This window comes from Megascapheus bottae, chromosome X, assembly GCF_031878675.1.
Source record: "Megascapheus bottae isolate mThoBot1 chromosome X, mThoBot2.hap1, whole genome shotgun sequence".
Lineage (NCBI taxonomy): Eukaryota > Metazoa > Chordata > Mammalia > Rodentia > Geomyidae > Megascapheus > Megascapheus bottae.
Window position 1 is genome coordinate 80727253 of NC_143547.1, and position 70656 is coordinate 80797908.

At 37.0% G+C, this 70656-nt stretch overlaps 1 protein-coding gene across 1 annotated transcript; it reads left to right on the forward strand.

Annotated features, from left to right (window-relative positions):
- The first annotated feature begins 18414 nt into the window (after positions 1-18414).
- Positions 18415-58841, forward strand: LOC150041442 (double-strand-break repair protein rad21-like protein 1). The gene is made up of 21 exons (XM_090326892.1): positions 18415-18492; positions 19147-19303; positions 20092-20221; positions 21944-22037; positions 24489-24607; positions 30979-31149; positions 31972-32067; positions 35281-35391; positions 36096-36203; positions 36903-37010; positions 37680-37787; positions 39539-39643; positions 41252-41359; positions 41770-41874; positions 42406-42513; positions 45076-45314; positions 46890-46992; positions 48286-48422; positions 53986-54057; positions 54717-54794; positions 58070-58841. Exons 1-21 carry the CDS (start codon positions 18467-18469, stop codon positions 58256-58258), a joined length of 2472 nt encoding a protein of 823 aa, XP_090183018.1. The 5' UTR covers positions 18415-18466; the 3' UTR covers positions 58259-58841.
- The last annotated feature ends 11815 nt before the right edge of the window (positions 58842-70656 follow it).

A 70656-nucleotide genomic window follows, 5' to 3' on the forward strand; every position in this document is an offset into this window, starting at 1 on the left:
TGTGATACCTTATTCAGCAGGAGATAGGTGAATAAGGAAACATTGATTGTAGTCAACATAGTAATAGCAATTACAATTATAATGTAGGGGGAGAAAAATCTGAAGGAGGTTGGAAATAATTCTTTTTTTTTTTGCCAGTCCTGGGCTTGAGGTCAGGGCCTGAGCACTGTCCTTGGACTTTCTCAAGGCTAGAGCTCTACCACTTGAGCCTCAGCACCACTTCTGGCTTTTTTCTATGTATGTGGTACCGTGGAATCGAACCCAGGTCTTCGAGCATGCTAGGCAAGCACGCTACCACTAGGCCAAACTCCCAGCCCGGAAATAATTCTTTCATTAGTTTGGTCCTGTTGAAATCATAGATCCAGTTTAGGAACTGAGAAGATGCAAAAGGCATAAAATTCAGTTCAAGAAGTTATTGAAGTGACCCAAGAGGCCTTGGCCTAGTGGTAGAGTGCACAAAGATCCAGGTTTGATTCCTTGGTACCACATACATAGAAAAAGCTGGAAGTGGTGCTGTGGCTCAAGAGGTAGAGCTCTAGCCTTGAGAAAGTCCAAGGACAGGGCCCAGGCTCTGAGTTCAATCCAAGACTGGAAAAAAGAAGTTATTGAAGCCAGTTAATTTTAGCTAACAACTGAAATCATAGTTATTCTGGAGTCTGAGATCTGGAAATTTATGGTTTGAGGCGAGTTCGTGCAGAAAAGCTTACTGAGCCTCATTTTCAAAATAACCAACAATAAGCAGGGCTTGAGGGGTAACACAACTGGTTTAGTGCCAACGTGGAAGTGTGAGACCTTGATTTAAAATTTTTTAAGAATTTATTAACTTTGATTTTTGCATCATATTTCAAATGACAAGTTTAACATACAAGTGTTCAAGGAGAGAATCTCTATTTACAATCACTGGGACTTAGTATTTAGAACTTAATCAAAATTAGGCTAAGGGTTTGTATGTCATAGAAACATATTAATTTATGAAATAAAACATTATGTCTATAGAGTCATAGGTTTTTATGTCTATATAGTTATGTTTATATTTCCATTACCATGTCCACAGCTTTGGGTATGCAGTTATTGAGTCCTCGCTCTTGTACTCTTTGGTGATTTAAAATTTTGATACTTCATAAATAAAGTTATCAAAGCACTGTTCCATGTCAGACAGAGGAATAAAGAAGATGTAGTTCCTGCCCTTAAGAATTTTTGACCGGTGATAAACATGCTGGTACATGATTATAATCGCATGACTTTCTGAGGCTGAGGCAGTAGTATTATATAAGACCAGCTTAGACTACATTGTGAACTTAGAGCCCGCCTGGGATATATAGAGATACACTACTTTCAAAAGCCAAAACAGGGCTGGGAGTTTGGCCTAGTGGTTAAAGTGCTTGCCTAGCATGCATGAAGACCCGGGTTCAATTCCTTGGTACGACATACATAGAAAAAAGCCGGAAGTGGTGCTGAGGCTCAAGTGGTAGAGCTCTAGCCTTGAGAAAGTCCAAGGACAGTGCTCAGGCGTGAGCTCAAGCCCAGGACTGGCAAAAAAAAGCCAAAACAAAATTCAATCTGATTAATAACTATGTAGTGAATGTATTCTGTGATAGAATAAAAGGTTCAGAAGAGAGGCACTGTCCTCACATATTTTCTCATGTAAAGCAGAAATATGAATCTAATATATAACTGTTGTTTTTAGGGACATTCTTGTTTTAAGTAGCATAATTTGTGTGTTTGCACATAAACTCAGATATGCAAGGAATAAAGCTCTCATTTTTTTTCCTTTATAGCCAGGTGCCATGTCTATAATCCTAGGTACTCAGGAGGCTGGGATCTGAGGATCACAGCCCAAAGCAAAGCCAGGCAGGAAAGCTTATTATTCCCTTTTCTCCAGTTAACCACTAAAAACCTATAAATGAAGTTGTGGCTCAAGTGGCAGATTCCTAGCCTTGAGCAAAAAAACCTCCGAGACTACCCAGGCCCTGCATTCAAGCCCTAGAACTGGCACAGTTTTTTTTTCTTTATTGAATTCTAGACAGCTTTCTATTCCAAGGAGCTGAGAGAAAATTCAGTCTTCAGAGCTTTCTTTCTGCCCTTTACCACAGTACTTAGTTTGCTGTATATGTTAGGAACTGGAAGTGAACAGCCACAGAAATTTGTAGTTGTGTTAACTGTCCCGTTTATGCATCCATTCCTTGAGGATTTTATCATATTCCCAGGACTTTATCAAATATATAAGGAAGGTTTCTTTTTCTCCTGGCTTCATTTAATCTCACATCTTCATCTGGGTGATTTAGTCCTATATTTTCAGCTTTACTGGAGAAAGGAATGACTTCTGCTTCCTCTTGACAAAATTCTCTAAAGCAATTAAATCCCATGTACCTATCCAGCTACTTTGAATTTACATATGAATTCCAGTAGGGGAGGAAAATTACACTGGAAAAATATAGAATAATGCTTCAAAAAGTTATGTTCAAGATAGGTTAACTTCCTTGTCAATAGCATTTTTTTTCAGTGTTTGTAGGTACCCACCTAGTAGGTGAATTATGTCTCTTCTAAGCACTTTTAACCACTATCTTTAAAAAATATATCAGTAGTTAGGTCTTTATACACTGTATAAAAAACTGCAGAGCCTGTTTCCGGTCACAAAGAAAAGGATTTTCTTCTGAATACAACTCCGCAAATGTGTTGTGGTTTCTTCCATATTCCTACATATGTAGCATCTAGAATGTCATTTGCCAAGGCTGCTCAACCAATCACACTTACACTTGCTTCTTATATTTAGGCATTGATGAGAAAAGGAAAAGAAAAAGGAGGAGATTGCTGATAGATCCAGTCAAGGAGATTAGTGGCCAGAATATGCATGAACAGCTTACTTCCTTAGATGACACACTTGGGAATTTAGAACTTGAACCTGGCAGAGAAAGATTAAAAGTGCTGAAGGAGCCAGAAGGATCTAGTACACCTCTATCAATTCCTACCCAGAATATGATCCATGATGAACTGAAAAAGGTAACAGTTTCCACTTTTACATAAATGTAATATGTGCTTATAAACAAATCAACATTTACAACAGAATCAGACCTTGTAACAACAACCTTCATTTTACATTAATTTGAATACATGGATATTAATTACAAATTTGACCTTAGCTCAAATATGTTTGTTATATTGTATTGCTTTACATGTACAGGTAGAAGATGTAAAACATGTCTGGCTTTTTTTTCAGTTGTTTTCAAAGAGCCAGCCATCCTCTGATTGTAAACCTGGAACATCAGTGCAGAAGGAGCCAGGAAGGGAGGAAGAGGGAAAAGGCAATGTAGGAGGTGAGACTTCCTAAGGCTGTGGAGGGGGAAGGGGAACGAGAAACTCCTGGAAACAAAATCTCATTTTATACTTCCCAGTGAAAATGGAATCCAGTTCCCTATTTTCAGTAGTAACTGATAGCCCTCAAAGAATATTTTAACTTAAAATTATTAAACATTTTTTTCTGCTTCTTGGATTTTTACCTCAGACACCTCATTAGAATGTTGAACTAGCTAGATATGGTAGCTCTTACATGTAATCCTAGCTACTTGGGAGGTGATAGCTGGGAGAATCGTGGTTTGAGGCCAACCAGGCAAAAAGTTAGTGAGACATCGCCTTTCATCTGAGCGAACAATCTGAGTGCTGTGGTTTATACTGCAATCTCAGTTACATAGGTGCTTAGGTAGGAGAATTGTTCAAGGCCAGTCCGGACAGGAAACAGGAAGTTATGTATGAAAAATAAAGAAAAAGGGGTAGGAGTGTGGCAGAAGTGATTGAGTATTTGGCTAGCAAGTGCAAGGTCCTGAGTTCAAACCACAGTACAGCTTCCTCCAAAAACAAAAAGCCTATATACAACTTGATACTTCAAAATTTTTTTTGATCTTTCTCCATCTTCCACAAAGTCAGGATTCACAAATCTCTGAGAAAGAAACATACCTATTGTTTTACTTTGAAACAACTAACAGAAAAAATCAAATAAGGATAAGAATAATACTTAAGCATTACAAGAAAACATAGCAATTGCTATCCACACAGAGGGTTTGTGGAATATTTATTATCCTGATTATTGTGACAACTGGAATGTAATAAAGCATAATTATGTGGTATGTAAGCCTCCACTTCTATCACATTTCATGAAGGTCTTAGAATTTACTAAACAGGAGGCTAGGAGTTTGTCCTTGTGGTAGAGTACTTGCCTAGCATGCACGAAGACCTGGGTTTGATACCTTGATACCACATACGTAGAAAAAGTCAGAAGTGTTGCTGTGGATCAAGCGGCAGAGCACTGGCCTTGAGAAAGCCCAAGGTCTCAGACCCTGAGTTCAAGTCTCAGGACTGGCAGAAAAAATACTGAACAATGTATCCCAGTCAGCCTGATGTATCCATGTTGTTCTGTGAGTAAATTTGTGACTATGGAAAGGAGGATAGAGAGAATGGGGCATGAGGTGATCAGAGTCAGATAAGGGAAAGAGAAGACAAATAGATTAGACTTCAAGGAGCCCAAAGAAAGTTTGAACACCCTTTGCCTGTCTTTTTGGATTCCAAATTGTCTGAAGTTTTTTCAGTTATAACCATATCCCAATTCCAGTCTGAAAAGTATGTTGGTGAAAATATTCTTTATTTCCTTGATAATTTAGAGAGCTCCGTGATGGAAAAATCAAATATTCAGGAAGAATTAAGTCAACCCCAAGCCGAGAAAGATATGACTTATGAATTTCCAGAGAGGTCTGTTGAAGATGTCAATGCCTTATCACCTGAGGTAAGGTAACAGAGGAGAGCCAAAGAATATTTTCTAGCATAGACATAGTGATGGAGTACAGAGATTTTTATATAGATCCTTTCATTTGCAAGTGCATATTTAATATCTTCCTGTTCTGCAAGTTCTTTAAAAGCAGTAGTACTTTAGGACCATACACTGTTTTCATCTGCAAAAGCCAGTTTTCATCTATAAAAGGCAGTTAGGTTCCTAAGTCACAAGTTAAAGTAGTTTCATACTGAAATACCTTTTTTTTTTTTGCCAGTCCTGGGCTTGAGCTCAGGACCTGAGCACTGTCCTTGGACTTTCTCAAGGCTAGAGCTCTACCACTTGAGCCTCAGCACCACTTCTGGCTTTTTTTTTATGTATGTGGGGTACCGAGGAATTGAACCCGGGTCTTCATGCATGCTAGGCAAGCACTTTAACCACTAGGCCAAACTCCCGGCCCCTGAAATACCTTTTTTTGTGGGTCATGGGGCTTGAACTCTGGGCCTAGGTGCTGTCCTTGAGCTCTTCAAGGCTAACACTCTACCAATTTGAGCCTCAGAACTATTTCCAGTTTTTTGGTGGTTAATTGGAGATAAGAGTCTCATGGAATTGCATGCTCCTGCTTGGCATTGAACCACAGTCCTCAGATCTCAGCCTTCTGAGTAGCTAGGATTACAAATATGAGACACTGGTGCCTGGCTCTGAAATACCGTTTTGCATGATATATTGAAGGGGTGATTTCTTTTTTTGCCAGTCCTGGGCTTGAGCTCAGGGCCTGAGCACTGTCCTTGGACTTTCTCAAGGCTAGAGCTCTACCACTTGAGCCTCAGCACCACTTCCGGCTTTTTTCTATGTATGTGGTACTGAGGAATTGAACCTAGGTCTTCATGCATGCTAGGCAAGCACTCTAACCCTAGGCCAAACTCCCAGTCTCTTAAGGGGTGATTTCTGTATCTAAATCTATCTCTAGAAAATCCAATAGGTCCCCAGTTTAATGAAATAGAAAATTTTTAGGGCTCTAGCCAATAAATCTTTTCCTCCTTATGAATAAATTCTGCTTATAATGCAATGTTCTTTAAATATACTGTTTACTTTGATCTCAAAGTCCATGACCAAAATAGAAATTGCAAATTAAAAACAACTTTTTGGAAAACATAAATTCTATTTAAAATACTTAGCAACTATTTTTCTTCATTATCATTTTCCTGGGTGTACAGATAGAAACAGCTGGTAAAAAATAAAGGAATGGGGCCGGGACTTTGGCCTAGTGATAGAGTGCTTGCCTAGCATGCACAAGACCCAGGTCCGGTTCCTCAGTGCCACATACATAGAAAAAGCCAGAAGTAGTTCTGTGGCTCACGTAGTATAGCTCTAGTCTTGAGAAAGTCCAAGGAGAGTGTTCGAGTCCTGTGTTCAAGCCCCAGGACTGGGAAAATAAAAATAAAAAATAAAGAAGTGCTTTTCTGGTCTTTTCCATCCTTGCTGTATTTTGATAGCCACCTTGGGAATTCAAAGTCAACCCAGATTGAAACTGAATGCCTGGGAAGAAAGAAACAATTGTACAGCAAATAAAACAAACTATGTTTCACTCAATATTTTCTAACTGACACAGTGAGTTCATAGTGGTATTCTCATTTACATGTAGACATTTCTTAGAAAGCATTTACTGAAATTAGGATTAGGTAATCTTTTTGTGATATTGGATAAGAAACATGTTTTCAGTGATCAGTGGGGTTTTTTTTGTATATAACTTTGGTCACTTATGTTTGTCCTTTGAAAGAGATTATAGTCACACATAAACATTTTGCATATTTTATTGGCTATGGTGCATCAAGGGCTGTCTTTATTTCTAATTTGGTTTCCTTTTCCTTTCATCTTTCCTAATTACTTTCCCAGGAATCTAACGATATGAAAAGTCTGATGGATTTTTGCAGAGACAGTGACGGAAAACAGACAGCTGCTGCATTGTACAGCTTCCTTGTCCTAAGAAAAGAGTAACCAACTGAACTGAGCCAGAGTGCTCCCTGTGAAGATGTTGTAGCCACAGTGGGACCAAGGTTCCCCAACCTGTGAAGGAAATACACAACATACAGGCTATATCACCACTGGCTTCTCTGTGTAGATGGTTCAGTGTGATGCGGAAGCCACGTGGAAGCAGCTGAGTGTCTGATCCATTTGATAGACATGCTGACTTCCTAGTCTCTTTCTGTAAAGTTAGCACACTCACCCAGAGTTGGAAAACCTGTAAGCTAGCATAAATACGAAAGTACAGATAAGTAGTTTGCATAGTTAGTTTAAATATATACCATCTAATCTACCATTTCCTGATTTAAATGTCACATTAAGAGTTCATTTAGGATGCATTTCTCAAGTATTGTATGCCTCTGAGAAATGGTCAAGGATATGTTTCAAACGATTTACATTAGAATTATAAATACTGGTGCTATTGACATTAGTGAAAAAGTTCTTGTGCATATATAGACCTAAGCATACAATAAAAAGGTCACATAATGAATATAACCTTAATTTTATGGTAAACTACTAAGTTGTTTATCCTAAAGATCTGTACATTTCACATCTCACCAACAGTGAATCAGAGTGCCATGTTCACTATATCCTTTCCAACATTTGCTACTGTCTCTCTGTTTGACTAAAGCCATACTAATGAGAGTGAAGTGATATCTTCTAGTTTCAATTCTCATTTACTTTGTGATAAAAGTGTTTTAACATACATGGATTTGATAATATTTTGGTAAAGATTTTTGTATCTATTTTATGAGGTCTATTTTACTGTATCATTGTTTCCTTGAATTATTTTTTCTGACTTTGCTATAAGAGTGATGCTGGCCTCATAAAATAACTTGGGAAATACTTCATGTTGTACTTCTTTGGAAAAATTACATTTGTATGATTTATTTTTTTAACATTTGTACGAATTCATACCATAAAACCATTTAAGTTTTGGAGTTTATATTTTAGATGGTTTTAAACTATGAATTAAAATGTTAAAATGCTTATACATTTATTAGTTGTCTATTTCATGGTGGGTATGTTTGATAGATTCTTGTTGCAAGGAATGTGATTTATCTACATGGCTGCTACAATTTTAATGTCTGGGAATTGTATTGTGACAGCTTGTCTTTCATTCTAGATTCTAATAACTTATGTCTCTTATTCTCAGCTTCTCTTGGGGCTAGAAATTTTATTGTCCTTTTAAAAATATTTGTTTTCATTAATTTGCTACTGTACTTCCTGATTTCAATTTTATTGCTTTTGCCCTTCTATTTACAGTTCTTCCCTCTGGCTTCTTTGTGCTGACTTTCTGGTCATATTTCTGGTATTTATTAAGGTCGAAGCTTATAAAATTTATTAATTATCCTCTCTTCTAATATAAGCACATAACATCATGTACTTGTTTCCAAGTCTGGCTTTAGGTATATTGCACATTTTTATATGGTTAATACCAACCTAAGTAGGAATTTAAGAATTTACCAGTTTGTGCAAAGCCATTTAAAAAACTATTTGCAAATAATTGTATCTTGTTATGCTTGTAATCTCACTTTTTACAACTTACAAGTATAAATAAATATTGGTTCCCTTCCAAATCATTTACTTTCTAATATTCAGAGTTCATGACTAATTGGCATCAGTCTGTACTGGGTTGATGAAAATAGTATGGCTGAGGGGACTCACGATTAGAGAATATTTTAGGGAAATGTAGAATTGTACTTACCAAGCAAAATAAATGGCATAAGATAGATTTTTTAAAGTATTTTTTTACCATTTCATATAATGTACAGCAAGTCCATGTCTTCCTTCAACTTTGTTGTAACTATAAAAAGGACATAAAGCATATGGACATTTTCACTGAGAAACCATTTTGGAAGATAATTTCCTACTATAGCCTTTGGCTTTGAGTATTTCACTTGGCATTTTCAGCTACAATGTCCTATTCATATGTTTTCCCACAATAAAAAGCAAACTGAAACCTGTCTGGTATGGAAATTCAATTTAATTGGAGCAAAGGAAAAATAATACGCAAGCTAAATTATAAGTATTTGTTGACAAATAAACCTGATGCATTACTGCAAATTAGATGTTTTATTTACAATGTCATTAAATTCATAATGTGTTTTTTTCATATATTTTATTGTAATTATTAGAAGGGTTACATTATATTCACCAGACAGAAGGTGCATTACTTCACAAACATTGATACCCTTTCTCATGTCTTGGTCCCCATTTCCCTCCCCCCTCCTAATCTTGTTTTTCCCCCTTCCTTATCCTATTTCAAATAGCCAAATAAGCATGTATACAATAGATCAGATAACAAGGTAAAATACTGTAACCATATGAGATAACCAAGGGACAGCAAGAGAGATAAGAGATAACATAGTACATTAAGGACAACACTCATTATATGGCTTTTGTTTCTATATCCTGCAGGTCCTTTCATTTAGCTTCATTCTATATGGCCTTATGTATCTAGATTTTGCTCTATTGTAAATCTCTGCTAGGAGAGCCCAAGGTTTCTACCGATTATGACAAATGAGGGAAACCATTGAGCCTAAGTTCCTTTGAGTCTGGCTGACTTCACTTAATATGATTTTTTCTAAGTCTTTCCATTTCCTTACAAATGGGGCAATGTCATTCTTTCTGACAGCAGCATAGAATTCCATTGTGTATAAATACCACATCTTGTTGGTCCACTTATCAACTGGGGGACATCTGGGTTGGTTCCATATCTTTGCTATGGTAAATAGTGCTGCAATGAACATCGTTGTACTAGTGGATTTAGTCTGTCCTTGTTTCTGGACGATTGGGTAAATGCCAAGCAGTGGAATTGCTGGGTCATAGGGAAGCTCTATGTTTAGTCTATTGAGGAACTGCCATACTGCTTTCCATAGTGGTTGAACGAGTTTGCACTCCCACCAAGAGTGTAATAGTGATCCCTCCTGGCCACATCCCCTCCAGCCTCTGTTGTTATTAGATTTCTTGATCCTGACCATTCTAACTGGAGTGAAGTGGAATCTTAGAGTTGTTTTGATTTGCATTTCTTTTATGGACAGAGATGTGGAGCATTTCTTCATGTGTCTATAGGCCATTCTTATTTCTTCTTCATAGAAGACTAACTCCTTGGCCCATTTTTAATGGGATGATTGTTTCTTTGGAGATTAGTTTTGGAGCGATTCAATTTTTTTAGGTGTTGATATATTTTAGATATGAGGCCTTTGTCTGTTTTATGATTAATGAAGATCTTCTCCCACTCTGTAGGCCTTCTAATTAGTTTGCTAGCTATGTCCTTTGCCATAGAGAAGCTCTGCAGTCTAATGCAGTCCCACTTATCCAGATTTTCTTTGATTTGTTGTGTTTCTGGGTCTTTATTAACAATGTTTCGACCTGTACCAAGGAGACCTGGTGTATCTCCTATTCCTTCTTGTAAACTTTTCAGGGTATCTGCTTTTACCTTGAGGTCTTTGATCCATTTGGAATTAATCCTGGTACAGGGTGATAAAGAAGGATCCAACTTTTTCTGCAGGTGTTTAACCAGTTCTGCCAGCACCACTTGTTGGAGAGGCTGTCTTTCTTCCATTCTTTTTGGCTCCCTTATCAAAGATAAGGTGGCCATAGTTCTGTGGGTTAATATCTGGGTCCTCAGTTCTATTCAGTTGGTCCTCAGGCCTGTTTTTGTGCCAGTACTAAGCTGTTTTGATAATTATAGCTCTGTAATAGAGTATAAAGTTTGGTATTGAAATTCCTCCAGTGCTGTTCTTTCTGCTAGGAATTGTTTTTACTTTAAGGCGTCTTTCATTATTCCATATGAAATTTTGGATTCCCTCTTCTATTTCTTTAAAGAATGACATTGGGATATTGTGTTGAATTTGTAGATAGCCCTTGGCAAGAATGCCATTTTCACGATATTAATTCTTCTAGTCCAGGAGTATGGGAGATTTTTCTATTTCCTCAGTTCTGCTTTAATTTCCTTTTTTTTTAGGGTTTTAAAGTTTTCATCAGAAAGGCCCTTTACATTCTTAGTTAATTAATCCCGAGGTACTTTATTTTATTTGAGGCTGACTTACATTTTTGTGTGTACTGATAGTGGAGCTTTAATTCAGGGTCTGAACATTGTCCTTGATCCTTTTCACTCATGGATGCTACTCTACCACTTGAGCCATTGCTCCATCTCAGGCTTTTTGTGGTGGATAACTGAAAATATATCCTCATGTATTGATATGAGATAGTACTACCCCAGGTGGCTTCAAAATCTAGTTAAGTCTCAGTTTCCTTGAATACCTAGGACTATAGATGTGAGCTCTCCCTATCCCAAGGTGAGCTGATTTACTCTTTTTGTTTGTAGATGTCCATCCTGGGGCTTGGACTCAAGGTCTGGGCACGATACCTGAACTTTTTCTCTCAAGGATAGCAATCTACCACTTGAGCCGCTCCTTCACTTTCAGCTTTTTGTGGTTAATTGGAGATGTGTTCCAGAAACTTTCCTGTCTGGGCTGGTGTTGGACCACAGTCCTCAGATATTAGTCTCCTGAGTAGCTAGGTTTACAGGGATGAACCACTACTACCTGGTTAAATGATTATTACAGTCATGAGCCATTGACATCTGGCTTCGATGATATATTTTTAAGTGGTTTTATTCCATATGCATACGATTTCCAGTTATTTAAAACTTTAAGGGAAATAAGATGCAAACATTTGAAAAGTAAAAACTACATTGTTATTCAAATAATGTCCAAATCACCTTTTGTTTTATAAGAAACAGAATGATGCCTTGGGTGCGAATTATTATTAACATAAAGTGTCACAACTAACCTCTTTTTATGAAAGAATCTTTGAAAATTATTATTATCTTATGTAGCTGGACAAATTAATTGCCATTCAACAGAAGAATCTTAAGACTTTTCAACTAGCTGCCTCCATGTTATTTAACAATGAAATCAAACTCTCTGACTTTTCCTCCTCTAGAGCTCATCAACCATCTTGCAAATCACTTGCAGAGGGATACTGGGTGTTGATGGTTGGTAGAAATGACAGTTTGCTGTTTGTTAAAAGTCTAGGACACCAATCACTGATTGTGATTAGGGAACTCTGCACACAGGTCCCATATCTTGGCGCTTGAACTCACTTTCTAGGATCTGTCCGTGAGAGTTTTGGTTAAGGATAATGACTTATCATTTGTGACATAGCTCTGCATCTGGTTTTCTGGTTTGCCAATTGGAGGTTAGTTTAACAGACTTTCCTGCCAAGGTTGGCTTTGAACTATGACCTTCAAATCACAGCTTGCTGACTTATATAACTGTAGGCCCCTCTGTACATCACTGTTACAGTAAAAAATAAAATATTTTCTGAAGCAAATACTTATGAGAAGGGCAACTATTTAACATGCTTAACTTACGCAGAGGATTTACACTTTGTTTTCATGGCTTTTCAAAAGCAGTATATACAGTTATACTATATAGTTTTCTTCTTTTCTATTAAGAATAGCACAAAGTACATGTTATTAAGGCATTATGATTTCAGCCCACAATCACGATAGTACTGTAAGCAGTTAGTATATTATTGTGGGAAATTGCATAAAGCAGCCCAGAACACATGAAGGCATGTGGCGCAAGCAAATTGCACAATTGTTCAAGTTGGGCATCAGTGGTTTATACCTGTTATCCTAGCCACACAGGAGACTGAGATCTGAGGATTATGGTTCAAAGCCAGCCAGTGCTGAAAAGTCTGTGAGACTTTTTTTTTCATATACAAAGGTGAATTTATTGGGGAAATAGATGGTGAACTGACTGGCCAGGGACACAGTGCAGACTCGGGAGCTGACACTGTGACCTTGCATTTTTTTTATTGTAATTAGTAAAAGGGTTACATGATATTTGCCAGGTAGAAGGTGCATTAATTCACATACACTGATACCCTTTCACATGTCTTGGTACCCGTTTCCCTCCCCCCACACACCCCCCACCCATCTTGGTTTTCCCCCGTTCCCTATCAAATTTCAAATATCCAAATACAAATAAATTCAATATATCAGATAACAAAGTGAGATACTATACCAATATGAGATAACCAAGGGACAGCAAAGGAGATGAGAGACAACATAGTACATTAAGGACAACAATCATTCATTATATGGCTTTTGTTTCACTATCCTGGAGGTCCTTTCAATTAGCTTCACATTATATGTCCTTATGTATCAAGATTTTGCTCTATTGCAAATCTCTGCTAGTAGAGCCCAAGGTTTCTACTGATTATGACGAATGAGGGAAACCGTTGAGCCTAAGTTCCTTTGAGTCTGGCTTACTTCACTTAATATGATTTTTTCTAAGTCTTTCCATTTCCTAACAAATGGGGCGATGTCATTCTTTCTGACAGCAGCATAGAATTCCATTGTGTACAAATACCACAACTTGTTGATCCACTCATCAACTGAGGGACATCTAGGTTGGTTCCATATCTTTGCTATGGTAAATAGTGCTGCAATGAACATTGTTGTGCTAGTGGGTTTAGTATGTCCTTGTTTCTGGGTGGTTGGGTAAATGCCAAGTAGTGGAATTGCTGGGTCCTAGGGGAGTTCTATGTTTAGCCTTTTGAGGCACTGCCACACTGCTTTCCATAGTGGTTGAATGAGTTTGCACTCCCACCAACAGTGTAATAGTGATCCCTCCTGGCCACATCCCCTCCAGCATCTGTTGTTATTCGTTTTCCTGATCCTGGCCATTCTAGCTGGAGTGAGGTGGAATCTTAGAGTTGTTTTATTTGCATTTCTTTTATGACCAGAGATGTTGAGCATTTCTTCATGTGTCTATAGGCCATTTTTGTTTCTTCTTCAGAGAAGACTCTCTTTAAGTCTTTGGCCCATTTTTTAATGGGATGGTTGTTACTTTGGAGGTTAGTTTTGGAGTGATTCAATTTTTTGAGTTGTTGATATATTTTAGATATGAGGCCTTTGTCCGTTGTTTGGTTGGTGAAGATCTTCTCCCACTCTGTAGGCTTCCTGATTAGTTTACTAGCTATGTCCTTTGCCATACAAAAGCTCTGCAGTTTAATGCAGTCCCACTTATCCAGCCTTTCTCTGATTTGTTGTGATTCTTGGTCCTTATTAAGAAAGTTTCGACCTGTGCCAAGGAGGCCTAGTGTATCTCCTATTCCTTCCTGTAGAGTTTTCAGTGTGTCAGCTTTTACATCCAGGTCTTTGATCCATTTGGAGTTAATTCTAGTGCAAGGTGACAAAGAAGGATCCAGGTTTAGTTTTCTGCAGGTGCTTAACCAGTTCTGCCAGCACAACTTGTTGAAGAGGCTGTCTTTCTTCCATTCTATTTTTTTGGCTCCCTTGTCAAAGATTAGGTGGCCATAGGTCTGTGGTTTAATATCTGGGTCCTCAGTTCTATTCCGGTCTTCAGGCCTGTTCCTGTGCCAGTACCAAGCTGTTTTGAGAATTATAGCTCTGTAATAGAGTCTAAAGTTTGGAATTGAAATTCCTCCAGCAGTGTTCTTTCTGCTAAGAAGTGTTTTTGCTATACGGGGTCTTTTATTATTCCATATGAAATTTTGGATTGCCTCTTCTATTTCTTTAAAGAATGACATTGGGATGTTGATGGGTATTGCATTGAATTTGTAGATAGCTGTTGGCAAGATTGTCATTTTCACGATGTTGATTCTTCCAATCCAGGAGCATGGGAGGTTTTTCCATTTCCTTAGTTCTGCTTTAATTTCCTTTTTTAGGGTTTTAAAGTTTTCGTCAAAAAGGTCCTTTACATTCTTAGTTAAGCTAATTCCTAGGTACTTTATTTTCTTTGAGGCTATTGTGAAAGGAGTTTCTTTCCTGATTATTGCCTCGTTCCTCTCACTGTTGGCATAAAGGAATGCAGTTGATTTTTGAGGGTTGATTTTATAGCCTGCTACTCTTCCAAAGCTTTGAATCAGCTCAAGGAGCTTGGGAGTAGAGTCTATAGGATTCTTTAAATACAGAATCATGTCATCTGCAAAGAGGGATAGTTTTATTTCCTCTTTCCCTACTTGGATCCCCTTTATGCTTGCTTCTTGCCTTATTGCACTGGCTAGGAATTCTAGTACTATGTTAAAGAGGAGTGGAGAGAGTGGGCATCCTTGTCTCGTTCCTGATTTTAGAGGGAACGGCTTTAGATTTTCACCATTAAGTGTGAGACTTTTATGTCCAATTAACCACCAGAAAACTGGAAGTGACACTGTAGCTCAAGTAGTAGTAGAACTCCAGCCTTGAGCTGAAGTGCTCAGGGACAGTGCCCAGGCCCAGAATTCAAGTCCCACGACAAAAAAGAAAACTGCTAACCCAACTCAGTTGACAGAAACATGTGCCCACCACTTTCAAAGTGGCATTGATGGTTTTGACTGACCTTTGCTTGAGTGGTTGCTGCAGCCTTCCTTGTGCATGGGAAAACAGGAACTAAATTGCAATTTGAGTTCTATGTCATTTATTTCTAACTATGTGAATTTAAACAGACTGGTTTTCCTCTCTAGATCATTTCCTTATCACAGAAAAGGGGAAAACTAACAACTATCTTCTGAGATTATTTTAATGAAACCTAAGAAAATGTCCATCAAGAAGCCTGAGCATTTGAGTCAGTTTCTGTTGCATAATATTGCCAGCCAAGATTTCTTTTGTATTTATTTTACCATTTATTTTGGACTCAGCTAAGTCAGACATTTGTTTAACACTTAACTTAAAAATTATAGAGATGATATACAGAAGGGTTACAGTTACATGAGTCAGGCACTGAGTAGAATTTTCTTTGAATGATGTCTCACTTTCCCTTGGATGAAGGGCTCCAGAAGAATGATATAAATACATAATCGAAGTTTATGCTCCTATTAGAAATAATTATATTGCACTATTTGTAAGGAAGTAGAAAGACTTGCAAAAATTATATTAAGCAAAGTAAGCCAGTTACAAAGTAGCTTAAGTTGAATGGTTTCCCTCATTTATGGCTGCTGTAATGTGCCTATACGTCTACAAGTAAACACACTGAATAATACACTCAGACATACATACACACACACACACACACAGACACACACACACACAAACATGCAAGATATGATAAATTTATAGTTCTCTAGATATTCACACATTGAGGCCAAGATTTCTTACTGTTTTAAACTCAAACTACTTACGTTCTGGTATGTTCGTTTGTTTTCTAGAAATTGGCTTTGGCTAATGAATGCTCATGTTCCAGACTGGGAACTATTTACTGTCCCCAAAGGGCAAGTCAATGAGAATGACCATCTTAATTACAATAATTTTCATTTTTTGTAAAGCATTGTAGGCTATTTATGTGTATTATCTCATTTATTTCTTACATTGCCCTGTGGTGTAGGTACATTTCTTAACATTTCCTTCCATTTTATGATGATTTAAAAAAAAAAAAGCTTGCATTCATGAGATTGAAGTTACTCCAGGTAGTAAATGGAAACGAGTGGACTGCATCAAAGCATGTTTAGAGATGCAGCAGAAAGCATCACATATTTTACTGTGAGATTATAGGATCAAGTCCCAGCTGTATCCCTGTACAAGTACCTAAGATCTGTTACCATAGCGTAAACATAGCTCCCGAGTCTGAGAATTAGACTGGTGCCTTACATTTCCTCCCGCTATGCCACATTTCCGGCTCTCACTATGGCACATTCCTCCTACTATGCCAGACTTCCTGTTCCCACTATGCCACATTCCTCTCATCATACTGCAGTTCCTCTCACTTTTCTACGCTTCCTCCTCGCAGTACGCCACACTCCTTATTATGCCACATTCTTCTCACTATGCCACACTTCCTCTTCTCACTGTGCCACACTCCTCTCACTATGTCCGGCTCCTCCTCCCACTATGCCACACTTCCGGCTCTCACTATGCCACATTCCTGTCAGTATGCCACACTTCCTCCTCCCTGTGCCACGTTCCTCTCACCCTCTTGCATTTCCTGTAACTATGTCGTGCTTCCTCCTCCCTCTATGCCACAATCTGGTGACTATGACACATTCCTCTCAGTATGCTACATTCCTTTCACTACGCCACATTCCTTTCACTATGCACGCTTCCTTCTCTCACTATGGTACATTCCTCTCACCATGGCACACTTGAGCCTCCCACTATGCCACATTCCTCTCACTACACCGCGATTCCTCCTCACTATACTGTACTTTCTCCTCCCACTATGCTCCATTCTTTTCACCAAGGCGCGCTCCCTGCTCCCACTATCCCACATTCCTCTTACTATGCTGTCCATCCTCCCATGATGCCCCGCCCACCAGCAGACCACGCCCTAATGCCATGCCCTAACGGTTGCTGGCACCTCAACTCACATACTCTACACATCTCGCTGAGCTCCTCACGTGGTACACTCTTAGTCTCCTCCCCCTCTAACGGTTCCTGAGGTACCATTCGCTTCAGGCGTAGCTCTCGGATGGGTGTCTCCTCCGACCTCCCGTTGAAAGTAGGCCATAGCCTTCAAGGCAGGGTGTGTGGAGGGCAGTGGGCAGGTAGAGGAGGGCAAAGTGAACTGGGGGAAATGGTCGTTAGTGAAATTCTCAAACTCCCCAAATCTCGGGCCTCGGTTTGTACCGCAAGCCCAACCTGAGGAAAAGAATACCTGAGCCTTCGAGGGTCTGGGGAATGCAGGTATCGTGTAGGCCGTTTGCCTCGCATGTGGCAGACAGATGAGCAATTTAGCTCCTGTTCTGCCTTCAGTTTCCCTCCCGGTGTATTCATGTGTGGTGAGAACCCCGGGGGTCGTACCCCTAGGCTGCTCTCCTCACATCTCTTGCTTCCCCTGGGTCCCCAGTATCTTTTACTCTGGGAAACATAGCGCCCACAAGCTGCCCTTATTTTTGGTCCTCAACCCTGCCATTTTCCTCCCTCCCTCGTGTTCCCCTGCGGCCCTCACCTATCCGCCTGTCCAGGGCCTGGCCCTTACTTTTGCATGAACTAAATTAACTCTGAAAAACACAGGCGGAGCCTGTGGAGTTTGTGAGGGGAGGGCTAGGGGAACGCTAGGGGATGCTCAGGAAAAAATCGTCTCAACAGTATTAAATCCTCGGGGCTATTCCTAGGGGTCTTTTTGGGGGGTCTCAAATATTACAGGCTAACACTAGGATCAGATTTTTATTTTTATTCATTTAAAAATTATTTTGTGTGTGTGTGTGTGTCTCAGTCCTGGGCCTTGGCACTGTCCCTTTCTTTGCTGAAGGATAATATTATACCACTTGAGCCACAGCTCCAATTTTGGCTTTTCCGTAGTTAATTGGATTTAAGAATCTATTGGACTTGAAACCCATTTTTAAACTGGCTTGAACTCCGTTTTTAAGTATAAATTGGAATTTATTTCAACAGTCCATACACCATCACGTAGAAAGGAGCCAACACAATACACAAGCCATAATTATCAAAATCTCTAGCCATCATCTGGAAGAATTGTTTGTAGATAGTTTCAAAGTAGTTCTTAGAGTAGAAATGGACTTTGATGAAACTTCACTAGGTTATAATTCTATTGCTGACTTTGTGTTCATGTTGGTTAGATGTGCTCTTTTGTGAAAATTTTGGAAACAAATCTTCCATGGTGACATTTTAAAATTGTTTACATGTAATCAATTTATTTCTTTTCCAGGAGACAAGAAAAGTGCTATAAAAATCTCTTCTCAGCTTTGGTTTTGAAACTGAACACTACAATGTTGGCCATTCGGTTTAAAGAGAAGTACGCTAATTTCTTATTTTAAGTAAAAGTTTTCCTTTAATATTCTTGTTTCAAACTCAATGCTTATTGCTTTTCTTGCTTCTGATTCATGTTTTCTTTTTTTGATTCATCTGTTTTCTTGTTTACTTTATTGTTCTTTGGAATTCTGTTCTAACTTCAAAATTAATATGACATTGAATAAGCCATAACATCTGGAAGTCAAGATTGAAATTCAACACCTAGTTGCAAAACAGAAAAATGACACATCATATTTTTAGGCTTTACCAAGAGGTGATGATCTGTTTCTTAATATTGTCCAGATTTTCCTATCCTTTATTCACTGTGTCTTCTATTCTTGACTCTTTTACCTTTATTTATTTGAGTGCATTAGTAATAAGTGAACTTCAATTTCTTTAAGATTAAATAAATCTAAGAATATTAAGATATCTTTAAGCCAAGTATGGTTTACAATCTACTAGAACTTTGTCATTAACTAATTAATTTATATTCTAAATACCATGATCTCATTAATTTGCATTGAATAATACATGAATTGGGAGATAATTATTACTTTATAGAATTAACATTTTAATTGCTGAAAATTAGCACTAAGTTCTTGCTATAAAAATTTAAATATCTTTTCATATTCTCTCCACTTCCTTAAATATAAATAAGGGAGGCAGTCAACATATTCTACAGCCAAGTGCTCATGACTAAACAAGGGCCATTATTCAAAATATGGCTTGCAGCTCATTGTCAGAAGAAACTCACAAAGATTCAAATACTTGAATGTGATCTAGAGACAGCCACTCGACAAATAATTTCATCTAAGGTTTGTTTCTGGATAAAATTTTTATATTTGTTGTAGCTTCTGGAGAAGAAAGACATTACTATGCACTAATATTATGAAACATATTTAAAAGACATTTTACATTTCAAATGATCTCTTTTAATTCCTATAGCATTTTTTGTAGGTCATGGGGCCTACTCCTTGAACCACTGCCCCATTTCCCCTTTTCTAGTGATTAATTGGAGATAAGAGTCTCACAGTCTTTAGTGCCTGGGCTGGCTTTGAACCGAGACCCTCAGATCTCAGTCTCCTGAGTAGCTAGGATTACAGGCATGAGACACCAGTGCACAGCCCAAAACCTTTTTTAAAGCAAGAAATTCTTTTTCTTAAAATTGTATTTTATTGTCAGGATGATGTTAGGTTAAAGACTGTTAGGTAGTGAGTGCATTACTTCTTGAACATGGATATCCCTTCCTGTATTTTTTTTAACCAGGTCCCTTCCTGTATTTTGCTTCCACTTTCCCTCCTCCTACTCCTTCCCAATCATCTTGGTTTTCCACTTCCCTAACCTATTTCAAATAAACAAATAAACGTATGTACAATATATCTGGTACCAAAGTCAGATACAGTAACAACAGGGGTAACTTCACATAGTACATTAAGAGCAACAATCACAGAGATAAACCTCTTGTTTCCATTTTCTGCAGTTCATTTTGTTTAGCCTCATCCTATATGGCCATATGCACATAAAGCAAGAAATTCTTAGGATTTTAGAATAGTACTTATGAGCCTCATTTGTATTATTCTAACACTTTGCAAATTATTGAAAGGTGAAAATTGCACTTCGGACTTCAGGGCATCTTCTCTTGGGTGCTGTTCGCATCTTGAATAGGAAGGCCAAGTACCTCTTCACAGACTGCAAAAAAGTATTTACTCAAATGCAGAAATTATTGGAACCAGGTAAACATACAATATTAATTTGTCTCACTTTTTGTTTTCTTTGCACTTTTGTGTGAGGTAGGCTCTTTCCATTGGCAGCATGCTGTAGTTCCGGAGGAGTATAGTGAATGTAAGCTTTATTTTGACTAAATGTATGTTTTCACCATTAAGAACAAATTATATTCTCTCCCTTGTTCCAGCCCAGTAGTTGCAGAAAAAGGTTATGATTTCCCAAACTACTAATATTCCTGTGCACTTATGTATGGAATATACTTTAAAATACTACATTTGTGTAAGAAATTGACTTTAATAGTTCCTTTATTTTGTCATATATTTATGCTTTTGTGAGAGGAATCAGAAATACTGTAATTGCATGTAAATATCAGTAATTGTCATTGTTTTTAGACTTTTCAACATTCTACATTTTTTCTCTTTTATTAATTAACATCAAAATTCCTGCCTTTCTAAATGCTAGAGATTTGCATGTTTTAAAAACAGTGCCTTGAACTTTTAATTTGCATAGTGTCTGTTCCATTTTGAGATCGTTCATCATTTTCTACATCATACCATGATTATTTAGATTCAGATCTTTCCTTCTTTCTTTTCTTTCTTTCCTTCCTTCCTTCCTTCCTTCCTTCCTTCCTTCCTTCCTTCCTTCCTTCCTTCCTTTCTTCCTTCCTTTCTGTCTTTCTTTTTTTCTTTCTTTCTTTCTTACCAAGGGTAGAGCTCTAGCCTTGAGAAAAAGTCCAAGAATAGTGCTCAGGCTCTGAGTTCAAGCCCTACAACTGCCAAAAAATATAGTGTTTAGGCATATTTATGTTCATATAAAATATGGATGTCTTATTCATTTGTTAAATATATTCTATAAATATTTATAGATCTCATATTTTAAAGACATTGAACTCTGGGATATAAACATAAATACGTTAAGTAAGGTCAATCTGGTAAGGAAATTAAATAATAGAAAAAAGTTAAATTTATTAAAACAGGCCAGGTGCCCTCTAATACTAGCTACTCAGAAGGCTGAGGCCTGAAGGACTGAAGATTGAAGCCAGGTCAGAGAGAAATGCCCCTGAGGCTCCATTTTCAACTAACTAGCAAAATGCCAGACTAGAGGTGTGGCTCAAATAATAGAGTACCAACCATGAGCAAGAAACTCTAGTGAGAGTCAGAAGCCCTTGTAAGCTTCATACATACAAAAAAACTTATTAAAATAAGTGTAGGTTGTGTTTGTGTTATAATGGAAAATAAATGGAATACAACAACATAACCACCAAGTTTACTTCTGTTAGAGTAGTTAGGAAAAGCATTTAAGAGGTGATGAAAAGCTCAGACTTATAAAAAATGATATATCCAACAGTAGAAAAAGTATCTGAGAATGGCAAAATAGGCAGATGAAAACTCAAAAGCAAAGAAGATAAAAAAGACTGACTTTTCCAGTGAGTTTAATGCGCAAGTGAGTATCCTTATTTATGCTTGATATTGTAAGGATGAAGTCTCAATTAGAATTTGGATTTAATTTGCACAGATGGAAAATTGCTAAATCATGTTAAACATGGGAGTTTTCTAATATGTTTGCTTTTGAAGAGTGTTATGGACTGCAGAGGGGCAGGAATGGATACAGGGAAACCAGCTAAAGAGAATAAGCAACAATAGTTGGGGTCATAAAAGATTTAACTGGGAATTCTTTTATTTTATACACTATCATTACTAATTAATATGCTTCTATAAATTCTTTTTCAGAAATCGTTGATCTCCCCAAAGAGAAGCTTGAAGCAGACTATGATAGCATTACATTAAGAGAAGAATTTCATGATTTTGAAAGTCATTACACAGAGTAAATTACTTTATTTCCCTTCCATTTGATTTTATATATAATGTACTATTTTCATATTAAGATTACATGGAAGTAAATGGAATGTAAGTAACAACTGAAGAAGTACAGGTATACTTGAAAAGAATTTTAAATTTAATGTAAAATTGGAAAGTATAAAATGCATCATTGTAATTATTAAATGAAATTTGCAATATTGAAAAAAATATATATATATATTTATTCAGTAGTTATTCACTTGCCTCTTCTGTGCCAGACATTGTTCTAGATATTGAAGAAGAGATCATAATGAATAAAAAACACACTTTTCTGGTGTCAGTGGCTTACTCCTGTCATCCTGGCTACTTAGTAGGTTGAGATTTGAGAACTGCAGTTTGAAGCCAAAAATGGCATAAAATCCATGAGACTCTTAGCTCCAATTAGCCACCATAAAGCCAGAAGTGGAGCTGTGGCTCAAGTGGAAGAGCAATAGCTTTGAGTGAAAAAGAAAAGGCTCAGTGTTTAGATCCGGAGAGTAAGCCCCAGAACCAACATACAACACAGCTCCACTTCTGGTCTCATGGATTTTACATTTTTCCTGGAGTAGACTAACAATAAATTTACAAGTACATGGGCTAGTGGTACAGGGCTCACCTAGCATGCATGAAGCACTGTGTTAAATTTCTTGGTACCACATATTCAGAAAAAGCCAGAAGTAGTGCTGTGGTTCAAGCGGCAGAGCACTAGTCTTGAGCAAAAAGTGTCCAAGGACAGTGCCCAGGCCCTGAGTTCAAGCCCCAGAACTGGCAAAAACAATTGGAAGTACATATGCAGTATTCCAGGGAATAGTTAGATATTTAATATGAAAGGAATTTAAAAGCAAAAAATAATACTGGGATGAGCAGGAAAAAAACTTTCTACTAATGGTAGATATAGAAACTTGAAGGAGCTAAAGGAACATGTCATTCAGCTAATAATGTTCCAGGTAGAACAAGTGGTAAGATCCTTAGGCACTTTGGACATGGTTAAGCAATACAAACAAAACAAATGATGTAAGAGTGGAGGAGGTAAGGGCTGAGTGGTAAAGAAATGAGATCAGAGGAGTAGCAAGAGGTACAGGAGATGTAGAACATTACAGAATACAATGGGACTTTTATTTTTCTCAGAGAGATATGACCAGATCTGTCTTGAATTCTCTGGCTGCTTACTGTAAGAAGGAAAGGAGCAGAGAATCGCTGAGAATATGATTGTAATGAGGACTAACTGATAGAAGGTAATATACCTGCTCAATTCTCAGGCTTCCATCTTAGAAAAGTTGTAGCAGTCACAGTATAGATATTTGTGAAAAGCAGATCCCTCAGTATTTGCTGATAAATTTGCTGAGGAACAGAAATGATAACTAACTTTGGGTATGATAATGATGTTATTACTTAATAAAAGGACATCTACGGAATGAAAGATTTTAAAAGAGGAATGAGAAGGAAGTTAGTTTTTGGACAATAAATGATTTTGGCCTGAATGCATGCTTTCTCCTGAAGGCTCAAACCTAATCTCTAAGGTGATGGCATTAAAAATGGGGATTTTGAGGATGATTAGGTTGTGAAGGCCTTTGTGGATGGGATCAGTGTTCTTGAAAAAGTGGCTGGAGAAAGCTTCCTTATACTTCCTATAACCTGAGAATAGAACAAGATGACTCTCTGTGAGAAACAGGCACTCACTGGACATTAAATCTGGTAGAAACCTAGTCTTGGACTTCCAAAACCACAGATCAATGAGCTCAAGGCGTTTCTCTTGTTTATATATTACCCAGTGCAATGTATTTTGCTGTAGTATCTCCAAAGCCTGGGTAGACAAAAGTCAAGGTGCTATTGATTGTCTGCTGAGGGTTTGTTTCCTGCCTCATTGGTGGCAGTCTTCTTGTGTTTTCTCATGGTGAAAACATCTTGATGCCTCATAATAAAGGTACTAATTCCATTCATGAAGGCAGAGCTATCATGACCTGGTCATCTCACAAAGGCCAAATACCGTCACCTCAGTGATTAGGTCTAACATATACATTTGGATAGGACACACACATTTAAGAACAGCAGGAATGAATTTCTCTTCTAAATGTTGTAAAGAAGAGCAAGAATTAGGGTAAAGACAAAACCAGGACCGGGAGTTTAGCCTAGTGGTAGAGTCGCTTGCTTCGCATGCATGAAGACCCAGGTTCAATTTCTCAGTACCACATACATAGAAAAAAGCCAGAAATGGTACTGTGGCTCAAGTGGTAGAGCTCTAGCCTTGAGAAACCAGAACTGTATTTGGCAACCTGGATATAATTTGTACATGTCACAAATTAAAACTTAGAATTTATAAATAATACTATTAATAAAACTTTCCAGTATTTAAAAAACAATAAACTTGGTTAAGTTTTAGATATTTTCAGTATGATGTAAAGTCATTGTTTTTTAAATATATTTTTCTCAAACTTAGCTTTTTCTGTAGTGATACTACTCTTCAAGAATTTTTTAGTCGGCACCAAAGCAGACCAGAAGAAATTACACTCAGAGAAGAATATAGCTATAATGTACCTGTTGAAGTTATTCACTCTGGTGGGTATATATGAGAAATCAAAATTATGTTAGAATCAGTTGTATTCAAATTTTACACTGAAGCAATACCAGTAGACATATTTGTATGATTGATATTTTCATGTATAAGTGTAACATCCAATAAAATTTCCCTTGCCTTGTTTTAGTAACAATGTCAGTGTTAGGTCTTAGAATATATTCCCTCTTCCAGTGTAAAGCCTTTTATTGAATTCCTACTGTATGTCAAGTTCCATTGTGGCTATGTGCAGTATCTGTGCAGAGTAGTTCCTGTCCTCACAGACCTTCATCCTGGGAAAGAGACAGCTACTATAGTTACCATAAATAAAAAGTTTTTGTACATACGCTGTATAAGATGCTTCCAAATATTCTTCTAGTGTGTAACAAAGACTAATTATTATGACATATGAATTTTAAATCAGCTTAGGGTTAGGAGGAGGAAAAGGAATTATTATAACACTGAATGTACACATTAATTATATAATAAAAGCTGATTTGGAGGAGCAGCAATAGAATTTCAACTCAGAGCCGTGAGCTTATTAGACAAGAGTCCTACTAATTAAGCCACTCATATATACTCACATACTCATATTCCTTGACTGTCTGAATGACAATCCTATCTATCATTCTTCCTATAGCTTGAGTAATTAGTTACACCCAGCTTTACCTGTTGAGATGAGTTCTCACAAACTTACCCCAGACTGGTCTTGAAAAAGGTCCTCCTTTTCTAGACATTGGGAGTAACTAGCACTAAAGTATTGAGACATCTTATCTGGCCACAAAATCAAGCATAGAAGAAAGTTTGCCTAAACCTGTCATAAGTTGGAGTGGGGATGAGAGTTGAAAAAAGCAATTCTGAAGTTATACTTCTAATTTGCACTTCTCACCCTCACTACTGCTTTACCTCTTGCTATCTGAATTTGTTTTTTGCCAGTCCTGGGCTTGAACTCAGGGCTTGGGCAGTGTCCTTGAACATTCTCAAGGCTACCACTCAAGCCACAGCACCACTTCTTGATTTTTCTGTGTATGTGGTACAGAGGAATTGAACCCAGGGCTTTATGCATGCTAGGCAAGCACTCTACCACTAGGCCACGCCCCCAGTATCTGTAATTATATTCTTAAACAATCTGTAGTTCAAAACTCTTTTTCTTATGTTTTTCAGTTTTCAGTGTGCTTGTCTTGTATTTTACTTTCCTATAAAGTGAATGAATTACTAGAATTGAAAAATGAACCTAAATTTTTTTGTTGGGGTAATGTATAGAGGGGGTTACAGTTACATTCATCAGGTAGTGGGTACATTACTTCTTACACATTGAAACCCCTTCTCATGATTTCATCCGTTTCCCTTCCCCTGAAGCCTCCCAATTATCTTGTTTTCCCCCCTTCCCTTTACTATTTCAAATGAACAAATAAATGTATATACAACATACCAGGTAACAAAGTCAGATATAGTAACCACATGAGATTAACCATAAGGGCAAAAAAAGAGAGAAAAGAAATAACATAGTACATTAAGAACAAAAATCACAAAGATAAAGTCTTATTTCCATATCCTAGAGCTCATTTCACTTAGTCTCATCCTATATGACCTTATGTGCATAGCTTTTGAGCTATTGTGATCTTCGGATAGGAAAATCCTAGACGCATACTAATTACTACAAATGAGGGAAACTGTGGAGCCTATGTTCCTTTGGGTCTGGCTTACTTCACTTAATATGATTTTTTCCAAGTCTTTCTATTTCCTTACAAATGGGACCATGTCATTATTTCTGATGGCAGCATAGAATTCCATTATATATAAGTACCACATCTCTTCTTGATCCAATCATCTACTGAGGGGCATCTGGGTTGGTTCCATATCTTAGCTATGGTAAATAATGCTGCAGTGAACATCGTTGTGCTAGTGGCTTTACTAAGTCCTTGTTTTTAGACATTTGAGTAAGTGCCAAAGAGTGGGATTGCTAGGTCATAGGGGAGATCTATGCTTAGTCTTTTGAGGAACCATTTTACTGCTTTCCAGAGTGGTTGAATGAGTTTGCACTCCTACCAATAGTGTAGTAGTGATCCTTCCTGGCCACATCCCCACCAGCATCTGTTGTTATTAGATTTCTTGATAATGGCCATTCTAACTAGAGTGAGGTGGAATCTCAAAGTTGTTTTGATTTGCATTTCTTTTATAGCGGAGATTGAACCTAAAATTTTAAAACCAAAAATCAAATCTTAAGCTTTTAAGGAGTCAATATATGTAATCACTCTGTGAGTTGGGAAAAAACTTTCTAAGCACTTAACTCTAATTATTATATGTGCTATATTATAGACCAGCCCCATTTACAGATTTTACTTTGAGAAATGTGTTCTGTTGCCTCAATCTTAGAGTTGACACTGGCAAAAACATAATCACTTTCTTGAGAGCCTAAGAAACTTTACCAATTTTTCTGAAAATTCGACTATTTTACTTTAGACATGAAAATTTTAAGATCATGTTCTTTTCTTTTTTGAGTTTTATCAGGGTGAATTTTATTAGGGAACACTGTATGCACGTAGGCAAATGGCATAATGATTTTCCACTTTTTAAAAATATTTTATTGTCAGGGTGATGAATAGAGGGTTTATACTTACATTTGCATGGTAGTGAGTATATTACTTCTCAAACATTGTTACCCCTTCCCATGTTTTTCTCCCAATTTTTCTCCCCTAACCACCTTCCAAGTTGTAAATTCATTTCCAACATATTGTCTTGTGGCAATCACTGTTACATTGGTTCACCCTTTGTCCTTTGTCTCATTATTTTGTTGTTCTCTTTCCCGTCGCTAATTTGAATGAATAAATCTTTTTAAAACACAGCAGTAACCAAAGCCAGATACGGTAACAACAGGGGATAGACCATAAAGGAAAAAAGAGAGAAAAGAAATAACATTAACTTCACATAGCACATTAAAAACAACAACCACTAAGATAAATTTATTGTTTCTATATTCTGAAGCTCAGTTCACTTAGCATCATCCTATATGGTCATATGCACATAGATTTTGAGCTATTGTGATCCTCTGTTAGGAAAATCCTAGATGCATACTAATTGCTACAACTGAGGGAGCCTATGTTCCTTTGAGTCTTGCTTACTATACTTAATACGGGTTTTTCCAAGTCTTTCAATTTCCTTACAATGGGACGATGTCATTTTTTCTGATGGTAGCATAGAATTCTGTTTTGCATAAATACCGCATCTTCTTGATCCAGTCATCTACTGAGGGGCATCTGGATTGGTTCCATATGTTAACTATGGTAAGTAATGCTGCATTGAACATCGTTGCGCTGGCATATATAGTATGTCCTTGTTTCTGGACATTTGGATAAATGCCCAGGAGTGGGATTGCTAGGTCATAGGGGAGCTCTATGTTTAGTCTTTTGACTAAAACATATTGCTTTCCAGAGTGGTTGGATGAGTTTACATTCCCATCAACAGTGTAGTTGCATTCTCTTCTGGCCACATCCACCCAGCATCTGTTGTTATTAGATTTCTTGATAATGGCCATTCTAACTGGGTGAGGTAGAATCTTAAAGTTGTTTTGATTTGCATTTATTTCATTTTTATTTTTTTCTTTTTTGTCAGTATTGGGTCTTAATCTCCTGGTCTGGGTGCTATCCCTGAGGTCTTTTTGCTCAAGGCTACTGCTCTATCACTTTGAGCTACAGCGCCATTTCCTGCTTTTCTTTTATGGTCTGAGATATAGAGCATTTCTTCACGTGTCTATTGGCTATTCTTATTTTCTCTTCAGAGAAGTCTCTCTCTAAGTCTTTAGCCCATCTTTTAATGGGGGTGGTCATTTCTTTGAGGATTCGTTTTTGGGAGATTTATTTTTTGAGCTGTGGGTGTATTTTTGATATGAGGCCTTTGTCTTTTGTATGGTTAGTGAAGATCTTCTCCCACTCTGTGGGCTTTCTATTTACCTTGCTAGTTATGTCCTTTGCCATATAGAAGCTCTGCAGATTAATGCAGTCCCATTAGCACAACCTTCCTTTGATTTGTGTGTTTCTGGGCCTTTATTAAGAAAGTTTCGACCTGTGCCAAGGAGCCCTAGTGTGTCTCCTATTCCTTCTCATAAAATTTTCAGGGTATCTGCTTTTACCTCCAGGTCTTCCATCCATTTGGAACTGATTCTGGTGCAGGGTGACATATAAGGATTCAAATTTAGTTTTCTACAGGTGTTTAGCCAATTCTACCGGCAGCATTTGTTGAGACTGTCTTTCTTCCATCTTATTATTTTGGCTCCCTTATCAAATATTAGGTGGCCATAGGTCTGCAGATTCATTTATGGTTCTGTAATTGTATTCCATTGGTCCTTAGGTCTGTTCTTGTGCTTTGTAATAGAGTTTGTCTTTCAGTATTGATATTCTTCCAGTGATGTTCTATCTGCTAAGGATTGATTTTGCTATTCAGGGCCTTTTATTATCCATATGAACTTTTTGGATTGCTGCCTCTGTTTCATTAAAGAATACTGTTGGGATATTAATGGGTATTTCATTGAATTTGTAGATAGCCTTTGGCAGTATTGCCATTATCACAATGTTAATCCTCCCAATCCAGGAGCATGGGAGGCTTTCCCTGTTCTGTAGTTCTACTTTAATTTCCTTTGTCAGGTCCTTCATAGAGGTTCTTCACGTCATTAGTTAATACCTAGGTTTTAAAAAAAATTGAAGCTATTACAAAAGAAGTTGCTTTCTAATTTCAGCCTTGCTCTTCTCATTGTTGACATACAGGAAAGACACTGATTTTATATCCTGCTACTTTGCCCAAGTTTGGGATTAGCTTGAGTTATTTAGGATTGGAGTTTATAGGGTTCTTTAAATATAAGATCATGTCATCTGCACAGGGAGAGAGTTTTATTTCATCCTTCTTATTTGGGTTCCTTTTATGTTTGTCTCTGGACTTATTGTTCTTGCTAAAATTCTAATACTATATTGAAGAGGAGTGAAGAGGGCAGACATCCTTGTATCCTTCCTGACTTTAACTTTTCATTATTAATTATAATGGTGGCTGTAGGTTTGTCATACACAGCTTTTTATTATTTTTTCATATATTTTTATTGTAATTAATAGAAGGGTTACATTATATTCACCAGATAGAAGGTGCATTACTTCACAAACCTTGATACCATTTCTCATCTTGTTATCCTCCCTTCCCTATCCTATTTCAAATAACCAAATAAGCATATATACAATATATCAGATAACAGGGTAAAATACTGTAACAATATGAGATAACCAAGGGACAGCAAAAGAGATGAGAGATAACATAGTACATTAAGGATAATGATCACTCATATGGCTTTTGTTTCTATATCCTGGAGGTCCTTTCTTCTAGAGCCCTACTGTATGACCTTATGTATCTAGGTTTTCACAGCTTTTATTATACTGGAGAATTTTCCAAGTGTGTTAGACCTTATCAGAGGCCTTTTCTGCATCTATTGAGATGAACATGTGGTTCTTGTCCTTGTTCCTATTGATATGATGAATTACATTAATTGACTTGTGAATATTGAATCAGCTCTGCATCCCTGGAATGAATCCAGTTTGATTAGGATCATTTTCTACCATGTTTTATATTAGCTTCATAATCATGCTAATTGATTTAAAAACCATCTGAAATACTTGACACTCATGGCTCACCAATGTAATCCTAACTACTCAAGAAGCTGAGATGTAGGGATTGCAATTCACCAGGTAGGAAAGTCTGGAGACTCTTACCTCAAAAGATACCAAAAATCTGAAAATTGAGCTGTCACTCAACTGGCAGAGCCATATCCACAGAGCAGTACCCGTGGGCACAAAAGCTCAGGGACAACTCCTAGGCCCTGAGTTCAAGCTCTAGCACAGGCACACCACAAAATTATTTCACAGTTGTAAACTATGCCTGGTATTCATTATTCCCTTTTGTATTGCTAAGAATATTAAATCCAAAATATAGAACTTACTGATTGAGTTTCTTCAGTTCAATAATTCAAAATTTTCCGTCTTTACTGTTTTCATTCATAAAAGAGGCTGGGTTATACTAGATGACATCACACTTTACTTCCATCTCAAGGTATGCTTCTGCCAGGTGCTGTTGGCTCAAGCATGTAATCTTAGCTACTAAAAAAGCTGAGATCTGAGGATCATTGATGGAAGCCAGCCTGGACAGGAAAGCCCATAAGACCCCTACCTCCAATAAACTATGAAAAAGTCAGAAATGAAGCTGTAGCTCAAGTAGCAGAGTGCTACCTTTGATGAAAAAGAAGCTCATGGATAGTATCCAGGCTCTGAGTTCAAACCCCAGGACCAGTATGCATAAAAACGTATGTTTTATGATGAACTTAGAACTAATTGTATTTATTTAGGGGAAGGATCTGAAGTTTCAAGAAAACAGAGCTTGACTCAAGACAAAACACTGATGACTACCAGTACCCCTTCAGTTGACCATAGTACTAAAAACTTCTTTGAAGGAATTGATTTGTTCTTTGATAGTCCTGATGGATTTGGAGATGGTGGAGTTGCAGAAGCCATGATTGGTAGGCTATTTGGTTAAACAGAAGTAAAATATTTGTTTCAATTAAATTACTACAATGTATTAGCAGATTTATTTACAAAAATATCAGATAAGCTTATGTGTTATGTGTAGGACAATTAATTTTTACTTGAAAATTTCTAAGATTAAGATATGGTTAGGCCTAAGTAACTAAATGTGCTTAAACACATTTTCCATAGAGTTTAAAAGCTACTGTCTTGTTTTTATTTTAACAAATACCTAATTAGTGAAAATAAGTTCAATTAGTATATCCATTAAAAATGTATTCAACTGTTTGTTAGAAACAATTTTGGTTAACATGAATTATGGGATGGATATTCTCAGTGATCTTTCTAGGATTAGAAAATATCATTTTATTAAATAATTTATTAACATTGATTTTTACATCATATTTCAAATGACATGTTTAACAAACAAGTGTTCAAGAAGGGAATCTCTGTATACAATCACTGGCACTTAGTTTTTAGAACATAATCAAAATTAGGTTGTTTATATATCATAGATACATATTAATTTATGAAATAAAACATTATCTCTATAGAGCCATAGGTTTTTATCATTTTATATTTATGTTTTATAAGTACAAAATTCAAAACATAAGGTAGAAAAATACCTTAGCTTAATTTTCTCACTTGAAAGGTTAAAATTATATTGTGAATTTATACTTCATTAGAAATTTCCAGTTTGTATTGAAAGTCTGATTATCCTTCCCCCATGCCTTGTGTAAACTAATGTTAATAAATGCTTACTCTACAAATGTCACATGGAAATATGTATGACAACACTATTTCCTGTGTTTTTAAAGATAACATATTGCGAAATGTTGATGGTGGATTGGTCAATGATGTATATTTGACCACAGACAGTCCATATCTTCGTACATTTCCTAAGAGAACAAAAGGTATGTTGAAGTATTGCTGGGTGTAGAAAGTGAAAAGATACTGATATTGAAATTAAACCTCATAATTTCTGAATTTAAGTGATAATATCACATAGTGAAAAATTATAAAGAATATTTCCCTCAAACACTCTTATTTAACTCCAGACAAGATAGAATAGGAAGCTGGTTGCTGATTAAGTTCTAGTAAAGAGCATTTGTTAAGACTGAGTTTAGTATGTGAACACATTGTTTCAGAATGATCGCATATTCTGAAAATAATGTGTTACATGGTAATAAAAACAATCACATAGTATAATTTGATAATCATAATAAAATTGGAGAGAAATTCCAAATGTGAGAGAATTTCTCAGCTTGAAATCCTTACAAAAGTGTCTCAGGGGGGCGGGAGTTTGGCCTAGTGGTAGAGTGTTTGCCTAGCATGCACAAAGACCCGGGTTCGATTCCTTGGTACCACATACTTAGAAAAAGCCGGGAGTGGTGCTGAGGCTCAAGTGGTAGAGCTCTAGCCTTGAGAAAAATCCAAGGACAGTGCTCAGGCCCTGAGCTTAAGCCCAGGACTGGCAAAAAAAAAAGTGTCTCAGATGCCTTAAATCAGTTTGTTTTCAAAATTAAAAGCATACTTAGTCCCTCATAGTTTTCGATCTCTTATTGGCTTTCTACTTGAATGGTAGAAATTAAATACATAAAAGCATTAAGCTGTAAAAACTTAGTTAAAAAATCTATGTGTATAGGTGGCTGTACTTTGTCTCTTGGAGAGGTCTGTATTGATCTATGTCAGTGAGTACAAAGGTCTATACAAGGTGCGGATGTTAGCAGAAGATCTAAGTACTGAAACAACAGTATACAAATCTAAGTACTGAAACAACAGTATACAAATAACTTTAGTAATAGCAATAAAGATGGAAATTTCTTCTCCAAAAAATCTGTGTGTACCAATTGGTAAATCACTTAATAAAATATGAAATTTCCAGAAGTCATATCAAGTTTATGTCTGTCATTTATTGGAATTGCTATCAATGTTTTCACTGCTGTTATGACTGTGTCCTAGCTGTAGACATTGCATGTACAAAAAAAGGAAGGTATTGAATTTAAAAAAAAATAGAAAAAGGAAACACGACATGTTTTAGATGCCATTGTTGCTGTCTTTGTTTTCTTTTCCTTTTGTCCTGTATGTTATTTTGTTTGTATTTAGGAGGGTCAGGAGGACATGTGAAAGGTGGAATAAGGATGAGCAAAAACAACAGTGATACTCACTAGACACTATGTAGAAAATTAACTGGATATCATGTGGATGGGGACAGGAGGGAAAAACTGGGAGAGAGTGACTGAATGGAAGACATGCTTCAAAAAGAATTGTATTCATTACTCATTTCCTGATTAATGTAACTATGATCCTCTGTACATCAACTGTAAAATAATTTTTAAAAAGAAAAGTAGAGTTGACTCACTAAAATACTTTGGCTCCAAGAAAGTGTAAGAGAGCCTTTTTACCACTCTTTAACATACAGTTCTATGCATTCATCTAAGGCCTCAGCAGTATAAACCTATTAGTTTTCACTTTACTTAGTATATAGTATTCCACAATGCAACATAACCATATATTTTCCAATTTACTTTTATGATGACTTTAAATAACATAACCAGATACTACAGATGATGTATCTATACTCCAAAGGGAAAAACAGGATGTAAAAATATGTTCATCTGTGGATGCAAGATTTACTCTCTGCCAAAGTAGCGTATCAGGTCAAGAGGCATTTGTGTTTTTTCTTTAATATAACAGTACTTTAATTTCATTGACGAATGTGGGTAATTCATGAAACATTATGAAAGGTAGTCAATGTAGTAATAACATTTGTAATAAAGCAGAAGAAAAGTGTGAAGGAAGGTTAAGATCATCGTTTTATAATACTTAATCCTACTTAATCATATATCCAATTAGGGAACATGATTTTAATAAACGCAGATAACATCTCAGCAATATAAATCTGCAATTAGTTTCTACTTCAGTTTTCATTTTGCATTGTACCTTGCAACATAACCATATGTTTTTCTGAGCTGGTACTGGAGCTTGAACTCAAGGCCTAGAAGCTGTCTCTGAGTTTTGGGGTGTGTGTGTGTGTGTGTGTGTGTGTGTGTGTGTGTGTGTGTGTGTGTGTTCAAAGCCCATACTCTACTACTTGAATCAAACCTTCCTGTCTGGTTTTGGTAGTTTGGAGATAAGGGTCTCCTGCTCAGATAAGACTTTCCCGTCCAGACTAGTTTGGAATTTCAATCTTCACATCTCAGTCTTCTGAGTAGCTAGGATTACAGGCATGTGCCATAGGCACTCAGCTCAAGTTTTCACTTTATTTATGTATAATATTGTAGTCCATAGTATATCCATATGTTTTCTTATTTACTTTTATGGTGACAATTACTCAAAACTATAATCAAGGTGGTATAACTCTACCAAAAGTAAAAACAAGGGTATAAAAACCTTTTCATATAAATATGAGCAATTAACTGTTCTTCAAAGTACTATTTCAGGTCAGAAGCATTTGTGTTTTATTTTTTCTTTGATATCATACTTCCTTAATTTCTTCTAGATATGTGACTAATTCTGGAACATTAAAGAAGGGAGTCATTAAAGAAGGGAGAAGGGTAGTAAGAAGATTTGTAATAAAGCTGGAGGAAAGTGTGAAGGAAGTTCAAGATGATTATCTCATAATATTCAGACCTATTCAAATCATATGTCCAGTTTGAGAAGTGAAATATTTAAAATTTAATTCAGTTGAAGAGGTATAACTGAGCCTCATTCTCTCTATTAAATAAATACAAATGAGATCTCAGCAATATAAATCTTCAACTAGGTTTTGGTTCAATATTCATACATAGGTTTCTACCTTGAAACATCACTGTATTTTTTTTCTGTACTATTCTTGTGGCTTGAGCTCAGGGCTTGGGGGCCCTGATTATTTTTCTCCTCAAGGCCAGTGATCTGCCACTTGAAACAAATGCTTTTGGATAGTTAATTGGAGATAAGAGTCTCACAGACTTTCCTGTGCAGGATACCTTTGAACCACAATCTTTCCACTCAGCTTCTTAAGTAGCTAGGATTTCAGGTGTGTGCCCCAGACTCTTGGCCAAAGTTGTCACTTTATTCACATATAGTGAATATAACCTCAATATAACCAAATGTTTTATTTTTTACTTTTATGGCGACATTGCTAGAGCTACTTGATCCAGATAATGAAATTGAATCCAAAAATGAAAAAAAAGATGCAAAACTAGATTCATCTGGTGACGAAGGATGTAAAACTATTCAACTAAGCAGTTCATCAGGTTAGAAGCATTCATGTTTTATTTTCTTTCTTTGACATAATATTTTAATTTCTTTAAGGTATTTAATAATTTGTGAAACATATAGAAGGGAATCAATGCAGTAATAACATCTGTAATAAAGCAGGAGAAGCATGTGAAAGACGTCCAAGATAACTGTTTCATGATATTTAATTCTGTCCAAATCATATGCTTAGTTTAACAACTGTAAATTTTAAAACTTAACTCATTTGAAGCACTATAACGAGATTTTCCTTATCTCTAGTGAATAAATTGTCCTAAGAAATACAGATACTATCTCAACAATATAAGTCTTTGATTAGTTTTCACTAAATTTGCATATAGCATTCTACTTTGCAACATAACCATTTTTTCTGTGCTGGTCCTAGGGCTTGAACTCAGGACTTAAGTGAGCCCTATCTCTGAGTATTTTGTTTCTTTTCAAGGCTAGTGCCCTACCACTTGAACCAAAACTCCACTTTGACTTTTAGATAGTTAACTGGATAGAGATAAGAGTCTCATATACTTTCCTGCTCAGGCTAGCTTTGAACCACTAGCTTCTAATCTCAGCTTCGTAAATAGCTGGGATTTACAGGCATGGGCAACAGGTGCTTGGCTCAAGATTTTACTTTATTCACATATAGTATTGTACCCTCAATATAACCATATGTTATCTTATTTACTTTTATGGTGACATTAATTGATAGAACAAGAAAATGCAGATGATGAATCTCTATCAAAAAGTGAAAAGAAGGTTGCAATAATACGTTTATCTGATAACAAAGAATGTACTGCTCAAGTACACAGTGTATCAGGTCAGAGGCATTCTTGTTTTATTTTTTCTTTGATATAATACCAGTTCAATTTCTTTGAGTCATATGAATAATTTATGAAACATTTAGAAGGGAGTCAGTGTAGTAATAACATTTGTAATAAAGCAGGAGAAATGTGTGAAGGAAGTTTGAGATTATTCTTTCATGATATTTAATTCTGTTCATGTTATATATTGAGAACTGAAATATTTAAAACAATTCAGTTAAAAAGTATAACTGACTGAGCTTTTCATTTTCTATATTAAATAAATGATCCTTAAAAATGAAGACAAGATCTTAGCAGTGTGAATCTTCATTTAGTTTTTCACTTCTGTTTTCATATAGCCTTCTACTCTGCAACATAACCATATTTTTTCCCAGGCTGATCTTGGGGCTTGAACTCTGGGCATAGGTGCTGTCTCTGAGCATGTTTTTCCTTTTGTGCTCAAGGCTAGCTCTGTACCACTTGAATCAAATGGACACGTCTGGCTTTTTGATAGTTCATTGGAAAGAAGTAGTTCTAAAACTTTCTTGCCTAGGCTAGCTTCAAACCACAGTACTCAGATCTCAGACTCTTGAGTAGCTAGGATTATAGGCACCAGCCACAGGCACTCAGCTTAAGTTTTCACTTTATTCACATATAATATATAACCTGTAATATATCCCTATGTTTGACTATTTACTTTATGGTGACATTAATAGAACCACATAATGCAGAAGATACATCTGTATCCAAAAGTGGAAAGAAGGATGGAACAGCATTTTCATCTGAAGATACGGGATTTTCTCTTCACCTAAGTGATGATTCAGGTCAGAGGCATTTGTGTTGTATTTTTCTTTGATACAATACTAGTTAATTCTTTGAGACATGTGAATAATTCGTGAATAATTATAGAAGGGAGCCAGTGTAGTAATAACATTTGTAATAAAGCAGAAGAAATTTTTTGAAGAAAGTTGAGATGATTATCTCGTAATATTCAGTTCTGCTTAGGTCATATGTGCAGTTTGGGTACTGAACTATCTCTAACTTAATTCAGTGGAAAAAATATACCTGATAGCTTTTCACTGTCCCTATTAAATAAAAGATCCTAAGAAATGCAGACAAGATCTCAGCAATGTAAGTCTTCATTTAGTTTTCACTTCAGTTTTCATATAGCCTTCTACTGTGCAACATAACTGTATGTTTTTCTGTGCTGATCCTGGGACTTGAACTCTGGTCGTGGGTACTATCTGTGAACTTTTACACTTTAGCCAAATCTTCACTTCTGGCTTTTCGGTAGTTAAGTGAAAATAGGAGTTTCATGGGCTTCCTTGCTTGGGCTAACTTCAAACCACCTCAAATCTGAGACTGTTGAGAAGATAGGATTACAGGCATTTGCCACAGATCCTCGGATCAATTATTTAGTTTCTTCACATATGGTATTATACACTGTAATATAACAATATGTGTGGCTACTTACTTTATGGTGACATTAATAGAACCAGATAATGCAGAAGATACATCTGCATCCAAAAGTGGAAAAGAGGATGAAACAGCATTTTCATCTGAAGATACAAGATTTTCTCTTCTCCTAAGTGATGATTCAGGTCAGAAGCATTCATGTTGTATATTTTGTTTGATAGAATACCAACTTAATTACTTTGAGGCATGTGAATAATTATATAAAGGAGTCAGTGTAGTAATAACATTTGTAATAAAGTAGGGGCATTGTATGAAGGAAGTCCAACATGATTATCTCACAATATTTACTCCTATTCAAATCCTATGTCCAATTTGGGAACTGAAATATTGAAAACTTAATTCAGATGAAGTATAACTGAGTTTTTGATTGTCTCTATTAAATAAATGATCCTAAGAAATGCAGACAAGATCTCAGTAAGGTAAATCTTCATTTGGTTTTCACTTCAATTTTCATATAGTCTTCTACTTTGCAACATAACCTTATTTTTTCTATGCTGTTCCTGGGGCTTGAACTCTGGGCTGGGGTGATGTCTCTGAGGGAAATTTTTTGGCTCAAGGCTAGCACCCTCCCACCTGAATCAAACTGACATCTGGCTTTTTGGTAGTTAGTTGGAAATGAGTTTTGTGGACTTCCTTGCCTAGGCTAGCTTTGAGTTACAATCCTCAGATCTTCAATTCTTGAGTACCTAGAATTACGGGCATGTGTCACAGGCACTCAGCTCCATTTTTACTTTGTTCACATATAGTATTGTACCCTATAGTATAGCCATATGTTTGACTACTTACCTTATGGTGGTGTTAATAGAACCAGATAATACAGAAGATACATCTGTATCCAAAAGTGTAAAAGAGGATGAAACAACATTTTCATCTGAAGATGGGGGATTTTCTTTTCACCTAAGTGGTGCATCAGGTCAGAGGCATTCATGTTGTATTATTTTCTTTTTCTTTTCTTTTAATCTTTTTTGTTGGTCATGGGGCTTGAACTCTGGGCTTGGACACTGTCTCTGAGCTCCTCAACTCTAGGCTACTGCTCTATCCCCTTGAGCCACAGCAACACTTCCGGTTTTCTGGTGGTGTTTAATTAGAGATAAGAATCTCATGGCCTTTAGTGCCTGGGCTGGCTTTGAACTGAGATCCTCAGATCTCAGCCTCCCAAGTAGCTAGGATTACAGGTGTGAACCACCTCGCCGGCTCATGTTGTAGGTTTTCTTTAATACAATACCAACTTAATTCCTTTGAGGCATGTGGATAATTCATGAATAATTATATAAAGGAGTCTGTGTGGTAATAACATTTGCAATAAATCAGGGGAACTGTATAGAGGAAATTTGAGATGATTGTCTCATAATATTCAATCCTATTGAAATCATATGTCCAGTTTGGGAACTGAAATATTTAAAGCTTAATTCAGTTGAAGAAGTATAACTGAATTTTCATTGTCTCTATTAAATAATCCTAAGAAATGCAGATAAGATCATAGCAATGTAAATCTTTGCTTAATTTTCAGTTCAGTTTTCAAAAAGCCCTATACTTTTCATCATAAACATTTTTTTTTCTGTGCTGTTCCTGGGGCTTGAATCTGGGCCTGTGCTCTGTATCTAAACATTTTTACCTTGTTTGAGGCTAGCACCCTACCACTTGAATCAAACCAACACTTATGGCTTTTTGGTACTTAATTGGAAATGGGTTTCATGGCCTTCTTTGCCTGGGCTATCTTTGAACCACAGTCCTCAGAACATAGACTCTTGAGAAGCTAGGATTAAAGGAATGTGCCACAAGCACTCAGCTCAAGTTTTCACTTTATTCACATATAGTATTGTACTCCATAGTATAACCATATGTTTGACTACTTACTTTATGGTGACATTCGCAGAACCAGATAATGAAAATACATCTCTGTTGAGACATGAAAAGATGTATGAAACAGCATTTTCATCTGAAGATGCAGGATTTACTCTTCGCCTAAGTGGTGTATCAGGTCAGAGGCATTGGTGGTGTTTTTTTCTTTGATACAATACTAACTTTGAAGTATGTGAAAAAAATCATGATTATAGAAGAGAGTCAGTCTAGTAATAACATTTGTAATAAAGCAAAAGAAATGTGTGAAGGAAGTTTGAGATATTTTCTCATAATATTTAGTCCTGTTCAAATCATATGTCCAGTTTGGGACCTGCAATATACTTTATTTTTTTGCTGCTCCCAGGGCTTGAACTCCGGGTCTGAGCAATGTCCTTGGGCTTTCTCAAGGGTAGAGCTCTACCACTTGATCTACAGCACCACTTCTGGATTTATCTATGTATGTGGTACTGAGGAATCAAACCTGGGTCTTTGTTCATGCTAGGCAAGCACTCTACCACTAGGCCAAACTCTCAGCCCAAGGGACTTGCAATGTTTGAAACAATTTAGCTGAAGAAGTATAACTGAACTTTATTATCTGTATTGAATAAATAAGAATTACAGATAAAATTTAGTCAATGTAAATCTTCACTTAGTTTTAGCTTTAATTTTTATTTAGCTTTCTACATTGCAATATAACAATACCGTGTGTGTGTGTGTGTGTGTGTGTGTGTGTGTGTGCATGTATGCATGTGTTTGCACAGGTCATGAGGCTTGAACTCAGAGCCTAGGCCCTGTCATGAGAATTTTTGCCCAAGGCTAGTGCTCTGCTATTTGAACCAAACCTCTACTTCTGGCCTTTTGGTAGCTAATTGGAAATAAGTGTTTCATGGACTTCTTTGCCTAGAGTAGCTTGGAGTTGTGGTCTTCAGTTCTCAGCCTTCTGAATACGTAGGATTATAGGTTTGTGCCAGAGTAGCCATGCTCAATTTTCATTGTATTTACATGTAGTATTGTGCCCTACAATATTTTCATATACTTTCCTATTTACTTCTATGATGACTTTAATTAGTAGAAGGATATAATCTTAATGAAACATCTATATCCAAAATTGAAAATGAGGGTGTAACAGCATTTTCAACTGAAAATGACTTCTTGTTCCCCTAAGTGTTGTATTGAGTCAGAGGCATTTGCTTTTTATTTTTATTTTGATATAGTAACACTTTAATTTCTTCTATGTATGTTAATACTTGAAAGAAACATTATAGAAACATTATATGCCCAGTTTGAGAACTGAAAAACTTAGTCAATTCAGTTGAAATAGTATAACTGAGCATCATTATCATCATTAAATAAGTGATTCTAAGAAGTGCAGATATCTCAGGAACTGTTTAGTTCATGTTCAATTTTATTTTCATTTAGCTTTCAACCTGACAACATCACCATATTTTTTTCTTGTGTATGTGCCAGTACTGAGTCTGAACTCAGGGCCTGGCCACTATCTCTGCTTTTTATTTTCTTCAGCCCATCCTCCATTGGCTTTTGGTAGTTAATTATAAGTAACTAACTGCCTTGCCTAGGCTAGCTTCAAACCACAATCCTCATACCTCAGACTACTGAGTCGCTAGGCTTACAGGCATGATGTGCCATGGGCACTTATTTTACACTTTCACCTTATTCTCATATAGTACTATATCATTCAGTATAATCATATGTTTTTATTTATTTTTATGGTGTCATTAATTAATAGAACCAGAAAACCCAGACAATGCAGCTCTATCCAAAAGTGGAAAAGAAGATGAAATAGAATATTTTCATGAAGATGAAGGATTTACTCTTCACCTAAGTGGTGTATCAGGTAGAGACACTTGTGTTTTGTGTTTTATTTTTTCTTTGATATAATATTATCTTAATTTCTGTGGGGTATGTGAATAATTTGTGAATCATTATAGATAGAAGAGAGTCAGTGTAATAATAACATTTGTAACAGAGCAGGAGAAATGTATGAAGGAATTTGAGATGATTGTTTCATAATATTTACTCCTATTCAAATCATATATTCAATTTGCGAACTGAACATTTTTAAACTAATTCACTTGCAGAATTATAACTGAGTCTCATTATCTCTATTAAGTAAATAATTGTAAGAAATGCAGACATCTCAGCAATGCAAATCTTCAGTTCATTTTCACTTTAATATTCGTGAATAACCTCCTACCCATAACTGCATGTTTTTATATTTACTTTTGTGATGAAATTATTTTGTAGAGCCAGATAATCCAGATGAGGTATCTCTACCTAATAATGAAAAGTTGGATGAAAAACTATTAACTAAAGGAAAAAGAATTACTGTTGACCCATATAAATTTCCAGGTTAGAGGCATTCGTATTTTATTATTTAATATAATTTCATTGTTATTTTAAGGTGTTGTACAGAGGGATTACCATTTCATAAGTCAGGTAATGTGTACAATTCTTTTTGGACAATATCACCTCTTCCTTCGCTTCCCCCAACTTTTCCTTTCTTGTTCTTATTTTTTGTCTTTGATATGTTCACTTGTCTGTGCTGTGTGAATAATTCATGAAATATTATAAAAGGTAGTATAGTAATAGCACTTGTAATATTCAAAGAGAAAAGTATAAAGGAAGTTCAAAATGATTCTTTCATCATATTTGGTCCTGTCTAGATCACACGTTCAGTTTTGGAACCATGAAAATTTAAAATTTAGTTCAGTTCAAGAAGTATAACTCAGTCTCATTATTTTTATTAAATAAATGATTCTAAGAAATTCAGATATGGTATCAGAAAAGTATATTTTCAGTTAGTTTTCCCTTTAATTTTTATATATAGTCTTCTACTTTGCAATATAACCATATATCATATATTTTCTTCTATAATATTAGTTGACTCAGATGACCCAGATGACATATGTCTACCTAAAAATGTGAAAGTGAAGAGAAACCTACTATTTACTGAAGAAGAAGAATGCACTCTTGAGCCCCCTAATGTTTCAGGTTAGAATAATTCATGTTTCTATTTTTAGTTTTGATGTATGAATAATCTATGAAATACAATACAGGGTATCCATTGTGGTAATAACACTTGTAATACATTTGGAAAAAAAGTGTAAAGAAAGTTTGAGATAATTATTTTTTTTAGATTTCTTTTTTATTGTAATTAATAAAAGGGTTACATATTTGCCATATTTCACATATATTGATACCCTTTCACATGTCTTGGTCCCCATTACCCTCCCCTCCACCCCCCTGAGATAATTCTTTCATCCAATTAATCCCTATTCAAATCATATGTGCAGTTCAGAAAACCAGAAAGTTTTAAACTGAGCTTTTGAAGACATTTTCAAATATTACTGTTTGTTATACACAGGAATGATAGGAGCATAGTTTCTGCCTTTGAGGAATATCAATCTATGCCAAGTTTTTTGGTAGCATTCATTTGCATTCCCAGAGCCATGAGGCTGAGGCAGGTGGATTTGTGTTCAAGATCAACCTGGGCTACAGATTGAGGAACTATCTTGAAACTCCCTCCAAATAAGCTTTGAATTTGATTTAGATGAATACATATACTGTGAATATATTATATGGCAAAATGAAAGGATTACAGGAGGAAGCACAATGCTTTCTAACATTTAGCCTGTAACATATGTGCTCAGGAGTAATAGTACATATGAATCCAATGTACAACATAGTCTGTGCTCCCTGCAGGGCTGAGTGTGGACTCAAATGATCTTCTCCCAAATAGCAGGATCCAGGAAAGGTGGTGGTGGTAGTAGTGGTGGTGAAAGGGTAATTGTGTCACTAATGAGATTGTGGACTTCTCTCTATTTTTAAATTTTATTGTTGGGGGTGATGTTTGGAGAGGTTACATTTACATTCATAAGGCAGTGATTACAATATTTTCTTGAACATTGTTACCCCTTCCCATGTTTTCCCCCACTTTCCCTTTCCCTACCCCCTCCCAAGTTGTAAAGTTCATTTTCAACATATTGTCCTCTGAATATGTCCACAAACAAGGCTGTACTAAACCTACCAGCACAATTATGTTCAGTGCAGTATTATTTACCATAGCTAAGATATGGAACCAAACCAGATGAAGAGGTGGTGCTTATATACAATGGAATTCTATGCTGCCATCAGAAAAGAATAACATTGCCCCATTTGTAAGGAAATGGAAAGACTTGGAAAAAAAATCGTAAGTGAAGTAAGCCAGGCCAAAGAAACATAGGCTCCATGGTTTCCCTCATTTGTAATAATTTGTATGCATCAAGTATTTTCCTAGCAAAAGATCACAATAGCTCAAAAGCATGTGCATATGGCCATATAGGATGATGCTATGTGAAATGAACTTCAGGATAGGGAGACAAGAGAATTATCCTTGTGGTTGTTGTTTTCAATGGATTTCTCTTTTGAGAGAGTAAATTTAAATCAAATAAACGTTTAAATAGATGAACTGTCATGAAAAAGTATTCAAACTTTCAGCAATAAAACAACAAAAATGTTAAAATATGAAAAAACTGAACATTCTAGTTTTAGTATATTGATATGAATATTTGTTCATAAATGTGGGCATGAAAGAAAAAGCACTGGATTTTTTTCTTACTGTATACAATTGTGAGCCCCCAGCCTGGAGCCATGGTAGTGTCAAAGCTTGGGGATAGGAGTAAGAAGGAGGAAGCAAACCCGAAGAGTAGCCTTACCAGTTTGTAGTTTTGCCAACTGTCCTAGATGTATAGCCAGACTATTGAAGTCTTAGCATGTTGCTAGCATTTTACTAAAGCACACCAACAAACACATTTCTGTTCCTTTTGGAATAATCTGTCAGATCTTTGTCATGGAAATTTAGTCTACTCACCCTGTTTTAAGCTTTACTAATGAATACCTTGACTTTCTTCTTTCTCCTAATAAAATTTCTCCAAAGCAATTTAATCAGATGCATCTAGCTACCTACCTTGAATTGATGTGTGAATTTCAGCAGGGGAGGAAAATTACAATAGGACAATACAAACTAATGTTTCAAAAAGTAACTCTCTTACATAAGCTTTTTTTTGCCAGTCTTGGAAATTAAACTCTGGGCCTGGGTACTGTCCTTGAGCTTTTTCATGGCTAATGCTCTACCACTTGAGCCACAGCACTACTTCCAGATTTTTCTGTGTATGTGGTACCAAGGAATAAAATCCAGGGCTTCCTGCATGCTAGGCAAGCACTCTACCATTAGGTCACACTCCTGGCCATTACATAAGCTTTTTATGGAACTTTGAGATAGGTTAACCCCCCTGGTCAATATAAACCCTGCTCCACGTTTGATCAGGTGTCTGTCCTAGCAAGTCAACAATGTCCCTTCTAAGCACTTCCAAGCAACAAGTTTAAAAAATATATATCAGCTCCTGCCTCTTGAGATACTCTTAGAAAACATTGTGAAGTGTATTTTCAGAGACAAGCACAAGTATTTTCTTCTGAATGCAATCTGCAGCTATGTTGTGGCATACATTTCTTTAATATATGGTATTTAGAAGATTATTTTATTACATTGTACAATTAATCACACTTGTGTTACTGCCTTATACTTAGTCACTCGTCGGAAAAGGAAAATCAAAAGGAAGACATTAATCATAGATGAAGTCAAGAAGCTCAGTAGGAAAGATATGTATGAACAGTTTTATTACCCTGACAGAACCCCACGTGCAATCGCAGCACCTCCTTCACGACAATTCTTAGAATTGAAGGAGAAATCAAAACCACGTGTACTACTATCAACTCCTGCCCAGAGTTTGGGCCATAGTACATTGAGGAAGGTAATAGCTTTCATTATTTCACACAAGTGTAATATCTGCTTGTAAACAAATAAATCTGTATTAACAAAGAAGTAGAATTGCAAAGCAACAAACTTCATTTTATTTTTAATGTTTTTATTTCATTTTGTGTCAAGGTGATAGACAGAAGGGGGTGACAGTTACATAAGTAAAATTTGACATTGTTACCCCCTCCCTCATTTTTCTTTTTTTTTTTTTTTTACCAGTCCCGGGCTTGAGCTCAGGGCCTGAGCAATGTCCTTGGACTTTCTCAAGGCTAGAGCTCTACCACTTGAGCCTCAGCACCCTTCCGGCTTTTTTTCTATATATGTGGTACGGAGGAATCGAACCCGGGTCTTCATGCATGCTAGGCAAGCACTTTAACCACTAGGCCAAACTCCCGGCCCCCCCTCCCTCATTTTTCTCCCACTTTCCTACACCCCCGTCCTCTCACAAGTTGCAAAATTAATTTCTAACATATTATCCTTTGAGTATCGCTGTTGTACTGGTTCACCCTTTTTCCTTTGTCTCACCTTTTGTTCCCCTTCTCTTCCCCAATTCAAATATATGTATACAGAAGACACAATCAAATACAATGACAACAGAGGATAAACCAAAGGAAAATAAAACAAAAGAAAAAAGAAATAGCTTCACACAGTACATTAAAAACAACAATCACAAAGAAAACCTCTTGTTTCCATATCTTGCAGTTCATTTCTCTTAGCATCATCTTATATGGTCATATGCACATGGCTATTGAGCTATTGTGATTCTCTGCTACGACTATCCTATACATATAGTAATTATTACAAATGAGGGAAACCATGTTGTCTATGTTTATTTAGGTCTAGCTTTCTTCACTTAATATGAATTTTTCCAAGTTTTTTCATTTCATTATGAAAGAGGTGATGTCACCCTTTCTGATGGAAGCTTAAAACTCCATTGTGTATATATGCCATATCTTCTTGATCCATTCATCTACTGAGGGGCATCTGGATTGGTTCCATATGTTAGCTATGGTAAATAATACAATGAACATGATTATGTTGGTAGGTTTAGTATGGCCTTGTTTGTAGTCATTTGGGTAAATGCACAGGAGTGGGAATACTGGATCATAGGGGAGCTCTATGTTTAGTTATTTTAGGAAGCTCCATAGTGCTCTCTAGAGTGGTTGAAATTTCCTTCCCAGCAGCAGAGTAGTAGCGTTCCCTTCTGGCCACATCCCCGCAAGCATTTGTTGCTTTTTGATTTCTTGATTATGGCCATTCTATTTGGGATGTGGTGGAATCTCAATGTGGTCTTGATTTGCATTTCTTTTATGGCCAGAGATGTCAAGAATTTCTTCATGTGTCTGTTCGCCATTCTTATTTCAGACATGTTTCTCATTTCGTTTTTAGCCCATTTTTAATGTTCCCTTTGAGGATTTTTTGGGGGGATTTAATTGTTTTGAGTTTAAATTTTTGAGTTCTAAGTACATTTTAGATAAGTTGTTGACTATGTGCATATGAATTATAGTTTTGTCATTAGAGCATGTCTTTCTGTAGTGCTTTATGAAATAAAATTTGTTTTTTTTTACAGTTGTTTGAAAAAAGCTTAGTAACAACCATTCTCATTAGACCTCAAAGTGAACTGACACCAAGCAGTTCAACAGTGGAAGACTATGGATTCCAAAGTATATATGGTGAGACAAATTCTGCTGATGGAAAGCAGAACATTGTGGGATCAACAATCCTATTTTATACTTCAGAATGAAACTAGAATCTAGTTCCATACTTTCAGTAGTAAATGCTACCTTTAGAAAGGTATTTTAAGAGTTATTTCATTATTGCATTTTCCTGCCTTTGGATTAATTAAAAAAAAACTGAAGTAGAACTAGTTGACAATAGCTCACACCTCTTATACTAGTCACAAAACTGGTATTTGAAGGACCATGGTTCACAGACAGCCTAGAGAGAAATAATCTAGAAATAATCTCCTCCAGAATAACCAGCAAAAATCAGGGCTGGGGGCATTGTTGAAGCGGTAGAACACTAATCTAGCAAACACCATTTGCTGAGTTAAACCCCAGAAACACAAACAAATGATAAGATGTATATATTTATAGGCTGTTTTTACTCTTGCTTTCTTACATTTCCCTTTCTCAAAGCAGTATTCACAAACTTTCAAAAAATACTTACATCTAACAAGATGTTTCATGCTTAAAACACTTAACAAGAAAAGTTGCATAGGGGTAACAAACTTTAAATAAAGCTATTAACTTGAAATATAGATACTGCAATCTACCCCAAAGCAATGTAAGTGATGAGTTACTCTCCTGTTATAGTAAGGCATTAAAATCTACTAAACAGGGAAGGAGGTCAGGAGAAGAACAATTGGGAGAAAACAGAGAAATGGCTGACACTGTTCAAAAAAGAAATAGTCTTGCTGAGCGCAGTGGCTCAAGCCTATAATCCTAGCTACTCAGAAGGCTGAGGTCTGAGAATCAAGGTTCAAAGCCAGCCGGGGCACTAGAGTCCGTGAAACTCTTATCTCCAGTTAACCACTAGAAAATCAGAAGTGGTGCTGTGGCTCAAGAGGTAGGATGGTTGCGATTCGCTGAAGAGCTCATGGACAGCATCCAAATTGACCAAAACAAAAAATAGAACCCTCTGTCAATCATCTTTACAATAAAAAATATCTACTGAACAATCCACCTGGTGAACTTGATGTACCCAGGTTGCCCCGTGAGTAACTGTATGAGTGAATATGAAGGGGATGGTAGTCAGAGGATGTGGAGTGAGGTGATCACAGTCAGAGAAGGGGAAGGAAAAATGGATATGTGAGATTTCAAAGAGCCCAAATAAAGTTTGAACACCTTTTGATTGTATTCTTGGATTCCAAATTTTGTACCCAAAGTCTTCTTAGTAACAACCATATCCCAATTCCAATTTGAAAATTTGATGATGAAATATTCTTTACTTTCCTGTTACTTCAGAGACCTCCATGATGGATGTATCAAATGCCCAGGAAGAGTTATATCAGCCCCAAACAGAGAATGATATGACTTCTGAAAATCAGCCCCAAACTAAGATTGATGTGACATTTGAACTTCCTGAAATCTATGATGAAGAGGTAGGCAACTTAGCAGCTGAAGTGAGATAATGAGGGAGAATCAAAGAATATTTTCCAGCTATAGTAAAGAAATGTTGGGATTTTAATAGATATCTTTACAATTGCAAGTGCATATTTAACATCTTATTATTCTGCAATGTCTTAACTAACAATACTGAAGGCTAATACATGATTTTCATCTGCAAAGCAACAACCTCAAGTGTAGGTTAGTGAGACACAAGATTAAGAATCTTCACAATGAAACACCATTTTGCATGATACAGTCAAGAAATAATTATTGTACTTGATTTTTATGAGCAGAAAATCCACTAGTTTCCCCATTTAGTATGTCACAAGCCTTTTAGGACTCTAGTCAATAAACATGTTTTGTTTTCATCCTAGAGTCACTGTTTCTCCCTTAGGTAATATAGCTTCGATCTATTAATGATCTTGAATTGTAATTTGAAAGAATATCTCAAATTCAATGGCCATAGCAAAAGTTTGATTTGTAGAAATTTTTTTTGCCAGTCCTGGAGCTTGAACTCAGGGCCCGAACACTGTCCTTGGGCTTTCTCAAGGCTAGTGATCTACCACTAGAGCCACAGCACCACTTCCAGCTTTTTTCTATGTATGTGGCACCAAGAAATCGAACCCAGGTCTTTGTGAATGCTAGGCAAGCACTCTACCACTAGGCCAAACTCCTGGCCTTGTAGAAATTTTTTGAATGAAAACATTTTCTTCCAAAAGCATAGGTATTTAAGGACATGGTTGGAAACATGTTTAAAATGTTTTCTCAATGATCACTTTCCTGGTGACATAAATGCACCACATTGAAAAAGGTGTTTTGTGGTATTTTCCATGCTTACTGAATTTTTATAACTATACAAAGAACTGACATCAGAACTGTCTTAGTTCCATAGTGCATAAAACAGAACGTGTTTCATTCAATATTTTATAATTCACTGGATACTAATAACAGTGATTTGCTGGTACTATCTTTCTCATTGGCACTTGGACATTTTTAGCAAGTATCTACTGAAATCAGGATTAAGCAGTCTTTCTAATTTTGTTATATAGCAGGGAGGGAAACATAAGAGCAATTCTTGTAGTAGACATATGAACAAAATAGATTATTGCCATGTGTTCCAAGTCAGTGTTCCAGATCTATAAAATTTCCCTTCCACTTTATTTTGTTTCAAAATGTTAGAGAACCATATATGACAGATAATGTTTGGGAACACAGTTTAAAAGTGCACAAAAATGTTCACTCTGATTTATTTCAAACCTTTATAAAGCAGAACTTTTACGTATACTAACTGTAAACTTGAGCATACCTAAAATGCCAAAAATTCAGACATGATAAGGCTCCCTAAATATGTGAAGAACAAAATGTCCTTCCTTGTATTCGCTAAACTTTCAAAAAAAAAACTTTGGCGAGAATTCAAGGGAGTAGTGTAAGAGGAAGCTCTTAATCAAAGTCAGGGGGAGCAATTGGGAAATGGAGCTTACAGATAGGTTAAAAATGGAAAGGAGCTCTCAACATTTAAAGCAGTATAGAACCACAACATTCTTTAATGACATAGAGGAAATAACCCCAAAATTTATATGGAATAGTATGACCCCAGATAGTAAAAAACAAAACAAAACAAAACAATCATTTGCATGATGAACAGTGCGGGAGGAACATCAATACCAAACTTCAAACTTTGTAGCAAATGTATAGTAATAAAAATAGCTTGAGGCCGGGAGCACATAGCCTAGTAGTAGAGTGCTCGCCAAGGATGCCCAAAGCCCTGGGTTGATTCCTCTGTACCACATACTCAGAAAAGGCTGGAAGTGGTGCAGTGGCTCAAGTGGCAAGGCACTAGCCTTGAGCCAAAAGTGTCCAAGGACAGTGTCCAGGCCCTGAGTTCAAGCCCGAGGACTGGGAAAAAAAACCAGCTTGATAGTGGCATAAGAATAAGCCTGATGGGCCAGGTGAGGTGGCTCCTGCCTGTAATCCTAGCTACTCAGAAGGTTGAGATCTGAGTATCAAGGTTCAAAGTCAGCCCAGGGACACAATGATGTGAGACTCTTATCTCCAATTAACCTTTAGAAAACAGAAAGCAGGGCTTGGCTCAAGGGTTGGACCACAGCCTTGAGCTGAAGAGCTCAGGGACACCACCTAGGCCCGAGGTAGGGGTAACCTTGAGATGAAGAGCTCAGGGACAGTGCCCAGGCTGAATTCAAGCCCCATGAATCCTTTATTAATCCATGTAAATTTTTGGATTGCTCCTCTAGTTCATTAAAGAATGACATTGGGATATTGATGGGTATTACATTGAATTTGTAGTTAGCTCTTGGCAGGATTGCCATTTTCACAATGTTAATACTTCCAACCCAGGAGAAAGGGAGATTTTTCCACTTCCTCAGTTCTGCTTTAATTTCCATTTTAGGTTTTCAACGTTTTCATTATAAAGGTCCTTTACATTCTTAGTTAATTCCTAAGAATTTTCTTTTCTTTGAGGCTATTACAAAAGGAGTTACTTTCCTGATTGTTGCCTCGTTCTGCTCATTGTTGGCATAAAGGAAGGCAGTTAATTTTTGAGGGTTAATTTTATACCCTGCTACCTTGCCAAAGTTTTGAATCAGCTCAAGCCACTGGGGAGTAGAGTCTACAGGGCTCTTTAAATGCAGAATCATGTCATCTACAAAGAGGGAGAGTTTCACTTCCTCTTTCCCTAATTGGATCTCTTTTATGTTTGCTTCTTGCCTTATTGCTCTGGTTAGGAATTCTAAAACTATATTAATGAGGACTGGACAGGGGCTGGGAGTTTAGCCTAGTGGTAGAGTGCTTGCCTAGCATGTACGAAGACCCGGGTTTGATTCTTCGGTAGCACATAAACAGATAAAAAGCCAGAAATGGTTCTGTGACTCAAGTGGTAAGGCTCTAGCCTTGAGAAAGCCCAAGGACAGCACCCAGGCCTTGAGTTCAAGGCCCAGGAATGGCAAAAAAGGAGATTACTGGAGAGTGTGGGCATCCTTCCAGATTTTAGAGGAAATGGCTTTAACTTTTCACCATTGAGTATAATGCTAGCTGTAGGTTTGTCATACACAGCCTTTATTACACTGGGAATGTTCTATGGATTCCTACTCACTCCAGAGCTTTTAGCATGAAGGGGTGTTGAATCTTGTCAAATTCTTTTGCTGTATCTATTGAGATAATCATGTGATTCTTGTCCTTGCTCCTGTTGATGTGATGAATTATATTGACTTGTGTGTATTGAACCAGCTCTGATGAATCCAAACAAGAGGTTTTAATTTTACTGTTTGCATTTGTTTTGTTTTCTCCTTTCATGGCTGTTTTGTATGTAAATTTATCTGATTCGGGGATGGGAAATGAAAGTACAGAAATGGTGAGACTACGGATAATCTAATTCAGCAGTGATACTCATTAAATACTATGCTGGAAATTAAGTATGCAATTTTGGGGAAGGGGAGTCTAGAGGGAGAAAAACTTGGAGAATATAAGGGAGGGGTGACACTGTTCAAAAAGAAATGTACACAATAGGTGACTATGTAACTGTAACCCTCTACACACACCTTTACAATAAAAAAGATTTTTTTAAAAAAACTGCGGAGGAGGAAGTAATGAGGCATGTAGAATTTCTGGCTTTCTCTTTTTTTATTTCCGTTATTTCTTTGTTCCCTTTGTGATGGCACAATCTTTTCTTTTTTATTTTAAAGATTTTTTTGTATTTTATTTGTAATTAATAGAAGGGCTACATTATATTCACCAGGTAGAAGGTGCATTACTTCACATACATTGATACCCTTTCTCATGTCTTGGATGGTCCCCATTTCCTCCCCCAACTCCAGCCCCTAATCTTGTTTTCCTCCCTTCCCTATCCGACTTCAAATAAGCAAATACGCATATATACAATATATCAGATAACCAGGTGAGGTACTGTAACAATATGAAATAACCAAAGGACAGCAAAAGAGATGAGAGATAACATAGTACATTAAAGACAACAATCTCCCATTATATGGCTTTTGTTTCTATATCCTGAAGGTCCTTTCATTTACTGTCATTTTATATGGCCTTAAGTATGTAGGTTTTGTTCTATTGTAAATCTCTGCTAGGAGAGCCCAAAGTTTCTACTAGCTATGACAAATGAGGGAAACCATTGAGCCTATGTTCCTTTGAGTTGGCTGACTTCACTTAATATGATTTTTTTCTAAGTCTTTCCATTTCCTTACAAATGGGGCGATACCGTTCTTTCTGACAGCAGCATAGAATTCCATTGTGTATAAATACTACATCTTTCTTGTTGATCTACTCATCAACTGAGGGACATCTGGGTTGGTTCCATATCTTTGCTATGGTAAATAGTGCTGCAATGAACATTGTTGTGCTAGTGGATTTAGTCTGTGCTTGTTTCTGGATGGTTGGGTAAATGCCAAGTAGTGGAATTGCTGGGTCATAGGGGAGCTCTATGTTTAGTCTTTTGAGGAACTGCCATACTGCTTTCCATAGTGGTTGAATGAGTTTGCACTCCCACCAACAGTGTAGTAGTGATCCCTCCTGGCCACATCCCCTCCAGCATTTGTTATGAGATTTCTTGATCCTGGCCATTCTAACTGGAGTGAGGTGGAACCTTAGAGTTGTTTTGATTTGCATTTCTTTCATGGCCAGAGATGTTGCGCATTTCTTCATGTGTCTATAGGCCATTCTATTTCTTCTTCAGAGAAGACTCATTTTGGCCCATCTTTTTTTGTTTGTTTGTTTTGTTTTGTTTTGTTTTGCCAGTCCTGGGCTTGAGCTCAGGGCCTGAGCACTGTCCTTGGACTTTCTCTAGGCTAGAGCTGTACCACTTGAGCCTCAGCACCACTTCCGGCTTTTTTTTTCTATATGTGGTACCGAGGAATCGAACCAGGGTCTTCATGCATGCTAGGCAAGCACTTTAACCACTAGGCCAAACTCCCGGCCCATGGCCCATCTTTTAATGGGATGGTTGTTTCTTTGGAGATTAGTTTTGGGATGATTCAATTTCTTGAGCTGTTGACATATTTTAGATATGAGGCCTTTCGCACAATCTTTTCTTAACATAAGGTGTCAGTGACAGCTCCCACAGTGGTGGCAGCAATCCTCTCCTGGCCTTGGTTTTGGTTGCAATGCCCCTGTCCCCTCTCTCACTCCTTCTGCTTGTTCTGGGGAAGGATCTTTCTCCTGCTACCTCCTGCTGTGCCTGAAACTAGTTGTAGGAGATCAGAACTAGGAAATCACCACAGTTGCACGATGTCAGCAGTACTGTGTGATAGGCTTCTGATGTGAGATCTGCAGTAGGGAGGGAATTGGGAAGGAAAAGGATGGGAAGTCATCAGGAAGTTCATCCCTTGTGAAAGGCATCGAGCAAAGGGCTATTTCAACCAAATGCTGCCTCTCTGGGGTATCTCTCAGAAATAACATTTTGACAAGTGTACATAGTATTTCAAATTAGTTTGAGAAATGAGTGTGATGCTGCGAAAGTATTTAATAAAATTAGATTATTCCTGTCATAACCACCAACAGAGTTATCATTCTTTCCCTAATTTACCTTAGGAGAGTGCTATGGAAGTGTCATATCCAATTTCTGAGAATTATTCTGCCCAAGAAAATTTTCCAGATGAAGTGGTAAATACATATTGTTGAGAATATTCTTAAAAGTCTTTGTTAATATTCAATACCTCGCTTGAAATTTGATGTTTAGTGCTATCAAGTTAGTTTCTAAATTTAAATTTATCACTTAAAGTACAGATAAATGCCTTTATGATGGAGTGTTTTTTTGATATTTTTTATTGTAATTAGTAAAAGGGTTACATGATATTTGCCAGATAGAAGGTGCATCAATTCACATACATTGATACCCTTTCACATGTCTTGGTCCCCATTACCCTCCCCCTCACCCCCCATCTTGTTGATGGAGTGTTTTTTTTATAGGTTTTTCATTACTCCTTTCAAAAAATGATTGACAAGAACCTGGAGAGTCCTAGCTAAAAGTGGTTCTCTTGCAAGTTTACTTTTTGAGGTACAGAAAGGGACATTGCTCTGGGATACATTGCTAATAAAAGACAGCAGCATCTCCTATTTGGAACCCTTTGCTAGAAGAGGAGCTATAAGTCAATCAGCTCAAATTAACTTATATTGACTATATTTGCATTAATTTTGTTCTCTCTACTATTTGGCAGGGTCAGTGTTATGGTTGAGTTTCTTGTAGTAACTAGCACTATGTTTTGCAAAGAGTAAATACATAGAGAAGGTTGCTTATAGGTGTTTTTTTATCATTCAAATAGGAGCCAATGGATATTGACCAACTCACCACAGCAGAGAAAGTGGATAGAACACCTCATGGGTTGTTAAGTACACTACAGGTAAGATTTAGTATTTATTTTTAAAATAAATTATTGACTTCAAGAACCTAGACAGTTATGAAAAACAAACAGCTTCTCTTAGTTCAAATTTTGCTAGTGTGGAATGATTTTGAGCAGTGTGCCTATTGCTACATATAGACGTTTGGATCTGGTACCAGCAATTTCTTACTGCCTTCTCAGTCATACTAATATCTTCAGGCATCTTTTCTATGTCTGAATTTTATTTTACCAAAAAATAGCAATTATTTCTAAATATGGAACTCAGTTTATAACTGGTTAAAAGTTGTAAGTCAGGATGGTGCGATAATTCTTCAACTTATTTTATCAAAATGAATGTTCAACAGTGTTGCAATGTCAGGCATAGTATTCCATCATACTTTCTGAGAAGGAAAGGCCAAAGTTATTTTCCCACCTTTTTTATTGTATTTTATTATCAGGGAGATGTATAGAGGGGTTACAGTTACATTTGTTAGGTGGTGGGTACATTCCTTCTTGAACATTGATACCCCTTCCTATGTTTTTCTCCCACTCCCTCCCTCAATCATCTTATTTTTCCCCTACAATGTTTTTCCACTACAATGCTAAGGCTGGTGTGTTGGTGAGAGCACAGAAAGACTCACCCTGAACCGCCGCCATCTTCCCTCTCTTTTTCCCTACCCTAATTCAAATAAACAAATGTATATACAATATACCAGGTACCAAAGTCAGATGCAGCAACAATATGAGATGAACCATAAGGGGAAAAAAGAGAAAAGAAATAACCTCATATAGTACATTGAGAACAAAAATCACAAAGATAAACCTCTTGTTTCCATATCCTCGAGTTCATTTTGCTTAGCCTCATCCTACATGGCCATATGTACATAGCTTTTGAGCTACTGTGCTCCTCTGCTAAGAGAATCCTAGACATATATCAATGGTTACAAATGAGGGAAACCATGGAGCCTATGTTTCTTTGGGTCTGGCTTATTTCACTTAATATGAGTTTTCCAAGCCTTTCCGTTTCCTTACAAATGGTGCAATGTCATTCTTTTTGATGTTGGCATAGAATGGTGTATAAATACATTTTCTTGATCCATTCATTTACTGAAGGGCATCTGAGTTGGTTCCATATCTTCGGTATGGTAAATAATGCTGCAATGAACATGGTTATTCTAGTAGCTTTAGTAAGTCCTTGTTTCTGGACATTTGGCTAAATGCCAAGGAGTAGGATTGCTGGGTCATAGGGAAGCTCTGTTTTTAATCTTTTTAGGAATCTCCATACTGCTTTCCAAAGTAGTTGAATAAATTTACATGCCCTTCTAGCTAAATCCCTGGCAGCATCTCTTGTTATTAGATTTCTTGATCCTGGCCATTCTAACTGGAGTGGGGTAGAATCTCAAAGTTGTTTTGATTTGCATTTCTTTTATGACCAAAGATGTTGAGCATGTCTTCATGTGTCTATAGGCCATTCCTATTTCTTCTTCAGAGAAGTTTCTCCTTGAGGATTTGTTTTTCAGAGATTCAATTGTTTGAGCTGTAGGTATATTTTAGGTATGAGGCCCTTGTCTCTTGTATGGCTAGTGAAGATCTTTTCCCACTCTGTCCCACCTTCTTTAACCCTAAGTCCTGCTCACCACACATAACTTTATTAATCTCTTCCTTTTAGTATTTCTTTCTATCTTTTTTGCCAGTCTTGGGCCTTGACCTCAGGGCCTAGGCACTGTTCTTGAGCTCTCTCAAGGCTAGAGCTCTACCACTTGAGCCACTGCACCATTTCTGACCTTTTTCTATGTATATGGTACCAAGGAATCGAACCCTGGTTCTCATGCATGCTAGGGGAGCACTCTACTACTAGGCTAAACTCTTGGCCCCTCTTTCTATATTTTTAATTGATAGGTTTTCACTGTTCTTTCTTGCTATTGCATGGTTAAATTTTATTTATTTTACTAGAAAGTGAAACTTTAGCTTAGTTACATTGCCCATCTCAGGATAGTTTAAAAACAACATTCGGTGTTAAATGATATACTTCTAATTGTTAGATGCAGGCTTGTTTGCACAGGCCGCAAAAATATTGTACCATTAAAGAAGATAGTTTATTTCACTCTGGCTTGACCATTCAATCTAGTATGCAACCTTTCAGAAAAAGGTGTCTTCTAAGATTTCCCATTTTCAGGATCCAAATTTCCATTTCCAAGAAAACATTAATCTGGTTTCTCTGGCCTTCATCTTCATCACGTTCAATAGATGCAGAAAAATGTCTAAGCTTTCAAGGTTATAGCTTTCTTGTTCATTTTCTTGCTGCATTCTTTTTCTACAGTGATTATTCTGAATGGATTTTTTAAAAATTAGGCATTTCATGCAAATGTCTTGTGTATATTAATTGTGTTTTTACTTAAAGAAGAGACAATAATAATGAATAGGATGTTACATATACATGGGCAGGGCTTATATGTAGGCTTGCTGTCTTGGAGTATTCACTCTCAATGATATTGTATCTCTTCCACAGATACCATTAGCTAAGGAACTTTCTACCCATAGGAAAGGTGGTTTGAAATGGAAGGTGCAAAAGCTACCCAATCTACAACTACTACTCAAAAGAGAAAATGCATGAAGGCTGGCTACACTAACTCTTAAAGGTTGCTACACTTGGGCCAGACCTATGGTTGCAATAAAGTCCAATTCAGTATTGCACTTACTGAATCAATTAAGTGTTACAGATTGGTAAAAAAAATTGTAATTAGAAGGACCAAGAGCATGGCCTAGAGGTAGAATGCTTGCCTAGCCTGCACCAAGACCTGGGTTTGATTCCTCAGTACCACATATATAGAAAAGGCTGGAAGTAGGGCTGTGGCTGACATGATAGAGTGCTAATCTTGAGGAAAACCCAAGGAGAGTGCTTAGGCCCTGAGTCCAAGCCCTGGGACTGGAAAATTAAAAGAAAAAACTGTATTTATATGTCTAAAAGTATTTTCCTGATAAGCAGAGATATACTGGCCAGAATTCACATCACCAACATGTTTTGAGCTAAAAATTTCTACTTCTGTAAGAGATTCCAACCCACAGTCCTTATCAAAGTAATTATCTTCATGCATTATCAAATATATTTCTCAGTGCTCAGTGACCCGTATGATGTTTTAAGCTTATTAAAGTGTTATTTGCCTTTCTCTCTTGAAGGATATCATAGTCATTGATGAAAACTTTCATTATTTTGTTTGTTATTGTACATCCACAGCCTGCTTTACTTTAATGATTTTGTTCCCTTGTTCTTTTCCCTTTTCCAATTATTTTCCTAGGAATCCAACAAGAAGGGAAAGGAGACTTTTAGTCTGATGGAGCTCTGCAAGAACAGTAAAAGAAAACAAGCAGCTGCCACCTTTTATAGTTTGCTGCTCTTAAAAAAACAGCAGGCGATTGAGGTGAGCCAGAGTGCTCCCTATGAGGATATTATAATAAGCCTAGGACCAAAGTTCCATGACATGTGAAGGGAAGGAAGTTCGGAATATGAACTGGTTTTTCTGTATAGGTTGTTTAGAATATATTTAAAATTTTTTATATAACTGTGAAACACTCAAGAATATCTTAAAAAGACTATTTCTGTCCAAGTGCTGATTTAAGTGTGTTACACATTCTCTTGGTACATTGTATTTCTACATTGTTCAGTTAAAATATTCTGTCATTTTTCTTGGAATTTACTCTTTGGCCTATGAGTATGATTTTTAATTTGCAAGGTCATTTTCCTGTTATTTTCAGTAATGTATTTACTTTCTACTTCCTTTTTGTTCAAAGAGCATGTTTTAATTATTTTGATTTGAATTTATCCATGATATGAATATATAATATGAATTTATCATTTTTGGTTATAAACCATTACTGGCTACTCCAGGAATTATAAATTTAACTTTAATATTGCACTTACTATCACTACTTTCCCACTTCAAAGTGAAGTATAAAGACCTTATACGCATCCCTCTACTTGTATTGCTTTATGCCGTAATTGTCTTACATATTTCATCTATATGTATTAACATCCCAGCAGACCACGATACAGTTACTAGTTTCAACAATCTCGTGACAAAATGTATTTAAAGAATTCAAGATGAGAATTGTCTATTAAATGAATTGAATTTACCTGTTTTGTTGCCTTCTTTTCTTTTTTGATGTTTCAATGTCTCTTTTGTGTGAAGATAGTTCTTGTGTTTCTTTTAAAGCAGTTCTGCTGGCAATGAATTCTCTGAAGTTTCCTTTACCTAAAAACGGTGCTCATTCTACTTTTATTCCAGAAAGATACAGTGGTGATGTATGAAATCCTGTTGATAGCTCTTTTCTTTTGGAAATTTGTTAAATTTATTCTAATTCCTTCTGCCCTCCAAAGTCTGTGGGGAGAAATTCATAATTATTCAAATCACTAATCCTGCATAATAAATGCATCACATTTCGGACTCCTTTTTCGTGATTCCTTTCTTGGTTTGGGGCTTTTAATAGTAACTGAAAATACAGTTTATATAACTATCATTACCTGGCTTTTCCTTTTTAGGATTCATCAGAAAGCTAGAAATATAATGTACTTTTATTCTAATTCCCACAATTGCATATGCATATGAAGTAAGATGAAGGGAGGATCAAAGGAGACAAAAATCAGCAGTGGCTAAACTCCCTTAGGACCACAACTACTCTAAAGAGTTTTGTCCTCCTGTAGAATTTTAGGTACCATGGCTTCTGCTGTTACAGCCTCCACTGCAAGATAACTTGAGTTATGAGAAAATGGGGGAAAGACAAAAAAAGAAAAATAATTTCCCCTTCTGCAGGCATCAGAATTCTCCTTTCCTCATTCTTGACTCAGATATTTGAGAGGGAAGAAAATAATGGTAAAGTCACCACTATTTAATTATTTTACCAAATTCTGGATTCTTCTCAGTTTGCCTGCAGGTATTCACTCTTCAGAATCCTCAGGAGCTGCCAGAGGCATGGGATTTTATCATTGCATTCAATGGGACACATTGGTGTACATTCAGATTTAGAATAAAATTTGACTTTGAAACTGAAAAGAATTTTAAGTATTTCTGAGTTAGGGCAGATCAAACAAAATTACTGATTTTTTGGGGGGGGATAACTTTATTTTGCTCTGTGTCAATACTTATCTGTTGCATTTTACACTGATTCTCTTCCAAATTACTTCCTTTCAGCTGCTCAAGAGAATTGTTCATTGACTAACACTATTCCAGATGAATATAATGGGGGTGAAAGAGCTCTCTTGTTTTAGGAATATTCCAAGAGGAGATTTCCGGAAAGAATTGTGTCCTAACTAGCAGAAAATATTAAACAAGTGGAAGAGTAGAAGAACCCCCCCAAAAAAATCTTTTATGTGAATGTCAAGAAATTTCTACTGCAAAATGTACATTGTTTGCATGACTTCCTTTAGTTTGGCTTTAACCCTTTTTTGTCAGTCATGGGACTTGAACAGTGAGCCTGGGTATTGTCCATGAGCTCTTCACCTGAAGGCTACTGCTCTACCCCTATCCTACCCTAGTTTTCTGGTGGTTAATTGGAGATAGGTGTCTCATGGTCTTTAGTGCCCAGGCTGGCTTTGAATCTTGATCCTCAGATCTCAGCTTCCTTAGTAGCTAGGATTACGGGCATGAGCCACCACGGGTGGCTGACTTTAAACTTTAAATATAAGGAGGATGCTCTTAATTTAAGTAAGCATTATGGTACATAAAATGTGTCATCAATGAACTTTCTAATGTAGTATTAGGTGCTTAGACAGCAGACCTAAATCTTTTAGGTGGTCTTTTCAAGCAACTTTCTCTTCCTGCGTTAGTTGTTATGCCATGCTTTTCCGCAATGCATAATGTGATAAATCTGTAGTAGGAAAAAATTAATTGGATGAAAGAAAAAGCATACAAATTTCTGTTGCCAACCGCAACCTCATGGAGTTCCTGTAAATTAGAACTGTAGAAAAAAGGTTTGAATTGGAAAAATAACAAAAAAATTCAAGTGAATCATTTCTTCAAATAAATATGTCAGATAAGTTTGCCAAGCCAAATACTGTGCAGTTACATTGTGAGCCTATGAAGTTAAAAATTCTCTTGAAGTCAACCTGGATGATTGTACAGAGGGAACTATTTTGGAGGAAGAATTACTGAGAAGGGTGGGAGAGGAGAGGGTATTGGAGAGTATGTGTGGATATGTCTGTCTGTCTGGATGGATGTATCTACCTATCTACCTATCATTTATCTACCTACCTATGCAGCTAGGGGTGATGGGAAGGTAAGAACAGTGGTATGCGGAAGCCTCCTCACAAAATTCACTGCCTTCCTCCCATGATGCTGACGCTGGTAAGGTCTCCAAGCCTTCTTCACCTTTATTTGTGTCCTTCTGGCAATTAAATAGCTAAGGTCAGGGTGCCATGGCCAGGTAGCCTGACAGGCAACCCAGGATAAGGTACGTTCCTAAGGCATTTTTCCATGAGCTCTAGGGCTATAAGTGTTGGTTCTCCTCTGCTTCTAACACTTGAGGAGTTCAGGGGAAGGGTTGGCTAATCTGTACGGAAGGCTAAGCTGAGAGACATCCTTCAAAAATGTATCCAAATGCCGGACATAATGAGTGGTCTTGGTCCCCTGCCCCTCTGACTTTCCCCAGTCAACTTGCAAAAACATATAGGTACCGGGTAGGATGGAGAGAGTAAGCGATGGGACTGACTATTCAAAGTACATGCACTCTCTCTTGCTCATGTTCCTCTGGCCCAACTACTTTCATAGGCAGTGAGAAGAACTGGACTATTCGACTAGGCTTCAAATTCCTTCAGGTGAACACATTGCCTAATGCCAGGACTAGAAGCTCAAGTTGCTTATGGAAAAGTGGCACAGGCGCCCAGAAGGCGCAATCTACTTCACGTTGTAGCACAGAATCTCATGAGAGCCTTGAACTTAAAGCAGGAGTGGCAAGAACTTCTAGCATGCAGACCAGCAGCTGAAAGGGAAGCAGAGGCTCAAAGCTAGGGTGTCTCTTCCAGAGCCTGTAAGTCCATGGGCGCCGGGGAGAGGTGCAGGGTAGGTGCACAGATGATTCCCAGAAACAAACCTGGGAGGGGTGGCTCCTGTGCCACCACTGACATGTGAGAATCCTCACCTTGGAGCAAAGCCTCCACCACCACCTGCTCTCTTCTCTAGCTCTTGCCTTCTTGACTCTATTTCTGCTGGCTTTTGATCTCTGACTTCTCTCCCCCTCCTCCTTTTCAGATGTGAAGCTCACAGTGTCTTCAGTGTCTGCATGACGGGGGTCGGGGGTGCAGGGGGGGCGAGGGAAGCCACCTAATCCTGGAAGAAAATAAGGCATAAAGATGGGGAGCAGTGGGAGAAGGGAGCTGCTAGACTAGTGATCTGGGAACTTTATAATGACAATGACAACCCAGGAAAGTGCCAAGGGGTCTCAGTCTCTGCATGTACAGGTCACAGTCAACTGCCTTTCAAGGAGTTGGGAGCGCCCCAGCTGGAGCACATTTTTCTGCCCACTAAATACCCTGGAATGTTTGCTGGGTAGGAGGCTTCCCCTTTCCCCCCTTGTATGCTTTATTTTGTTGCTGTTCATATTTGCCTTGCTTCCAGGCTCCTTCCCTTGCCTCATCACAGTGGAAAAACAACCTTTTGGACACTGAGTGTTTGCACAAGAGTGAGGCTGACAGTTCCTGGATATCAAGGTAAATACATGTTGTATAGAAATACCTCAAATGGAAAAAAGTCACTTATACTTTTATTAATAACATTTTATTGGAGTCAGGATTGACATTAGTGTGGAAATGATGGATAGATCTTTTCTTAACTTTTTTTTCTTTTCATAAATTTTTATTGTAATTAATAGAAGGGTTACATTATATTCACCGGATAGAAGGTGCATTACTTCACATATATTGATACCCTTTCTCATGCCTTGGTCCCCATTTCCCTCCCTCCACACCCACCCCTCATCTTGTTCCACCGCTCCCCCCCCCGCCATCCCTATCCTGTTTCAAATAACCAAATAAGCATATATACAATATATCAGATAACAAGGCAAAATATTCTAAAAATGTAAGATAACCAAGAGACAGCAAAAGAGATGAAACATAATATAGTAAATTAAGGATAACAATCATTATATGGCTTTTGTTTCTGTATCCTGGAGGTCCTTTCATTTACTGTCATACTATATGGCCATATTTATCTAGGTTTTGCTCTACTGTAAATCTCTGCTAGGAGAGCCCAAGGTTTCTACTAGCTATGACAAATGAGGGAAACCATTGAGCCTATGTTCCTTTGAGTTGGCTTACTTCACTTAATATGATTTTTCTAAGTCTTTCCATTTCCTTACAAATGGGGCAATATCGTTCTTTCTGACAGCAGCATAGAATTCCATTGTATGTAAATACCACATCTTGTTGATCCACTCACCAACTGAGGGACATCTAGGTTGGTTCCATATCTTTGCTATAGTAAATATTGCTGCAATGAACATCGTTGTGCTAGTGGATTCAGTCTGTCCTTATTTCTGGACGATGGGGTAAATGCCAAGTAGTGGAATTGCTGGGTCATAGGGGAGCTGTATGTTTAGTCTTTTGAGGCACTGCCATACTGCTTTCCAAAGTGGTTGAATGAGTTTGCACTCCCACCAACAGTGTAGTAGTGATCCCTCCAGGCCACATCTCTACCTGCATCTGTTGTTAGATTTCTTGATCCTGACCATTCTAACTGGAGAGAGGTAGAATCTTAAGAGTTGTTTTGATTTGCATTTCTTTCATGGCCAGAGATGTTGAGCATTTCTTCATGTGTCTATAGGCCATTCTTATTTCTTCTTCAGAGAAGAGTCTCTAAGTCTTTGGCCCATCTTTTAATGGGATGGTTGTTTCTTTGGAGATTAGTTTGGGAGTGATTCAATTTTTTTAACTGTTGATATATTTTAGATATGATATATTTAGATATGATATATTTTAGATATGGTTATTCTAATTGGTTTTCCTTTGTTGGTGATCCTGTACAGATTATAATGTGGCGATGGGATGGCCTTTTCTGGTCAGGTCTGTTTGGGGTTCTAAAAGCTTCTTGTATCTGGATGGGCCTGCCCTTCTGGATATTTGGGAAGTTCTCTAAGATGATTCCTTGAATTATATTTCCAATGCGATTGACCTCTTTCTCCATGCCCTACCCAATACCAATTAGACTTAAATTAGGCTTCCTAATTGTATCTTGGAACTCCTGCTGAGTTCTCTCATAGTTCCTAGATTTGGTTTGACTCATTTTCTGTTCCTTCTCTATAACAACTAGATAATCTTCAACCCCGGGGATTCTGTCTTCTGCATTGTATAACCTGCTATCGATTCTTTCTACTTTTTTCTTCATCTCCCTTCCTTCCAATTGGTCATTTTTGATGCCTTGCATCTCTTGTTTTAGATCAAGTATGGAATTCTTTAACTCCTTGATTTCCATTTTTCTTGAGTTTTGTTCTGCCCATTTGGAAATGGGAGCAAGATTAATACTGCACAAGATTATAGTTTTAAGATATAACCAACCTAGAGCTCTTTAGCTGGCCAGACAATAGATGTTCACAATTTTAGATTGGTATTTTTACTCTCTCTCTCTTTTTGTGCACTTACAGGAATATCTAATACAACCACTGGTCACCATTTTATGACCAAAGAACACCCCCACAATCCAGGCCCTATGGTATTTAAGTGACTCAGGACCTACAGTATAATTGAACACCTAGATATACAGTATTGCTCAACAGCCGTCAGTGTAGATCTATGCATTATAAATGTTGAAGGATGAACAGAGGAGAAGAGATAGGAAAATAGTATGGAGGACAAGTAAAGAGTTATATAGGACTGTAAGATTAATATAGTAATGAAGGAATGGGATAGCATAAGGATAACTGATCTAAGGTAATAGAAATGTAAAATAGCTGAGTACAAATTTAGAAAAAATAAGATAAAAGTTATAAAAATAAGAAGAGTAATAAGAAGAATATATAAAAAAAGAGGAAGGCATATATAGGAGAGATTAATGATAAAAATTTAAAAAATCGTAAAAAAATAGCAAACTCATTCAACCACTATGGAAAGCAGTATAGCAGTTCCTCAAAAGACTAAACATAGAACTAGAACTCCCCTATGATCCAGCAATTCCACTACGTGGCATTTACCCAATCGTCCAGAAACAAGGGCATACTAAATTCACTAGCGCAATGATGTGCATTGCACCATTATTTACAAAGCAAAGATATGGAACAAGTCCAGATGTTAAGTAAATTAATTGATTGTAAAAATATTGGCCCTCAGTTGATGAGTGCATCCACAATACATGGTATTTATACACAATGGAATTCTATGCTGCTGTCAGAAAGAATGGCATCACCCCATTTGTAAGGACATGGAAAGACTTGGAATTCTGTGCTGCTGACAGAAAAAAATGACATAGCCCCATTTGTTAGGAAATGGAAAGACTTAGAAAAAATCATATTAAGTGAAGTAAGCCAGACTCAAATGAACTTAGGCTCAATGGTTTCCCTCATTTGTCATAATCAGTAGAAACCTTGGGCTCTACTAGCAGAGATTTGCAATAGAGCAAAACCTTGACACATAAGGCCATATAGTATGAAGCTAATTGAAAGGACCTCCAGGATATTGAAACATAAGCCATATAATGAATGATTGTTGGTTGTCATTAATGTTCCATGTTATGTCTCATCTCTTTTTCTGTCCCTTGGTTATATCATATTGTTACAGTATCTCACTTTGTTATCTGATATATTGAATTTATTTGTATTTGGTTATTTGAAATTGGATGGGGAAGGGGGGAAAACCAAAATGGGGGGTGGGGGGGAAGGTAATGGGGACCAAGACATGTGAAAGGGTATCAACGTATGTGAATTAATGTACCTTCTATCTGGCAAATATCATGTAACCCTTTTATTAATTACAATAAAAAATATTAAAAAAATCATATTAAGTGAAGTAAGCCAGACTCAAAGGAACATAGGCTCAATGGTTTCCCTCATTTGTCATAATCAGTAGAAACCTTGGGCTCTCCTAGCAGAGGTTTACAATAGAACAAAAGGTAGATTCATAAGCACATATAGTATGACACAAAATGAAAGGACCTCCAGGATATAGAAACAAAAGCCATATAATGAGGGATTGTTGTCCTCAATGTACTATGTTATCTCTCATCTCTTTTGCTCTCCCTTGGTTATCTCATATTGTTACAGTATTTCTTCTCCTGGTTATCTGATATATTGGATATATTTGTATTTGGTTATTTGAAATTGGATAGGGAAGGGGGAAAACATGATGAGGGGTGGGGATGGGGGGAGGGAAATGGGGATCAAGACATGAGAAAGGGTATCAATGTATGTGAAGTAATGCACCGTCTATCTGGCGAATATAATGTAACCCTTCTATTAATTATAATTAAAAATATGTGAAAAAAAAGTCTTTTTCTCCTGGGATTTGGCTTTGCGGCTTTTCTGATCGGTTTGCTTGATTGGGCAGAAAAAAAAGCTGGTGGAGCAGTGAGTGGCTTTGTTTACCAGGAGTGTGGCCCCACCCAGGGGGAGGAACTTCCGCTAGCACCAGGGGCAGACATCTGGCTAAGCTGCCTCTGGGAAAACCTTTTCCCTTTTGAATGATGGCGCTGCCAGCAACATTTCTGAGGCTCCAGTTGGTTTGGCAACGTCTTTGCCAGCAGTCAAGATGGTGCTGCTCTTGGCTGGTGGGAGAATGGATTCCTTCCCAATGCCAAATTGCTGGGTTTTCTGGTTTCATGAAGCTGGCAGATCCACCCCACAGCCGGGTGACGGCTCTGGGCTCGCGCAGGCTCTGTGTGGCTCCGTCTGGAGCTGGCAGGTCTGCGCTGCTGAGAAGTGCTGTCTGCTCAGGGAGGCTTTGTGTCTGGGGCAGATCCATGCTGTCTTCTTGTGCCTGTTTTCTGCCTTTTTCCTCTCTGACTGAGTTCTCTGTTGTGCTAAAGCTTACTTAGGATCAATTTGAGGTATGAACTTCCCCTACGCTGCCAGAACTGGTATCTTGGCGAGAGCTCAGAAAGACTCACACTGAACCGCTGCCATCTTCCACCGATCTCTTGGATAGATCTTTTTATATGTAAAATTCTAGCGAGGCTACAGCTACTTGGAGAGAATTTGTCCAGCATGGTCAGAAAGAATGACACTGCCCCATTTGTTAGGAAATGGAAAGACTTAGAAAAGATCATATTAAGTGAAGTAAGCCAGACTCAAAGGAACTTAGGCTCAATGGTTTCCCTCATTTGTCATAATCAGTAGAAACCTTGGGCTCTCCTAGCAGAGATTTGCAATAGAGCAAAACCTTGATACAAAAGGCCATATAGTAGGACCCAAATGAAAGGATCTCTAGGATATAGAAACATAAGCCATATAATGAATGATTGTTGTTCTTAAGGTACTATGTTATCTCTCATCTCTTTTGCTGCCTCTTGGTTATCTCATATTGTTACAGTATCTCACTTTGTCACCTGATATATCGGATATATTTGTATTTGGTTATTTGAAATTGGATAGGGAATGGGGGAAAACAAGGTGAGGGATGGGGGTGGGGGAAGGGAAATTGGGACCAAGACATGTGAAAGGGTATCAATGTATGGGAATTAATGCACCATCTATCTGGCAAATATCATGTAACCCTTATATTAATTACAATAAAAATATATGAAAAAAAGAATTTGTCCAGCATGAGCAAAGCCCTGGGTTCCATCCCCAGCTCCCCAAGGATATGGAAACTACAAGAACAATAAAATAAAATAAAAATTTGACAATTTGGTCATCATAGATATTTTCATGAGTTTAGAATTTTAAGAGCTGCATTGAAACATCATTAGTCTTCGTTTCTTAGTGCCTTCTTAAATTCATTACGCAGGAAAAACTGTCTTTGGAAGAAACCTAGAAATTGATATACATGAACTGTGGTTCTCGGGAGGACAGAATACTTTAAATGAGCATAAAATAGGTGTTTGTATATTTCATTTCACTAACAACCTCAAATATAGACCATGTGCTGTGTTCTCCCCTCAAAGAGGATCTTGTAGTAAACCTGAGTGCTACGAGGCAAGGAACCAGAAAAAGTATGACCTGCTGAGGCAGCCATCTGAAAAACTGCTTCAAGATCTCAACCCTTCTCCAAGATATGCTCATCTTGAATTCTTTAAATACATTTTGTCACGAGATTGTTGAAACTAGTAACTGTATCGTGGTCTGCTGGGATGTTAATACATATAGATGAAATATGTAAGACAATTACGGCATAAAGCAATACAAGTAGAGGGATGCGTATAAGGTCTTTATACTTCACTTTGAAGTGGGAAAGTAGTGATAGTAAGTGCAATATTAAAGTTAAATTTATAATTCCTGGAGTAGCCATATAATGAGTGATTGTTGTCCTTAATGTACTATGTTATCTTTCATCTCTTTTGCTTTCCCTTGGTTATCTCATATTGTTACAGTATTTCATTTTGTTATCTGATATATTGGATATATGCATATTTGAGGGTGGGGGTGGGGGAAGGGAAATGGGGACCAAGACATGAGAAAGGGTATCAATGTATGTGAAGTAATGCACCTTCCATCTGGCGAATGTAATGTAACCCTTCTATTAATTACAATAAAATTTATATGGAAAAAATAATGGCATTTGCAGGGAAGTGGATAAATCTAGAGTGAACCGTGTTGAGTGAGACAAGCCAAGATCAAAGGAACAAAAGGCACACGGTATCCTTAATAAGCAGCTATTAGATCCAAACAGTACAAGAGCGAGGACTCAATATTTGCGTGCCCAATGGTATGGACATGTTACTGGAAATATAAACACAACTATATAGACATAAAAATTACAACTCTATAGACATAATGTTTCATTACATAGATTAATATGTATATATGAAATACAAACCCTAAGCCTAAGTTTAATTATGTTCTAAAATCTAAGTGCCAGTGATTGTATGTAGAGATTCCCTTCTTGAATACTTGTTTGTTAAATATGTCATTTGAAATATGATGTAAAAATCAATGTTAATAAATTCTTTAAAAAATGTGCTACCTTGTTATCTGATATATTGGATATATGCATATTTGGTTATTTGAAATTGAATAGGAAAGGGGGAAAACAAGATGAGGGGCAGAGGTGGGGGAGGGAAATGGGGACCAAGACATTAGAAAGGGTATCAATGTATGTGAAGTAATGCACCCTCTATCTGGTGAATATAATGTAACCCTTCTATTAATTTCAATAAAAATATATGGAAAGATGGGCTAAAAATAACCCCAAACACCTAAGATTCCATGAGGTTACCAACTTTTTCAAGATCAAACAACAAAAGTGATGACTGAATTAGAAGTAGGACTTTAGCGCTTTGTAAACATATTAACTTCCATTAACTTTACCTCAGCATTTCAAAGAAAGAGTACAAAATGATTAAAGTTTCTCTTACAATAATGGTATTTTTTCAAATGATGATATTGTTTCAAAGCTACACACTACAGCTAGCATTTAGAAAGGAAAATAATTCACTACAGGTTTTAGATGCTTCTAAATGGCTTAACAGAGTTCTAGATACAGTGGCTCTAGCACTGAAATCAACTATTTGTCAACCAAGACCCATCCTTCCAATCTATACACTACCACCCAGCTATAGCTTTCTTTTAAAGAAGCTGCAAAAAGCCACTAAGTAAAAAGATGTAAGATGCCGAAATAACCACAAATCCTGAACCCAGATGTATAAACTCCAACAAAAGATCACTAAATTAATGAATAAAGAAGGCAGCATGTACGCCTCAAAAACTCATAATGCCACTATAAAGAACTTAGTGAAGCTGTAGAAAAAAATGTCCAAACCATTGGCTCAATAAAACAATAGCAAGAAAGGCTAATGAAATAAAGGAATAGCTGGGCACTGGTGTTTCATGCCTATAAGGCTTGCTACTAAGGAGGCTAAGGTCTGAGAATTGTGGTTCAAAGCTGGCGGCCTAGGCTGAAAAAAGTCCCTGAGTCGGTTAATTCCAATTAACCAGCAAAAAGCCAACAGTGGAGATATAATTCAAATGGAAAAGTAACATCTGAAAGTATAAAAGCTAAGGGAGAACACAAAAGCCTGACCTCAACTCTCCTTACTGGCTTGAATGGAAATAAAGGAACTCATGTTTAAACAACTGAACCAATACATAGAGCATTCAAACAACAATAAAACACAAAGAAACTAGAGAATACCAACAATCAGCTAACTGAAATAAAGAAGGCAATGCAGGGTATGAAAGAGGACTTCAGTAACAATATGGAAATCTTGGAAACAAAATCAAACTGAAATCCTGTAAATGATGTTTAATTGCTTCAATTAAGAACTACTAACTGAAAGTCTAGGTAGCAGAAAAATAGATAATAAAGTAGGAGAGGCTGAAGATAAAACAAGGGAATAGATCCAAGGCATCAATGACGTTGAAAAACACTTCCAAAATAAATACATGGGTACTTGAAATCCATCAAAATACCAAACCTATCAATAAGGGGGTAAATGAGAAGAAGAAATAGAACCTTAAATCACTGAGAATTTGTTGGGGTCCTTCTCGGACATCTAGGAGGGGGGTAAGATGGAGACGGAGCCTACGAATAATCCTGGGAACACAGACTCTGGAGACCAGACTCTTGGTGCAGACCTAACTTTACTTTAGAAAACGTGCTCGCTAAATACAGATCGAGCAGTTGTCACCACGTCAGCAAATAGGGACGTCCCTGAATGCCACCATCATCCAATGGTGTTCTGAGACACGCCCAGCTTGCCTGGAGAATCCAAAACCCCCTACTCCAGGAAGGAGGGGCCAGGGGCCCTCT

Excerpts from the sequence above, each read along its gene's own strand:
- LOC150041442 (XM_090326892.1), top strand. The coding sequence starts at position 18,467 with ATGTTGGCCATTCGGTTTAAAGAGAA. Across the intron at positions 35,392-36,095 it reads TCAACTAAGCAGTTCATCAG|AACAAGAAAATGCAGATGAT; the intron begins GTTAGAAGCATT and ends ATTAATTGATAG. Across the intron at positions 54,058-54,716 it reads AAAATTTTCCAGATGAAGTG|GAGCCAATGGATATTGACCA; the intron begins GTAAATACATAT and ends TCATTCAAATAG.